The sequence below is a fragment of the Pinus tabuliformis genome, chromosome 8 (assembly GCF_031772625.1).
Source record: "Pinus tabuliformis cultivar Carrire ecotype Pingquan chromosome 8, CPIR1, whole genome shotgun sequence".
NCBI classification, from domain to species: Eukaryota; Viridiplantae; Streptophyta; class Pinopsida; order Pinales; family Pinaceae; genus Pinus; species Pinus tabuliformis.
Window position 1 is genome coordinate 1,999,416,796 of NC_142294.1, and position 72,089 is coordinate 1,999,488,884.

Below are 72,089 nucleotides of genomic sequence, written 5' to 3' on the forward strand. Positions count from 1 at the left end.
CAGCCTTGGTTAGATCTTCATTCACATAGGCTTCTTTCAAGAATTCCTTGCAGGGGTTCATATCAAATTTGAAGTTTTTAAACCACTCCTGCCCTCCTCTCGGAATCTCAGTTACATTAGCAATAGCCTCTGGAGATACTTGGAATTCTAACATAGACACTTTAGAACTTAAACCTGTAAAGTTCAAGGAAAACTCTTTTGTTACCTGAGTGTGTCCACCCTTCAGTTTTTCACAGAAACTCCAGCAACCAGCATCTTTGAAAGCCTTTCTTACACCTTCATCCCTCAATGCAAGATCCAATCCTTCAGGCTCTGCCCTCTGACACCTTCCAGACCGATGCTCCTTCTTCTCCATTACGCTTTGAAATCTTTCGCATGGAGAAACACCACCAGCGTCAACTCAAATGGCAAATTCAAATTTTGGAACGCAGGCTCGCTTGCAACAGGCTCTCTTGAAGAAGAAACTCGGGCTCATTTGCAATTCAAATAACTTATCATACAAGCTGACCACTTTATGCATTATTAACAAACATTATAACGCGACCATGCATGACAAAACCGTTTGAATGATTTTAATGTGCATGACTATGAACCTACTGGTGGAATGATGGCTCATAAGTGTTTAGAAGGTATGCCAACTGACAATAATTGGACGGACACAATGACTCATCCCCAGACATGACATTTTAAGAATCTGCGCTGCAAAATCCCCGAATCCACGATTTCGTAGCGCAGATAGTTATAAATTAGCAGAATGCGCTGCGAAATGGCTGGATACTGACACGCTGCGAAAAGGCTAAAACATCATTGCGCTGCAAAATCAACCAATAAAACTGCGCTGCGAAAATGTGAAAAGGACCAGTGACATATACAAGATAAGACATGTCTTATTGAATCATGATGGAGGATGACTAACGGTTTTTGAAAATGATTCACATCAATATCATTTAGAAACATGACCCCTAAGTAGTAAACATAGGACAACAACCATTTGACACCCATTTTTGACAATGAAATTTTGGACAAAATTTATGTACATGTGACTGCAATTCTAGGTGATAAAAGAAAATACGTTCCTTTCAGAGAGAGTCATGGTGAAATCACGATGCTTTCACTCTTAACTAGTATTGCCTACTCTAATCCATTTTATATATTCAACTAACCCTTGTAAACTCAGTCAAGTAGAGTAAGGAGAGGGGGAATACCTTAACAAGTATGTCAGAGGTATATAAATATCCTTCTCTGAAGGGACAAACTCTTATGCTCTCAATAAGTTTGGATCTCTTCACCTCATGAAATAAATAAGTGTTTATGCACAGTTCTTTGAAAAATGAAAAAAATGAAAAAAAATAAAATAAAAGGTGGAAGAAGAGAAAGGTTTCCTGCACATAGAGGTGAAGAAAGTAACTCCACTAGGGTACTATCCAGGCTCGCTAGAAATGAAGCGATGCTTATGTTCTTGAAGTGATTCTACTGGGGTACTGTCTAGACCTACTCACAGTGGAGCAACACCAAAGATGAAACTAAAACTCTGACAGTCTATTTTACTTGTGCATCTATATATGCCTCATCCCCAATTAAAACAAATTAGTTTGACTTGGCTTGGTATGTGTGCTGTCGATAAAGAGAATGGTATGGCAACCTCTTTAACTCAAGATAGTGAAGAAGCCATGACAATTGAAGAATTGAACAATACCTACAAAGGAGCTAGACTTTCTTTTCACGAGATAAGGTCCATAAGGAGAGCTAGAGTTTTACCAATGTGTCACCAATGTTGTAGTGTTTACAACCACCCTCCAAATTTTTTCATATGCATTGTTTTGGAGCCTCCCTTCTAAACCATAGTAGCTCATCTTTGTTATGAACCAACTCACAGATAGATAGCAAAGATAGATCAACGACTTCAAAATCAGCCTCTTTGAGGGGGCAACCTCCTTTACATTACACAAATGAAAAAAAAATAGATGGTACAAATGACTAAACCTCCTTTCCATATATAGCAGTCTAAGGGGTCACAATAGAATCAAAGTCGACATAAAAATAATAATATAAGGGCACAACAATAACAATAGTGGGCTTTTATGGGGTACACTAATAACAATATGGAGACAATAGGGGCACAATAATAACAATAAGGGCTACAATGAAAATAGTAATGGGGGAATCACTAATATTATAGGGACCTAACATGCCCCTCTCCTTAAAAAAAGTGTTGTCCTCAATGCTTGAGTAGTTCTGGATGATTCTATATAAAATTATCATCCTCCCATGTGGAATCTTTAGTGGGTAAGTTCTTCCACTTGATAAGATACTCCGAAATGATCATTTTCGTAGCTGTCGAGTTCTTGTTTCTATGACTGCTTCAAGTTCCAATATGATTTTTCCTTCCTCATCAAGTTCTGGAAATATTGTTTGAACTGGGAGCTTGTCACCTATAACCTTCTTTAAACATGAAACATGGAAAATTGGGTGCACTCAAAAAGTTGTAGGAAGCTCCAATTTGTATGCCATAGTACCAATCTTTTGCAACACCTTGTATGGACCTTAATACTTTGGTGATAATTTATTATCCTTCTTAGCTTGCTTGAGGGACATTTGTTTATATGGTTGTAGCTGTCGGAATAGCCAGTCACCTACATCAAAACTTCTTTCGCTGCGATGTTGATCTCCCTGTTGTTTCGTTCTATTCTGTGCCAAAGTGAGGTTATCCTTTAAGAGTTGGAGAACTTGTTGTTGATGCTCGATGTGATCTTCCACTACTTGAACCTTAAAATTTTCTCTTAAATATGATGTGATGGATGGTGGATGATATCCATAAAGTTCCATAAATGGGGACATTTTTGCTGTAGTATGGAAGGAAGTGTTATCCCACCATTCAACTAGAGGCAACCATTTGAATCATTGTGTCTGTTTATCAAAGATAAAGCAACGAAGATATCCTTCCAAACATTTATTTACTATCTCAGTTTTCCCATCAAATTGAGGATGATAAGATGAGATATGAGTTAACTGAGTACCGAGACAAGAAAAATATTTGTCCAAAAATTTATAGTGAAAATGGGATCTATGTCACTTACAATAATCTATGGGTTTCCATGTAACTTTTGAATTGTTCCCATAAATGCAGTAGAAATTGTACTGGATTTAAATGGATGAGATAATGCACAAAAGTGTGCACACTTGTTAATTCTGTCAAGTACCACCATGATGACACTCTTTCCTTTGGACTTGGGTAAACATGTGATAAAATTCATTGAAACATCCTCGCAACGTTGGCTTGGAATGGATAAAGGTTGTAATACACCTGGGGTCTTAATTGTTTCAACTTTATTTTGTTGGAAAACCAAACATTCCGTCACAAACATTTGAATATCTGATTTAAAGCCATAAAAAAAAATTCCTTCTTAACCCCGTGGTAAGTTTTTAAAAATCCTGAGTGCCCTCCTAAGAGAGAAGTGTGAAATTCCATAAGAATCTTTTGTTTGAGTTTTGAATTCTTACATAGGTATAAGCGATCTTTGTACCATAACGAATCATTTTTCCAGCTAAATGTATCAAATGTACTTAGATCTTGTTGTAACTTTTGAATGAATGCCCACACTTCTTCGTCATTCCTCTTGGATTGGTAGAAAGGTAAGGCTTACGTGTGTTTTATGAGTATTTCTATTATATAAGAATTATAATAGAAATAAAGAGGATAAAGGTTTTATGGGTTAAATTCGAATATAACCAAAGTTAAAGAGTGGGGTTTGGTTAATATGCACGAGGCATAAAGATTAACTAAAGTTTATGAGGGTGTATAAAGTCCCTATGGAAAGGATTAATTAAGGGTCAAACTGTGGTTAGTCAAATATAAAACTTAATTAAGAACATTAAACCTTGGTTTAAGAAGGTTTTCACCTTGAATCAGGTGATTAAGGCCTGGGACCAGTGACATGCAATTTTATTTGCATAATGTGGGTATTGTTAGCTTAGGCTGGAATCACTAAGGATTGTAAGTGGACAAGGCACTTATGGGTTAGCTAACCTCATTTCCATTTAGCAAAAAATTAGGCAATTAGTCACATTTATAATTTCATTAACCAGTGTCATTACTTAGTAGGCAACCACATTCATTTACACATTGCAACCATTACTTTTGTGTCCATAAACGAAAAAAAAAATCATTGCTAATTAAGAAAAAGAACACAAGGATCCTTTCCACCCAACTATAGGCTCAGTTGCACTACTACGCTCTACTAGTGGCCACTCCTTAGCCAAGACAAAATATGACAAGGGAAAAATTGTCAACACTCAAAAATTTGGGATGGGTGATGGAAAATATCCTTCAAAAGCATGAAAACATCAGAGAACTATCTTCTCATTGAACTAGGGATCTTTGCAAATTCCATACACCTCACTTAGTTAGCTAGCACAACAATACAAAAATCACTTCATTTCTCTACAGTCCCTTAATGATTTCCTTTCCCATTCTTTATCATTCATGCCAACAATGCATCAATTTGTGACCCCCACTGCTTAGGTAGGTTCTAGATCTTCCCTACAAGTATTTGGCATGCAAAATTCATCTTTAGAGAGCTTAAAACATACTAGTATTGTTTCATTCCTCAATTAACACTTTTCTAGGTGTATTTGGGCACCTAAAACTCAATATAATCACTCAAAATGCCCCAACAAGATTTCCATTTGGGAATTGTAGTATTCCATTCATGATTTTGCTACTCTAGGCATTTGTGCACCTTTTCTTTCCCTATGTATGGTTTCCTCTCCCCCTGGATATCTATTCCACATGTTTTTGTCCCATTTTTCCACACCGTTTGTGGGTTAACCCTCAAATTATGAGATAAGTACTTTACCATGCTACCATTGAATTTTGAAGATACTACAAAAAAACCACTCAACACCCATAAATGTGGTAGGTGGTTGTTTTAATAGCTACCTAGCACTTCATTCAATGAGCTAAGAGTTGGTGAGAAAGGAAAAAATACAAATTATAATTAAAATTTTGGCATAGATATTTTGGGTGGGGTTTTTATTGGCAATAACAAGTATGACTAATTCTGCGTTACCCCCTCACCAATTCTCACTTGTGGTATCATAGTTCATATCAGTATTGATATTCCTAATTGACTACTTAAATTTTTTTATTAATAGAGATATTTACATACACAACATTTTAAAATTATTTAGTTCAAATTGTCACAACAACTATAGGTGATAACAACATAATTATTACAATAATCCTAATGTTCAAAATAGGGTTGTTGCACATTTGAACATCAATAACTACATTTATGCACCCTACTATATTTTTGGTGTCATCAACATCACTTATCCTTTTTCTTTTATTTTCTTTGTTGTTAATATTTTATATTATAATTTTCTATGCTCTCTTATTGTTTCATTGTAGTTGTATCAAGTGCAATTTGCATTTTTTGTAGTTCATAGTTTCTCTTTATAGTTTTTTCAAAGAAATGTAAAAATAAATTTATTTTTTCCACATATAATAATCGTTTTCCATTTAAATATTAGAATTGGTATTTTCGACCACTTTAATAACCAAAAATATATAATATGTCTCCCCATCATCCTGAACTTCTAGTAGTATATTAGGTTAAGTTAATTTGAACATATTTTTCTAAATAAACTTTGGTTAGCTAATATTGTATTATGAAGCTCAAATTGAGATGATATATTTGCTTCCACATTTTATTATTAAGTCAACTGGTTAAATATTATATTATTAGTTTTTTCAACTTTATAAGTAAAGTTAAATTTATAGGCTATGAAACAAGCAATCCCCATTTCAAGTAAGAGAAACGACTTAAATAAAATAAATTATGATTTTTAAATATAAAATAAAATTTCATTTATTTAAATATATAATATTAAATTTGTTAATTTCATTTATTAAAAAAAATTGCTTAAATAAAATAAATTATGAATTTTAAATATAAAACAAAATTTCATTTAATTAAATATTATTAAAAAAGATTATTATTATTTTGTTATTTTAATTTTAATTTTATCTTAATTAAAATTAATAAAATTCATGAATCTAAACATTTCTAAATTTATTATTTAATAAGAAATAATATATGTACGTGAATAATATATCCCATCTAATTCACTTGGAATTTCTCCTATAAATTTATGCTCTTCTATCTAATTCACTAGAATTCCTCCAATAAAACTTATCCTCTCATGCTCTTCTTCTTAGTAGAATCTCTTTCAAATTTCACTGACAAATGAGATTGATGGATGTTTACAAATCTAATCCTCAAAATTCTCGCCAATCTAAAGCAAATTGAAACCTCAAAACTAAACTAAAATAAAGCTAATTAGTGAAAGTTAAATTATCATTAAATTGAAAGAATGACCGTGTAAGCAGAATGGTTTCTCGGCCAGAAGCAGATTTATTAGTGACCTAATCAAAGCTCCAAGGTGCATTACATCTTTAGAGCTCATTCACGGGACTAGCAAGGTAGCTTGGCACACTATTGTTTCAGTCTATAGTATGTTTTCCTTTCATGGTTTATTGTGTATAATTATTATGTGCAATTAGATTTATCTTAATATTATATTGATTATGTTTTAAAAATGATTAAATTTTTTGAGATTTAGATATTTTTTAAAATTTTTTATTTTGTATTTTCTTAAATTTATATTTTTTTCAAATTTTTATTACATGATAGATTAATAATAATTAGTGTGTATTTATTTATATGTAGTTTATCAATTTTTATTACATGATAGATTAATAATAATTAGTGTGTATTTATTTATATGTAGTTTATCAATTTTTATTGAGTATGGAAAGATTTATATATTTCTTTTTCAGATTAGGAAACATAATATTCAAATGTTTTAACCACCATGTAGTGAGATACATTAATTTGATAAAGTAAAAAACTTAATTTAAATAAATTAATTTTTAATATAATTTCAACTTCATGTTAAATAAAGAAGAAATTACACTTCTTTTATCATATTAAATGATTGAAATATTTTAATTATAAGAAATTTTTATCTTTCAATTTCTATCTGTAAAATATTTTAATTAATATACATCAAAATATTTTCATGTTATTATTGAGTTTCAAATCTATATTAAATTTTAAAAAATTATACACCTCCTTTATACACAACTATAAAAATATATTTAAATACAATTATAACAACAAATGTATATATACCTCATTTATTCTTCACAATGCATTCATTCCATTAATGGGTTTAACATTAAGGTTTTGGTATCATTTCATTTCGGATACACTTAGTCCTATTGATGTGATGACCTATCCGACTTTTCACCGCATATTAGCAATAGAAGTAGGTATTTTTGTTTGCTATGACCGCACTGAACTCCTATTCAATCCAACCAAGAACACGTGAGTCGACGTGGAGAGCAAGCGAATGAGGACTAATTGAAGTCCCAGTGTTGGGTTATTAGGATTTTATTTTAGTGACTTTGACGAGATGATTATTACTTTGAACCCCTAGGTGGAATATATAGAATAAACACCCTTCATTCCCACGAATTCAATGAAATAATTATTCTATATTTGTTTTAATATTTTAAATTAATATAATTATATTAATAAATATGGTTGACATGAATTTTTTTTAAAATTAATGGTTTTAGTAATTATTTAGGTTTATAAATTTACATATTTATATAATATTATTTGTTATTTGATAATTTATATTTTAATTTTACATTAATTATATTAGATAAATGTGAAAAAATAAACATTTATTTACATAATTATATTTGTTATTTGATAATTTAGATTATAAATTTACAATTATATTAAGTAAATGTGAAAAAATAAACATATATTCACATAATATTTGATAATTTACATTGTAATTTTTAATTATATTAAATAAATATAAAAATGTAAATAAATATAAAAATACAAATTAATTGATATTTGAAATTTTATTTATTAATATAATAAATATGGCTCAAACCATTGGGAGATTGACGAGAATGTTGCATTGCAAAACATTAATAACATTAAAAATATTATTACTTCTAAGTTCAAAGAAAAAATGTGGTGTGAGAAAGATTTAGTACCTAAAAGAAAATTAAGATATTATAAGGAGGTTATCAACCCCACCCTAGAAGATCAAAAGTATCTCTCTGTTTTATCTAGCTCAAAGAAGAAAATTAATATAGCCAAGATTAGAACGAACTCTCATGAGCTCCATAGTGAAACGAGTCGTTGGGCAGTTCCTAAAACACCATGGATGGAAAGGCTCTACCATCTCTGTGAGAATACGAACATCGAGGATGAAAATCACTTCCTCTTGGAGTGCCCTACTTACAACCACATTAGATCTCAATTTCAAAATCTTTGTTGCAACACTGACCTTCCTAACCTTTTACGTTGTCAAAATTACAGTGAGCTCGAGAGGCTTCTCTCCTTGCTTTTTGAGCATAGGAATAAAATCTTAAATCAAACTAAATAATTCATTTCTTTAGGTCCGATAAACCAAAGTTTAGTCTAAGTGGACGTTAACCACCATCATCATCATCATAAAAATATATTTCATTTATAATTCTTGTGATAAAATTTTCGATTAAATAAAAACAAACATAATCATCTAAAGAGAACACTTATAACACCTATCAACATTATTAGAATTCATAACTTTATGTGAATCTTTGAACAACAATGCAAGTAATTCGAAGCTTCGTTATAATGACACGCCTAACTACTGAAGTAGTACACTTTTACAGTTGCCAAACTTAGTTCAGGCAGTGGACAACATTCTACCGAACACCCGGGGAGTAGACACATTTAAGTGGTTAGGTTAATGTTTTGCGACTCCAATTCTGTTTCAATTACCAAAGTGGGCACCGTTTCTGTTCCACTAAATGAACTTTCGAGCAGGGGAACTTATCTAAGCACGTGACAATTTTATGTGGGTGGTGATTTAAGTAGTGATAATTTCATTTGGATGGTGATTTTTTATTGGTATTGGGTGATTTAAAAATACAAATAAATTGGGAATGTTTAGATCGTTTTTAATAGTAGAAATGTATTTATTACTTTAAAAATTTGTGTAACAATTTAACATTTTAAAATTGGATATAGTTGTAATTTAGATTTCTAAAATATTTACCAAATTTTATTAAAACCAACATATATTCTAAAACGGATAGTTGTAACTTAGATTCTCAAAAATATTTATCAAATTTCATTAAAATCAGTGTAAATTTAATTTAGATTTTCAAAAATATTTACCAAATTTCATTAAAATCAAAATAGATCCATCTTAAATAGATTTCGCAATTCATTCCACCTCACCACCTCACCAAACTTCAGAGTGGGAAGCTCGGTATTGAACCTACTGAGTTGCCTTTACCTAAAAGGAAAAGGGCAAGAAAAACAACTGAAGGATTTGATAATGAGACTATCTCATCATCATCCTCAATTTCATCTTCTCCAGTGCGAAGTCAACCATTCACTCCTCCATTACACATTGTTGTTCAACAGGGATCTGGAACTTCAACATCTCAACCCCCTCAAACTTCAATATCTTCTCCTTCCCAATCATCTGAAACTTTATCAGCAATATCATCAGGTAGTAGTTCAACAATGGCACAAAATCCATGGAATAATCCTGGTGCAGTCACCATGCCTGCACCATTACACCCATTGCCAGCACATCCTGAAAAATGGTTGCCGAAATTTAATCCAGATGCAGGAATACAAGCCGATGAGAATATTAACAACTTCATGTTGGCAGTTAACTTAAAAGGAGTTACAGAGGAAGATGTCGTTGTTAGAATTTTCCCTTATACCTTACAAGGATCAGCTGGATCTTGGTATTTTTCCTTGCCATCAGGATCCATTACAAGTTGGAACATTTTTCAAGAACAGTTCTTGACTAAATATGGTGATGACAAATCTCTAGCAACATTAATTAACGATCTTTTGAATCTTAGGATAGAATCCAAAAAACCTATAAAAGAGTTCAACTCACGGTTTAATAAACTCATAAATAAGATTCCAACTGCCTCTAAACCTAGTGAGCAAATCAGAAACGAATGGTACATAACAGCTTTACCTTCAAATATAGCTATTTTTGTAGATAGAGCTGCAAAACCAACTCTAGCTGAAAATATGAAAGAGGCACTTGCTGTAGAGAAACGCATTATTGCTTTAGAAAAGAAGGTTTCTCTTGAAGACAAAAAATCCAAAAAAGTCTATTTCAAAGATTATTCAAAGAAGAAAATGGCTAAAGATCCATATGATATGGAGGGTCTTCAAAAGTTCTCAAGACTATGTCAAATGAAATGGTAGAAATCAAGAAGCAAGTAGCTGAGACTTCAACAAAAGGGCCATTTAGAAACTTTAAGAAACCTGAATCAAAACCAGCAAATGCTATATCCAATGCAGACTTAGTTCCCGAAGAAGAAGAAGAAGAAGAAGAAACAGTCTTATCATCTGAAGAACCTGAAGAAGAAGAAACTGTAGAATGTCATGGGCTGTGGGACTTTATTTTGCTTAATTCCAATGCAGAAAATGAACAGGAAGCTTTCCCTGTAACTACTAGAAGTAAGGGTACTCCTGATCCTGTTCAAATAACTCAGAAGAAAAGGAATGCATGTATTACTACCAAAGAAAAGGTTCCCACAAAGAAGTCCACAATGATACCTTCTCAAAATCAGCCATCAGCTTCAAATCCACCTCCAACATCTAAAACATTAGTAGTTACAGATTCTATGGACTACAACATTATTGAAGACATGAAGAAAACAAAGGAAAATATCACTATGTTTGAGCTTAGTAAACTCAAACATGAACAAAAATTGCTGCTTAAAGAGTTAGATGATGTACCTTCTTCTCCTCTTCCAAATGCTGTATTGTCCAAAGCTGCTAATGAGGCAGGTAAACCACCTCCTGGTAGAGTAGAGGCTACTGATGTTGTTTTAATTGGAGATAGATCGAATTCCCATACTCCTCCTTTCTTATTAACCTACAAGATTTATAATAGAAATCTACACAACCGTTTGATTGACTCAAGGGCTTCCTCGAATATAATGCCAGTTTCAATTTGTTCTAAATTGAACATTGAAACCCAAAAGTTAGCAATTCATATTGTCCAGTTGGATAGAACAAAGGTACAGGTTTTAGGAGAAATCAACTCAGTTACTATTAGGTTATCAGTTGATCCAAGAGTGGTTCAGAGAATTGATATTTTAATCGCTGATATACTTGAATTCTATGGTTTGATTTTGAGTAGAGACTGGTCTGAGAAACTTCATGGTTATATTTCCATTGATTAGTCTCATATGTGGCTGCCTTATAAAGGAAATCCAAATCAGATCAAGATTGATCGGGAGAAACACATGACACATATTGTTACTGAGTTCGAACAAGAAAATCAACCAATAGCATTCAATAACAATATTTTGGGGAATTACTCATCTGAATCAGTGTTTGGAAATTTTGTTGCTCAACCATCACCTTTCTCAGTTAATAATTTCACATCTCAAATCGAAATTTTTTCACAAACAAGTACATCAAAATGTGTTAAAATTGCTGAGGAAACTGTAAATATAACTGTAGATAAATCTTTCTTTTGGTCATTATATTTTGATGGGTCTAAATCTAGTGAAGGTGTAGGAGCAGGATGTATTTTAGTTAGTCCCGAGGGAGAAAATACCATGTTATCATGCAGGTTGGAATTTGAATACACAAACAATATAGCTGAATATGAAGCCTTAATTTAAGGACTCTACAAAGCAATTGGTCTTAAAGTTCAATATTTAAAAGTGTTCGGTGATTCAGAAATTGTTATAAAACAAGTTAGGAATACTATTCATTGCCTTTCTAGTCACCTTAAACACTATCAATCTTTGGTACATGACCTTATATCTCAATTTTTAGCATTTAATATTTCTCCCATCCCTAGATCCCAAAATGCAACAACAAATTTACTAGCTAATGTCGCTTCGAACTCCTTCCATCTAAAGATTACAGTCCCGATAGATTCTCAGTAGAGTTAATTTTTAGACCATCAATTCCTGATAATGTCACTAATTGGTGAGTGTTCAATCATGATGAAGACATTTTAAATTTCTTAACTTCTGACAAGTCCTACGATGATCAAATTATTGATGAAAGTGACCATGACCTTCAAATGAAGGAAAAGCTTGAAGAAAACTCAATACCTAAACCAATGGTTAAGCTTGAAGATCTTTATGACATCAAAGACATGTTTAAACAGGTTATTAATTCAAAGCTCCAAAGTTCTACTTTGAGATTTGAATTGATAAACCTAGGTACTAAGCATAATCCACAAAACATCAATTTGGGATTAGGACTTTCTTCAGAAGAAAGAATTGCATTCATTAGATTATTGCATAAATATAAAAATGTCTTTGCTTGGAAATATGATGATTTGAAAACGTACGATACATCTATCATTCAGCATACTATTCCAATGCTTTCAGAACAAAAACCAGTATAACAGAAGTTAAGGAAGATTCATCCTAACTTAGAGAGTCAAATAAAAGCTGAATTAAACAAACTCTTGAAAGCTAAGATAATTTTTCCTGTTAGACATTCAAACTGGGTGCCCAATATGGTGCCAGTACGGAAGAAAAATGGCGACTTTAGAATTTGCATCGATGTCAGAAATCTTAACAAAGTAAGTCAAAAGGATAACTTCCCTTTACCTACCATGGAGCAAAACACTCCATTTAGTAGCAGGTTCTGAACTAATGTCATTCTTAGATGGCTTTTCAGGGTATAACCAAATTTTGGTACACCCTGATGACAGACTCAAAACTATTTTTAGAACCAAGTAGGGAACTTATGCCTACCAAAAAATGCCTTTCGAATTAATCAATGCTGGAGCTACATTCCAAAGAGCGATGGACATAGCATTCAAAGGACCAATCAATAAATCAATAGTTGTCTATTTAGATGATATTACTATGTTCTCTAAGAAAAGATCAAATCATTTGCATGATCTAAAACAAATCTTTCAACGCTACAAAAGGTATGTATCTCACTCAATCCAAAGAAGTCCTTTTTTGCTCTTGGTCAAGGTAAGCTCTTAGGCTTCATTGTCTCAAAGGATGGTATTTATATTGATCTAGAAAGAATCAAATAGATTTCTGATATTCCATTCCCTCATAATAAAAAATCCATGCAGTCATTTTTAGGTCAAATTAACATTGTAAAAAGATTTGTTCCAGATTTCTCCCAGATTGTTTTGCCATTACAAATCATGATCAAGAAAAATTCAATATTTAAATGGGGCCCTACAGAAAAAGAGGCATTTGATTCCATCAAACAATCAATCATAAATGCCCCTACTTTAAGCACTCCTAATTTTTCAAATCATTTCGTATTATATACCCTTGCATCTGATTCATCTTACGTAGCAGTGCTGACGCAAATTAACAATCAAAACTTGGAAGCACCTGTTATCATTGAAAATTCTGTTTCCAAACATTTGCTCAGATTAGCTTAAAGACCAAGTGTTTTTGCAGCGCAGCCTGTTTTAGTGATTTCGTAGCGTGCTACGAAATGGGGGATTTGTTCGAATCCATAGTAGCTGTCATGCAAAATAGTTCTGGGGAGGATACATTTTACAGGTGGCATGTTCTCAAGAAGTCATCATCAGTGCTTGTCATTAAGTTTGGTCAGTGTGAGTTTCTTAGAAAGGGTGCAATAATTGGTTCATTGATGGATGCATGACCAATGCCTATCATACAGCCATTTGGGCAGCAATCTTTGTTCAACAGATATGTGGACAACTATTACAATGATGCTAATGGATCTGTTGGTTCTTCATATCATACAAAGACACTTAAACTCACCCCAGCATGCAGAGGCATAATTTTGTACCTATGGAACCATCATGGACAAAGAATATTAACCTCAATGTACTTATTTTCTGTGTCTTGGTTTATAATGATGCGCATACAAGATACAAATCATCTGTGTGAAGTTGAATAATGCTTCTCATTCTATGGAGCAGTGAAGGAAGTACATTGTCACATGCGCAGACATGGACTTAGCTAGAATATCAATCTCGATACCAAGTTTGTAAGCAAGTATGCCACTTGCAGTAGTATGGAGAACGCATGCCTACTGTTTGGTAAAATGTATAAACCAGATATGTTCTTATGGAATATTAATGTCAAAGGCTACATCTCAAGTGGTCTGTACAAGGGCTCTCACATTCTATAGCCGGATAATTCTATATTTCTGTTTGTATTCAAGACATGAACTAAGCTCCCTGTTCTTCTAGAGGGGAAGAAGATTCATACCCATCTGATCAAAAGCGGTTTTGTGTCAAATAATAATTCACCTGCTATAATGTATGCCAAATTTGGGAATCTGGAGTTCGCACGTCAATTGTTTGACCGAAGACATCAACGAGATGCCGTCTCATGGGGTAACACAATTGCTGCTTATGCTTAGAGTGAAGATGTCAAAGAAGCCTTGAGGCCGGAAGGGGTGAGCCATGATATTGTTATCATGGTTAGCGTATTGCCAGTGGGTGCGCACTTAAGGGTTCTACGATGTCGTTAAACGTAGTGACTGTCGATCTCGACGAAGGTGGGTGATTCCTCCTGAGAGTCGGTGGCACTAATACGGACTTGTGCTCCCACGTACTGTCGCGTATATATTGGGAGACCCCTATAGGAACAAAGCCTTTATCCAATAGGAAACCGTGTCGGCCGCCCTACTGATCGCAATGCAGTGAACACAGCATTCACGAAGATCGACCACTCGTACCGTAAAACGTATTCTGTGGTTTTGCGAAAGGTTTGGCACACCCTCTGCCTAGAACTCCAGAGCAGTTTCTTTTGGCCATTTTCAAACTCTATAACTGAAAAAGTCCATCCGAGCATTTGTCACTTCGGGCTCGTTAATACATCGAAGGAGACTAGAGTCATCTTTAGCTTTTTCTCGACTCTTAAAAAGTGAAAAAGCAAGTTGTGTCTAAAAGCATCTAATAAAATTCATTCAATTCGGAAACACAAATTTCCCCTTTTAATATTTTAGTTGATCGAGTAATCCGCAATCGTGGAAGAAAGTCAATTGAAACCCCGTCGTTCGCGGAGGCTTACGAGTCAACCGTCTTTGTCCCCGGAATCGAAAACAGTACGGGCAAAGCGGACTCGTTTAACCGGTTCAAAATCTCCCTTGAAAGTTAGAACAAGTGTTCCAACTACACCTGAGGTTCCGGTTACTCCTAACATTTCTGGAAACCTTGCCTCTATAGAAGAAGTTCAACAGCCACAGAAGGACAGTAATACTGATCCTAGTCTGGGGGCAAATACTTGTGTAACTGAACCAGTTCCATCTGTAACCGGTCCAGAGAGTTTTGCTCCTCAAACAACTGTCGCTGTCGAAACAACCACTTCTTCGGCACCAGAAATATTTTACGGACCTGACGGTCTTCCTCTTCCACCAGGTTTGATTGCGATAGAGGAAATTGCAGAGGATCTGCAAGCAAGTACTCCAACTCATTTTGGAGTCAGGGTCACTCTATTTCCTTCATCAGAAGTTAATCCACCAAAAGTGGAAGTTCCTGTAGAATCGCTAGGCAATCTATTGGATAGACTTAAAATGTCTGAACAACCGTCATCATCTAGGACTGTGTCAAATGACACAGCGACAGCAGAAGCCCCTGCCATCACTCCAACGATGTTTGCCGGCATACCAGCTGTCCCAACTAGCTCTCAACAACTAGAAGGAGTCCACCAAGGGACTATTTCGACAGTATGGTCTGTTCCAGTTTGTTCATCCGGAGTAATGCCCGGTAACTCTTATGTTGAAACTCGCCAAATTGATCCATTTGGAGGTCAATCTGGGCCATCAATCCCTTTTAGTTCCGGATTGCTACCGTATGGGGGGCAATATGCCCTTTCATTACCCCCTCCGGGAGGGTACCCATACGTGAGTTCACAACAATGTTCAGGTTATACTGGAATTGCATCAAGTAGTTGGGTACCTATGCTACCTCAACAACCAAGGATTGTATATTCTATGCAACAGTGTGTACCTGTGACGAACATCCCAACCACACCGGCTATTGTAACCGTGTCGCAAGTTCAAGCGATACCTGTTACATGTCAACCTCAGATCTCTCAGGTTGTAATGCAACAGTCGCTTGACCATGGGTCACAACCACAATCGCCAACTGGTGGGACGAAACAAGTGCAAACGGGTACAATTACCCCACACCTTGGTCCAATGGTTAGCATGGCGCAACAGAACATGGCGTCACAACCATGGCTTGTGCAATACCAACAACCGTAGTTCCAGCAAGTGTACCAAGGTTCTGAGCAGCAGATCTTTGCGAATAGTGGACAACCGTATATCCAAAACGGTCAAAACCAACCACTTTACAGTGGTCAAGTCCACCAACCGTATCAGTCATACCAACATCAATTACATTATGCTGGTATGCAAAGACCCACTGCTCAAGCGATTCCATCGTACCCTGGTTACGCTTCGCCTAACCTGAATCAACAGTTACCATTCGTGGCAACTTTAGAGTTGCCTGATTTACATCGGTTAACGAACGATCTGATTGTTTATGCCCCTTGGTGGCCAGCGATTCCTCATAAACTTCCATCCGACATTCCTAAATTCAATGGAAATCCAGGTGAAGACCCGTCGAATCACGTGATGACTTTTCATCTGTGGTGTTCGTCGAACACCCTTAACGACGATTCGATAAGACTTCGCCTTTTTCAGAGGACATTGACAGGTCCAGCGGCTAAATGGTATATTGAATTGCCAAGAGCCTCTTTCGACAATTTTAGTTCCCTAGCCACGACCTTGTTAACCCATTTTCAATTACCGATAAGGTATGAAACGGGAACGGAAATATTAACCAACTTCAAGCAGACAACTGCTACCCATATATCTGATCATATACATGAGTGGCGTCGTCGTCGTAGGATGGTGAAAACATATGTTCCCGATTAGCTGTTAGCTGAATGGTTTATAAAGTCGTTACTTCCGGCTATTACGGAAGATGTGGCCAAGGGGGGAGTCGTAACAGAGGAGCAAGTCATTGCTCGTGTGCAGTATTTGGACTTAGTTTATACTCAGTCCGGCACGCTCTATGACAAAATACCTGACGCCCCTAGACCGGAATTTTCAATTCCTCCCCCTCCTAAATCAAATAGTGACTCTCATGCCGGTGATGGCGTGATTGGCATAGAAAACACAAAATCGATAAAGGCTTCATCAAAGAAAGCCCGTAAGAATTCAGATCAAAATGCAAAAGAAGAAATTCTTGCTTCGGAAGTAAATGCCGTATCAGAAGATAAAGGCAAAGAAACCAATCAACCAGGAAGCAAGAAGAAGCAAAACAAAGGGAAGAAGAAGAAACAGGGTGAGTCATCCCCTGGAAAAAATTCTTCAAACCCTCCTGGCAAAGGGAAACAAATTTATCCATGTCAAATATGTGATGATGAGGATCATTACACAAAGAATTGCCCATTCAAAGCTGAGTTAAAGAGGTTCTTTAAAAGTTCCCAAACATCAGCTGTGTTAACTGATCCATTTCCCAACCCAGGTCAAAATCTGGTTGATAGTGGAAATGCTTCCCCGTCGCAAGTCCTTATGTTGTCGGTTTCGAAACAGCAGAATGATGCTTTGATTTCGACAAGGAATAAAGATTATGGGAATCCTCAGATGTCGAACGAAAAAGGTAAAGATCAACCAAGTAGTTCGACAACAACTTCGACAGAAGTTGTACCACCCATCATCCCTGAATTAACAATAAAACCGCCAAAGGGTGTAGTACATAAGTCGACATTTAATCCTCGCGCCAGAGCGGTGCAACATTATAATATAATGGAAGATTTGGCTCAATCGCCATCCGCTATGTCGACTCTTGAGGTGCTACAAAATTGTCCAACCCAAAGGCAGGCGTTGTTATCAGCAATTGGTGGGGTTGATCCTAAGGATTCCAATCTTGTATCCTTTGATCACAAGGGATATGATCCTCAGTTACCGGCTCAACTAGCTTTCCTTATTCAAGTGAAAGCCCTCAACAAAACTGTTCACAGAACGATTATTGATGAGGGGGCATCGACATGTATTATGTCGATGAGCTGCTGGAAAACTTTAGGATCTCCAACCTTGTCTCGATCATCGACGACATTAAAGGCTTTCGACGGAAGGACTTATACCCCATACGGTATCCTTAATAACTTGAAAGTTGAACTAGGAGGAAAGATAGTAGAAATTGATGTAGAGGTCATTGATGGAAATCTTGACTATAACATCCTACTGGGTAGACCATGGATTTATGCCATGGCAGCTGTCGTGTCGACTTATTTTAGGAAGATCGCATTCCCGTTTGAAGGAGGGATTACAATCGTCGACCAACAGAATTTCCTCCCTAATGGTTCGCAAGTTACAGGAAGCATTCCCATGATCCATGAAAGTAACCATTCAATTCAAGATATCGGAGTAGGATTATTGAAAGACCCCACATTGATGGGAACTTTCGCGCTACCACCTCCTATTTATACAGGAAATGTACCATTTGTAGCAACCTGCAACATGATATCTTCCACGAAGGTCAACATGGATCATGCAATGGTATCATCCCCAAGCCCTTTGGAAATATTGTAGCAATCAATGTTTCAGGCATGGGAGGCGAGCCCAAATCAACGCTCGTCAAGCGTTTGGGTAGATAGGTCTAGAGAATATGGAACCCCATTAGATCCTTGGTCGAAAGTACATGGGACTGACGAAGGAATCTTACAATCAATGATGATTGAGGGGGGACCATGGAATGATCACCACCATCGTTCCCTTCTTCCGGAATACGAAGAAGATACTCAAAGTGACCTTTATCACCCTTCAGTATTTGAATTCCTAACGAATACTGTAAATACGGTGGATTCCGAGCAAAACCTATCCAATATTGAAGAGACTATAGCCATAAATATCTCGACTAAAACAGATGTTGTAGAGAATATTTATGTCGGCAAAGGTTGTTCCCCTTCAGAACTGGAAATATATAACGCTCTTTTTCGCGAATTTAGAGATGTCTTTGCTTGGTCATATGATGAAATGCCAGGCATTGACTCGAGTATCGTTGAACATGAAATTAAAATGTATCCTGATGTCAAACCAGTAAGACAACGGCTTCGGCAGGTGCACCCGAAGAAAGCCGCTGCCATTAAGGCAGAAGTTGAAAAACTTCTCCATGCTGGGTTCATCTACCCGGTTCCTCTAACCGATTGGGTATCGAATATTGTCCCTGTTATGAAAAAACAAGGGAAGATTAGAGTGTGTGTTGATTATAGGGATGTAAACCAAGCTTGTCCGAAGGACAACTACCCTACAACCTTCATCGACCAGATAATTGATGAATGCGCCGGATGTGAAATCTTTTCATTTATGGATGGATTTTCCGGGTATAATCAAATAAATATCTGCCCACAGGACCAGTCAAAGACTGCATTTATTTGTCCGTGGGGCACATTCGCTTATCGAAAATTACCCTTTGGTTTAAAGAACGCAGGGGCGACGTTTCAGAGGGCGATGAATTATGCCTTCCATGACATCAAGAACATCGTTCAACCTTATCTCGACGATCTTCCGGCTCATTCGCGAAAGCGGACTGATCATCCGCAACATTTAAGAGCGATATTTCTACGTTGCCGACACTACAAGATAAGACTCAATCCACACAAATGTGTGTTTTGCGTCAGTTCTGGTCGTTTACTTGGCTTTGTAGTCTCTAAGGATGGGATTCGTCTCGACCCCTATAAGGTTCAGGCAATCATTAATTTGCCTCCACCTTCAAATTTGCTTCAGATTCAGAAACTCCAAGGGAAAGCAAACTTTCTGAGGAGGTTCATTCCAAATTACGCAGAACTTGCTAAGGGTTATACTCGTCTTTTGAAAAAGGATGTACCTTTTGTCTGGGACCAGGTGGCGCAAGCTTCCTTTGATGCTCTGAAAGATTGTCTAGTAAAAGCATCATTAATGTACGCCCCAGACTATCAAAGAGATTTTAACCTGTATCTGGCTGCAGCGGATACGACCATTGCAATGGTTTTAGTTCAAGAAGTCGATGGAATTGAACATCCTATCTATTATTTAAGTAAAAACTTAAACGATACAGAAAGTAAATATTCTTATGTTGAAAAACTAGCGCTTGCAGCTGTTCAAGCGATTCAAAGGTTTCGACATTATGTCCTCTTTCGGAAAACTACCATCTTGTCAGATTGCAACCCCATGACGTATATACTGTCGCGACAGTTGCTGGGGGGAAAATATTCAAAATGGATAGCGATCCTTCAAGAGTTTGATCTGGAATTTGTAAAATCCAAATCAAAGAAAGCTCTAGTTTTCGCAGAATTATTATGCGATCTCCCATCATCGTCCAACGATGAAACATCGGAAGAGTCAATCGTGGACGAAAGTTTGTTTCTGATATCTGTAAGCAATGAGTGGTATGGAGATATCATATTTTATCTCCAAACCCAAAAATTCAGGCCTAACACCTCTCGCTCTGAACAAAAACGTATACGATACCAAGAAAAAGACTACATGATCGTCGGTGATACACTTTACCGTCGTGGTATCGATACAGTTCTGAGGAGGTGCCTTACCCATGAGGAGGACGAAAAAGCCCTGAATGATTGTCATTCAGGCGCATGTGGGGGGCATCAGTCTGGATATGCAACAACACAAAGGATCTTACGAGCAGGATACTTCTGGCCAACCATGTTCAAAGATTGCATAACCGCAGTCAGAAGTTGCCATGCTTGTCAAATCTTTGATAGCAAAACCAGACGACCACCCGCACCTTTACAGCCAATAGTTGCTGTTGGGCCCTTCGCCAAGTGGGGCATCGATTTCATGCAATGTAACCCCACCTCGACCGGGGGGCATGGGTATATTATAGTCGCTGTTGACTATTTTACCAAATGGGCCGAGGCGATGCCTACATTGGATAACACTGGTGAAACAACTGCCCTTTTCTTTTTCAATCATGTAGTCGCCAGGTTCGGCGTACCACAGGCTATAGTTACAGATCATGGATCACATTTTCGCAATCACATGATGGTCGAATTAGCTGCCAAGCTAGGGCTATCTCACGACAGCTCTACCCCATATTATCCGCAAGCCAACGGACAAGTTGAGGCAATCAACAAGGTCCTGAAGCGTATGTTGCAAAGGATGATCGGGGTTCATAAAAGAAGATGGAACCTAATCCTGTACTCAGCTTTGTGGGCTTACCGGACCTCGGTAAAGAACGCAACCCGGTTCACACCTTTTCAACTGGTGTATGGCCTGGAAGCAGTCTTACCAATCCAGTGCGAAATTTCATCGCTTAAACTCGCAATCGATCTTCTCCCCAGAACTTCAGAAGAAGAGGCTCGTTTCTTGGAATTAATCCAGTTGGATGAAACCCGTCGTGACGCCACCTTGGCTAACGAGGCCCATAAGAAACGAGTCAAGGCTCAGTTCGACAAAAATGTCAAACCCCGTGTCTTCTCAGAAGGTGATTTGGTCTTGCTTTATGACCAAGAATCCGATAAATTGGGAGCAGGTAAATTCAAGTCCTTATGGATGGGCCCCTATATTGTTAAAAGGGTGTTAGCAAAAGGAGCCTACGAGTTAATGGATTACGATGGAATTCCACTGGCGCAGCCCCGCAACGGGTTGTACCTCAAGCGTTACTATGCTTAAATAGTAACCTGCATGCTTTTGTTGTATTTTGTTTTCGCTAAAGTATTTGTTCTGGTCGAATGATACCCCTTTTTCATTTGTTGCAGATGTCGAACCTTATGGAGACATGTGTTGGATACGTCGACGGAGCGAGTCGTAGTTCGCGGAACCTGTCTTCCGCGGTGTGGGCCATTTTTGATCCAAGCGACGAGTTAGTAAGTTTCAGAGGTGTATGTATTGGGCAATCAACGAATAACATCGCTGAGTATAGCGCGTTGATAGAACTACTCTCTGATGCCATCACATGTGGCATACACTGACTAATTGTCAGGCTAGACTCACAGCTCGTAATACTACAACTCAATGGTGTATATTCTGTTCGCAATCCAGCTATTTATCGCATGTTCCTAAGGGTTAAGATCTTGGAAAGACGATTTGATTCAATTCAATATCAACATATTTCAAGAAATTTAAACACATTAACCGACTCATTAGCAAACTATGTGTTAGATAGACATTTGCAACATTTATAAAAAGGACACATCATCAAAGATTGTACATATGGATCACATAAATCAACCAGAATAAAACCCGAAAATCAAAATATATAAGCTGTTTATATAAGTTCATACATAATGTTCTGTAACCAAGACAAAATTGGTCATATGACCTAAAAACTCAAAAAGATGCTAGGGGGCACCCTAGCCTAGTGGTGCTCATGATAGTATGTCACGGCCTGTGCGATCATGCGCAAGAGACGAGTCCATTGTCTAGGCACACCAATGGTATGCCGCTGTAGCTGTAAAGGTAACTCGTCAATCTGTACATCCGGAAGACCACAAGGCTCTCAACCTGTTCCTGCACAGCTGTAAGGGTCTCAGTATCGTCAAAATCACGAATAACAACTCTCCTAGCAGGCTCCCCTGCCGGGGCAGCAGCTGGCGATCTCGGACGAACTGCTGGACGAACAGGACCAATATCTGCATGCACCCAAGAGTACAATTAAAAGTCTTGATAGAATAAAGCACAACAACATTATGAGTAAGAACAATAAACAGTAATATGGTCAAAGAGTTTACCAATGACACCCCACTGCTCGCCATCCGGTAGCACCAAATCCGGATCACCTCGAAAATCCATACCCACATATGGATACTCAGAAAACGCCATCTCCTGGCGCTCGAACCACCTAAAGAAGGCCTCAGTAAAAGTAATCTGAGGTTGACCTGCATGCCTAGACATGTGGTCAACCCACCTCTGCATGCGTGGCTCCGTCGGAGAAGGCAAGTCAAGTATGATGTACTGAGGCTGCATCAGTGGGATTTTCTCCAAGGCGAAGGCAGTCAGAATAGAACCAAATCCAAAGTTCTTCAGCTTCCCGTCCTTTACCTTGGTTAATTGACTTTTCATATGAACAAGTACCGCATCACACCAGTTGAATACTTACGGTTGGAGACACTCCAAGGCGTGCTGCATATAAGACCTGTTGGCAACATGTAGAGCTGCGCTGCCGGCCATCCTACCAATAGTAAACAGAATGGACCTGAGAGCCCGATCAGTAATCTCACAGATAACAATCTAGCCGTCTCTGCTCGGCTGAGAACTTTCCCTGCAATACTGGCGGACATAATCTCTGGTGGAATCAGTCCCCCGGGCCGTACCTGATAAGGAAACGGGGGCACCTCGTCTTGACAATCCAGTCAAGAAGTACATGTCCTCTATGGTCAAGGGGATGGTCTTCCCCCTAATCTGGAATACTTGGTTAACAGGATCCCAAGCATCAAGCATATACTGCAGTAAAGAGATCTGTGCTCTCATGCTAGAGATACGGAAGAACTTCAGCAGGCCACAGTTCCGCAGCGCATTCACCGTGATCGGGTCATGAAGGGCAATCATGTCCTCCTCTTCATGTTCTCGTTCTTGCCATGTAAGGGACATTTTGTTCAAGGTTCCCTGCAAAGCAAACAAGAGAAAGAGTGAATTCCTGTTTTGATGAAAAAATGGCGAAAAAATCATCAAAAATGACCTTGAAACTCAGTCCTTTTGAGCCCAGCGCAGGCAGAAGGTCCCCCACCTGCGCTGAGGGTCAGACTGCCTTAAGGCAGATTGACCTTCAGCGCAGGTTTCGAATGGGGAACCTGCGCTGAACCTAGGGCGCCCTGGCAAAACCCCAGGGGCTCAGAAAGACCGGAAAACAGGCAAAAAACAGGGAAATGAAACCGTGAAAAGAAAGAGCTAGGGTTTAGCTCCTACCTGGTCCAGACGGCGCCGAAAATCGTCCGCAGAATCTCCCGGAATCAGCTGGTGAAAATCAAGGGGGAAGAGGCACCTCCAGAGCTCCAACAAACCAAATGCAAATGAAATGGTAAATGAGAGGTAAAAACACCTTTTAATGGCTTTTTACGTAGTACAAAGTGAAATATTAGGGTTATAATCTCATTTTCATGCAAATATTATTCATTTCTAACAAAGTTTGTTGCAGCAATTGAAAATGCAGTACTATATTTGAAAAGAGAAAAGCTAGTAATGGTAAAAAATCAAAATTTGACCATAGAATCGAGCAGTTTTAGCACATAGTTCATGCTCGTTAAAAAATAAACATAAGATCGAGCAGTTTCACCGTGGAATTTATGCTCGTTAAAAAATAGAAAAGCGAGATTCGAGCAGTTTTAGCATAAAGTTCATGCTCGTTAAAAAATAAACGCAAGATCCGAGCAGTTTTAACGCGGAATTCATGCTCGTTAAAAAATAAACATAAGCATTGAGCAGTGTTTTGGCGCATTCAAGCTCTTTAAAAAATGAACCCAGTACCGGTAAATAACCATTTGTGATCGTAAAATTATTAGCCATGAAAAGCCTTGGTCGTGATTGCACCCGCCACCTCCATTCCATTTGGCCAATCGTTCACCTCCATATGATTGTTTACCTATTTTGAGGAATAGCTGCGAAGAGTGATTTCACCTAGCCATCCTTGTGACACTGCCGTGATTGGAAAATTCCAACCTGTACCTGGAATCTGCTGCTATCCCTGTTTATCACTCGTTCCTCAAAAGACGAGTCTTCTTTGAGCTCTTTTCATCTAACTCGTAAAATATGAAAAGTTTGCCGAGTTTTGGCCTTCCAGCTCGTTAAAATGACCGGAAGAGCTATCCCTCCTCTAGATTTTAATCTTTTTGGACCTGAGGGATTATTGCACAAAAAGGTCGAGCGCTTGTTTTATTCGGCTCGTTAAAGTTATCGAAAATTCATCCCTTCTGTATTGTTTTATACTTTTTCGGACTTAAGGGATTAGATGACGAAAAAGGAATTTTGGAGTTAACTTTCTGTGCCTTTTCAGACTCTCTAAAAATGAAAAGGACCGAGTTGTCTTTGTCGCTAGACTCGTTAAAATGATTAAATAGCGACAAACTTGTCTTTAGACGAGAACGAGTTTCCCTATCGCTAGGCTTGTTAAAACATAGCGATGGGCTTGCCCGAAGGGCAGGTTATAGAACAAGCATATGTTATCCTCCTCAAGCTTGACAAAAATAAAGAGGTACTGGTCAGAAATGACTGGGGAAAAATTGGGAGAACCTCAAAGCTTTAATGGTAGCAAGTCACCCTTGAACATGACACTTTGTCCTCCGTATCACATCGGGTTGGGTTGTTTCATTCACCGGTCTCATCACCATGGTCTTCGCCAAACCATCCGTATTTGGGGTAATGCTACCGATCCATCACATCAGTGTCATTATATGTTCAAGAGATGTGTTCAGAAAGAGTCAACCGTGTCCCATCCACTGCCATACATTATCCTTCATCCACCCATGATCGCCACCCTGAATCATATCTCACAGATTGTTTTCACCTCCACTAAAATCATTAGCTCCATTCCGTGTCACTGATGTGGGATTCATTAAGGCCCTCCTTTGACAGATCGCTTCTTGTTGACTTTATCCAGGAAGTTGATCTAGGAACAAAACCCCCAGTACTTTGAAGCTTGCATGCCTCAATGGCAAGTTTCTCACTTCCGACGATAGGTATACATCAATGACCTTCGACCAGAAGATTTTGCGTGGTGTTCGACGCCAAGTCCTTTATTCACACCACGTGAATTGTACTGCAGTACCTTGAGGTTCATTGTCATTATTGGTGATTCCTCTCGCGCTTGTTAACGGTTTACATTATTGACCGGTAATCAAGCGATGTCTTTCCATGTTTGACTTCAGCGCAATTCTCACATGGATCGACTTGTACTTAGAGTGAAGATCGAACGAGTTTTGAAGACCTCGGATCTAGTTTCATCCATCCGGGCTGCGATATATATTCAGGAAATATAAAGACATTTGTTATGTACATCATTGCAGCAGATGATCATCCTACTCAAAGGATGATAATTTCAGCAGAGAATTATCAGTCTACCATCAGACGACCGTCTGTTCTATGTACCAAAATGAATTTATAAAGCTGAGCATGGGAATGCCCGCCTCAGCTAGATCATGAAAGCAGAATGAAAAATAATGTATTGTATTGTATTCTATTACAGGGCACCTCTCAGCGATTGAATGAACTTCGGATCCTCCTGATAAAGCATTTCACCCGATAAACGACCTCATACTTTAGGGGGAAACTGTTATAGACATTTTTGTGCCTTACAGCATGAAGCATGAAATGTCGATAATCTGAGGGATCCAAAGTCCCCAAACATGTTGTTCCTACCCCTAGAGGAACAAGGTCAGCAAACCATAGCACTGAAAATCAGTTCTCCACCTGAAAACACTCAAAAACAAGCTATTTCTGGATCATGTCAGCTGCTCCACTGAGCATCTGCGCTGAGTGTCAACTGCTCCACTCTGTACCCGCGCTGAATGTCAAAAGCAATGAAGGCTACCTGCGCTGGGCGAGATTGGCCAAGTGGCACAGTCATTCTGCAAGGTGTCAAATTCCCAGGAAGCTTCCAAAATGACACTTGGATCAGGGAATTCGCCTTGTGATGAGTAAGAGGATCTAGATCTCCAAGTGGAAGCAAGAAACTCCAAGTGGACTCAAGAACTGAAGTATAACTGAAGTGGGAGAGGACACTAGTCATCTCCATGCCAACCTCAAGCTGACTCATCCTTTCTCCAAAACTCCTATATATAGAGCTCTCTCATGAGGTCTAGGGAGGCTGGAATCTTGTGAATGTAAGGAAGTGTTGTTGGTTTGAGTATAGAACTATTGGGTGATTGCTTTGAGGGAGGTGAAGAGGAGATTTCTTTCTGCTGGGAGGTGTTGCTAGATTGGGCCTCTTATGGTTGTAACCCTCTCAGAACTTTACTTCTTCCATTAATAAAGCATTTGACGTTCTTCTATATGCATGTGTCTCTGTGGCGTATTGATGCTTGTATATTTGATTTATTCTAATCCTTGAATCAATTATGGATGTATGCTTCTTGTAGTTTCTTTTTCTTGTGCTTTTGCAGGATCTTTGTGTAGCTGGGCCAGTGAAAGAGCAAGGAGCTGGGAGCAAGCAGAAAAGAGGGAAGGTTGGATCAATCATTAGCGGAAGATACTGGTTAGTGGATCTCTTTCTCCTCTCTCTTACATCTCATAAAGAAGTAATCTTGAATAGCTTTGCTTTGATTGTTGCTGAGGTACTATCACCCTTAGAGTGGGATAGGGTCATTCCGTATTGGATACTTTTCCCAACAACACAACTGGTCACAAGACAGCAACAAATATGGTTCCAACTGAAGGAACCAGCGGCCTACCCATAAGTCAAGATGTAGAGATAATTCCTAAGGATCCATTGGATGAAATCGTTTTGCATATAGAAGAAATACCACCTTTAGATGTCTTCTATAGCCCTAAGCATAGGGTTGTAGTAAAAAGACAAAGGAAAAAGAGAATGATTGATCAATCTTCCCTTTTACCTGCATAGACAAAGATGGCTAATGTGGTATGGAAAGAAGAATTCAATCCTTCTGAAGACCTCAAAAAACTCTCTCAATATGTCGGGGCATACTCGGCAGCTACTATGGATAAAGCATCATAGGTTAGCAATTTACTCAAAGGAAAAGATTAGAAAATTGTTTCATTAGAAGCATAGGTATCTGAAAGATAACAGAGGATATAGCAGTTAGAACAACAATTGGAAGCACAACAGCAATTAAACAATCAACTAAACAAGCAATTACTCAAGGAGAAGCAAAGGATAGACCAAAGTGCAGTTCAGAAACAAAAGGAACTATCCCTACCACTGGCCAAGCTAAAATCAATGAATGAACAAATGAGTAAAACAAAAGATGAGAAAATCGCTCAACTATTGCAACAAATAGAAAAGTTCAAAAGTTTTCCTCAGCCAGTAGAGTTCAGATCCGAAGCTTTCCAGATCAATAAGGCATTGATTAAACAGTTAAATTTACTATTCCATAATATTTCCCTTGCTGAGCCCCTCTGTGAGATTTCTTCATCAATGATTGACAAATCAGTTGATGCAAGGCAAAATTTGGAATAGGCCAATGATACATTAACAAACTTTCTTGCCTAGCAAGAAACTAGTGAAGGGAAAGCTACAAATCTGCCTAGAATTCTAGAATCACACAAGGAAATTCTTTTCCTAGAATGGAAATTATAATTGATGAAAGCAGAAAGGGAAACTTCAAGATGTAGATCAGCAATTGGTAACTTGATTGAGTTAATTAATGATACTCTTTATCTGTCTAATTTGATTTCAGAGTGCACTCTAGGTAAATTGCCATCAGTTAAAGCACTAGAACAATCATGCAAACAGGATTTAGAACAGAAAGAGAGATTAATAGCAGGCATCCAAAGTTTAACTTGGGACACCTTTTGGTTCTTCCTAGTTAAACCATACAGTTAGAAGGCATCACTGAAATGTTTAACCAATGCAATCGGTTTTATGATTTCCAAAATTCATGATGCTAAGTATTCAGCCCAACTGCATTCACGTCTGAGTCACCCTCCAGAATTGCAACCAATGCTTCCTATCTGCCAGCTTAAGCCAAAGGATGACCAGCCGAAACAGTGAATCATTCTACTGATTGCAAGCATTCCTATTTCAAGGAGATTTTCATGATTTTCATGATTTTTATGAAGACTGGGCCTACATTTTGAATTTTAATGAAGGATACTTTGATGAGATATGCACTACTGCTTTTTGTGAGAGTATTTCTAAGTTTGAAGACGAAATTTGAATGTGATTGATATCTGGAAGGATTCAAATTACATATGGTACTAGTATCTATGTCTTTCCTCCATTATTTTATATGAACCAACGTTTATTCAATCTTGCTATCATTTGATATATTTATGTGTTTTAATAGCAGTCCTTATACTTATCACTATTGAATGTTTAAGGAATGTTATTCTTTCAATCATATTTATGTCAATGATATATGAAAAATAGTGTAATAATGTTTTAATGATTACTTTGTTCACCTGCTTGAACAAAGTAATTATCATATGAATTAATGTCTTTATTTATCAATAGAGTCATCTATATGCTTATTTGTAAATAAAGATCATCAAAAGTTACACTAAAGTGGAAATTTCCCGGCATAGATTAGTTGTTTATAATTTTGCATTTTAGAATAAATCATTCATCATTCTCATTAGATAATAGAAAATCAACCACTTATCCATCCTATTTACAAATCATTGGGAAACTGGTCCCATTATATCCAGTCGGAGCCACCACACCAAACGGAAAAGGAGCTGCCTGTAAGGTCCGGATTGGGTGGTTTTCCCCGATGTTGATGCAGTGATTTTCGAGACATCAACAAGTTTTTAACATATCCTTGGAAGTTAGAATACATGTTGGAGTTTTGAGTGCTTGTTGTTCTTAATAAAAATTGCCAATACCGAGTCGAATACCGATAATTGCTAGATTGTTTGCTAAAATTCAAAGTTCCATGCATCCAAGGGTTGCTTGTTGTTTTAATTTTGGGAGGCTTTATTTGCGCTTATTGCGTCAAAGGGGAGTTTACTTATAGTAAAAGTTTTGAAGAGGCTAATAATATTTGAACCTTGCTCTTTGTTAGGCTATTTTTGAAACTTACCATTAAACCACAAAAGCCAACTTTGTTTGAAAGAAGAGGAGAAAAACATTTATATTCTTTCAGAAGTATTGCATATATTTTGAATTTCGAAGGATTTGAAGAATATTTGGCTGCATAACAATTATGACTTCAATAATTTACATAGTTGGAGTTGTTCTTAAAGAAAAGGAAAATTATCAAGAGTGGTTTAGAAAGCTTAAAAGTTCCCTTGTTTTTAACGATTTGTGGGAAGTTTGTCAAGGCATGAAGGATAGTGTTGGAAAATAAATTGCACCAGAACCACCTAATAATGAGAAGCAACGTAGAATTTGGGAGGCAAAAGACAACAAGGCATATGCATTAATAATTGCATCGGTGACAGAAAAGGTAAGTCGATATATCGTTTCGTCTGGTACTTCATTCGAAGCATTAAAGAAGTTGAAAGAATTGTATGATTCAGATTGAGAACTCAAAATTATTAAGTGATTGTTAAAGTTGTGTAATTTGGAGATGAAGGATATTGATCCTTTGAAGGGTGCCTCTGAAATAAAATCCATTTTTCATGATATAAAAGCCACTAGAATAAAAGTAGATTTATAACTTACAACTTTTATAAAAGCCCTTCACCCTATCTACTCACACTATTTGGAATCTCTCCAAGCTAGTGGGTAGTTAAAATACATTACAATGGATAAACTAGTAAGAAAAATAGATGATAGAAAAATCCTTTGGGAAGAAAGAGGCTCCACCTAACTCTAATGTAGAAACTTTGTTCCTTGCACAAAAGGATCAGAACTCTCATGCTGAAACATCTAGAGGTGATAAAAGTAGTAGAGGTCGTGGTACGAGGGGGGAGGGGGGGGGGGATAATCAAGGATAGACAAAAAAGGAATTTTAATGATAGACTAAATATCAAATGTTTTAGATGTGGTAAAATTGGTCATATTGCAGCTAACTATAAAATCCCTTGGGAGAAAGTCAGTGAAAGGAGAGAAAAATTTAATGAAAAGAAAGATTAGCCACCACCAGATAAGGGAAAATCATCAGAGTCTGCACATTACATTGTTGCTCACTGTAATTTTAATATTAATTATGTTTTAAACACTACATTTTCTTCATGGCGAGATATTTGGATTTTGGATTCAGTAGCCACTTGTCATATGACATTTAGCTAAGATTTTTTTTGAAACATTTAGTAATGATATTGATGGTGTTATATACTTTGTTGGAAAGTCTCAAATTAAACCATCTGGCATTGGGTCTATTTGTTTGAAGATACCGAATATTGCAGATTATGTTCTACAAGATGTACTTTATATTCCACAGTTTTAGCGAAATTTGATATCTCTTATCCATATTCGGCAGCAAGGGCATTCTATTCATATATTTGATGCCATCATCGAGATAAGAAGAGCATTTGATCATGCAGTTATTATGAACGATGTGGAAGAAGGTACACTTTTAAACTTAAATGGTCTACTAATTCTCGTGAAAGTTCTACTTTTTTGGCGCAACAAAGTGATATCGTGTCTCCCATCTCCCATCTTGTTGTGGCATGCTCGATTTGGTCACATCAATTATGAAAACATCAAAATTATGAAAAATCAAGGTATTAAAGGTCTTCCAACAGTTCCAAGAGAGATTACACCTTGGGATACCTGTATTTTGGGAAAACATTGTAAACAACCTTTTCATAGTTCTTCTTTTAGAGTTGCACGAAAATTAGGTCTTATACATTCAGATTTATGTGGACCTATGTCTATTGCAAATGCCAATGGAAATAAATATATGCTGAAATTTATTGATGATTACTCGAGAATGTGTTGCGCGTATTTGTTGACGAATAAGTCACAAGTGTTTGAAGTTCTTAAAATTTTTCATTTGATGATTAAAAATGAAACTCGATAGAATATAGGCAGTATCAGAACTGATAACGGTGGCGAGTATACTTCTGATTTTTTTTAACAATATTTGAAGGACAATGGAATCAAACATCAGACTACCATACTTTACAATCCACAACATAATGGCATTGCATAACATATGAATAGATCTTTTCTTATTATGGTTAGAACTATGATGTTCTTGTTGTGTGTGGAGCATGATTGTTCAGAGGTCTTTGTTTCAGCCGAATGTATACCCCAGGAAGTTTGTACACCCCTCCAAGTGGGGGGGACTTGTCCCCTCCACGGGGGTTCGGGGGGGGGGGGGCGATCCCCCCCGGCTGGGGGGTCCGGGGGCCAGCGGTCCCCCGGTGGGGGCTCGGGGGCAGCACCCCCGAAGCTAAAAACATATGTAAAATTTCCTTGTAAAAGTATAGTAATTTCTAGTCAATCTGGGCCATTCATTAGGCGGATGATCTGATGGTAGAACTTATGTTTAGTTTAGGGTTTTTTGCCCTAGAAGGCAACCCCTTTCTTTGTATGAGGGTATTGTATTTGAGGCTGAGACATAGATGTGTATTCTGTGAGCGAGAAACAGAGAGGTGAGACTGTGAGAGAAAACAGAGTATATTACAGCGGATTTGCTGTAGGTTGTGTCTCTTCATTTTGCTAGATAATAGAAAGGAAGGACTGGTTGTTCGGGGTGGACGTAGCCCAAACTGGGTGAACCATGTATATCTGTGTCTCTCTTGTCTTATGCGTTTTTTGTGTTTATATTTCTGCAATATTTTATGTGTTCCATTGCTCTGTAATATATAATTTTATAACAACTGGTATCAGAGCCGAAGGTCTATTTGGTTGATAAACTCGCAGGAAAGAAGGGTTCCTCGTTCGAGTGGGAGCAATGGCGGAAGATGGTAAGTTTAGGGTCGAGAAATTTAACGACCAAAACTTCTCGCTATGGAAGATGCAGATGGAAGGTTATCTGCATTAGAAATATCTGTACCTACCATTGAGCGGAAAAACAAAGAAGCCGAAAGCTATGACAGATGAAGAATGGAACCTTCTTGATAGAAAGGCACTCGGAACAATACGGTTGTGCCTCGCTGCGTCAGTCGCCTTCAACATTTCGAAGGAAACAACGACGGAGGGTTTGATTCAGGCATTGTTGAAACTATATGAAAAACCCTCAGCCTCAAACAAGGTATTTCTTATGAAACGGTTATTTAATATGAAGATGTCAGAAGGTGGATCTATTGCAGATCATTTAAATGATTTTAATACAGTTACAAGTCAGTTAAGTTCTGTAGGGGTAAACTTTGAAGATGAAGTTAGAGCTCTATTATTCTTGTGCTCATTACGAGAAAGTTGGAATGGTTTAGTAATGGCCATTAGTAACTCTGTCTCTGGATCTAGTACTTTAAAGTTTGATGATGTTGTCGGTGCTATCCTTAGCGAGGAAATGCGACGGGAAAGCTTCGGTGAGACATCGGGTAATGCTTTGAGTGCAGAGTCTAGGGGAAGAAAAATGGAAAGAGGAAAGAGCTCAGGATATCGCAGTAAATCAAGGAAAGACAGATCCAAGTCTAGATCGGGGATAGTGTGCTAGAAATGCGGAAAGAAAGGACACCTAAAGAAAGACTGTAGATATCAGAAGGGAAAAGAAGGAGATGCATAGCAAGAAAACAATCATGAAGTAAATGTGATAGGTGAGGTGTTACAAGATGCTTTAATTCTTTCTTTCGAAAATATCACTGATTCCTGGGTGGTAGATTCAGGGGCCTCATTCCATGCCACACCTGATAAGAAATACTTTCATGACTATGTTCAAGGAGATTTTGGACAAGTTTGTTTGGGTGATGATAAACCCTGTAAAATTGTTGGAATGGATAAGGTTCTTGTAAAACAGCAGAATGGAAACCAATGGCTACTAAAGGAGGTAAGGCATGTTCCAGATCTGAAGAAAAATCTGATTTCAACGGGGCAGTTAGGCAGTTAAGGTTGTGTGACAACTTTCACAGATAAAGCTTGGAAGGTCACCAAAGGAGCCCTGGCAATAGCAAAAGGTGAAAAGGTTGGTACATTGTATTTATGCAATGGTATTTCTAACTTTGTTAATGCTTTAACTTCCAAAGGAGCAGATGTAGCATTATGGCATCATAGGCTCAGACACATGAGTGAAAAGGGGATGAAGATTCTTCACTCAAGGAATTTGTTGCTGGGTTTGAAGAATTTTGATTTGGACTTCTGTGAGAATTTAATTTATGGAAAACAGAAGAGAGTCATATTTCTCAGAGTTGGGAAAGAAAAGAAGAGCGAAAAATTAGAGCTTATACATACAGATGTATGGGGACCTGCTTAGGTATCATCTCTCGGCGGCTCTCGTTATTATGTTACTTTTATTGATGATGCAACTAGAAAAACTTGGATTTATTGTATTAAGAATAAATCTGATGTATTTGATACTTTCAAGAAATGGAAAGCTTTGGTTGAGATTGAGACAGGAAAGAAATTGAAGTGTCTTAGATCAGACAATGGAATTGAATATTGCAGCAAAGAGTTTGATAGGTACTGTTCAGAGCATGGAATTTGCAGAGAGAAGATAGTTCCAAGAACACCACAAGAAAATCGTGTGTCAGAAAGGATGAACAGAACAATCATGGAGCGTGCAAGGTGCATGAGATTGCATGCAGGATTGCCTTTATAGTTTTGGGCAGATGCTGTAGATACTGCTGTGTTGGGTCCCTATAATACTAGTGATTACCCCATTACTATTGTAGTTATACCCCTTATTTATATTGTTGTGCCCCCATTGCCCCCATATTGTTATTAATGTGCCCATAGAATCCCTCTATTGTTATTTTTGTGGCTTTATATTATTATTGTTAGGTCGGCTGGATTATATTGTGACTCCTTAGACTCCTATATATAGAAAGGAGGTTTTGTCATTTGAATCATCCAAGAATTGTTCATTTATGTAATGTAAAGGAGGTTGCCCCCTCGAAGAGGCTGAATTCTAAGGCGTTGATCTATCTTTTCTATCTTTTCTTGAGCTGGTTTCATAACATTTGGTATCAGAGCTTTGGATTCTAGGGTTTCGCTGCTCCAAACAGGTCATCGTGGAATTTTCGCTATAACTTTTTTTCTGTGACGTTTCAGAAGTCGCAAAAAAAACCCATTTGAGAAGAAATCGCGCTGAACCTTGGGTCCGAATTTCAGAGCTTTTCGCGTGATATTTCGGAGATATGATCTGAGGAAGTTGGTCTTTTTGCAGACTCCTGAATTACATTCAAAACAGGTGACCTGGGGAAAATCGTCATAACTTTCTTCTGAGAATCGGATTGAAATTTCGTAAGAAGGTACAGAAAGAGGACGGACTGTAGTTTTCTTTTATATATTTTTCAGAGTCAAAGGTTGAAACAGTGACACGTGGCACTTCATACAAGTTCGCTCTACTGAACTAGTCTATAATCAGGTCACTGTGGGAGATTGTGCATAACTCTTTCTTGGAGAATCCAATTTGGATCAGACTTGTGGCATTGGAAAGAGGACATAGAAGGCTACTACAGGTCACAATTTCAGAACTGGATGATTCGAAATTACAGAGATACATCAGATTCAATATCAGGCTTCTACAAAGTAAAAAAAGGTGTGTAGTTTTTTTTTTAATTTTTGCATAAGCTTGGTTTGAAGGAATTCAAAGGGCATAGTAAAGCATTATTATCGGTAACTGATGCCCCGAGGAAAGAAAATGCAAACACCTAGTAAGGAACCTGAAAGCTCTAGCATGACTCATGAAGAAGAGGAAGAAATGCTACATGATATATCAAAATTACAAGAACAAGTGCAACAAATGTCACGCTCACAAAAGCTAACAGATGCTAAGATAAATGGCGTGGAATCTAAGATAAAGGGCATGGAAGCTAAGATGGATGATCTGAAGACAAATTTGAGGACAGATTTGAAGACAGACATGGCAGATTTGAAGACAGATTTGACAAATTTTCTACAAGAAATACTTACTAATGGTGAAAAGGTTGTAAAGGAAACTCATGATGTGAACAAAAGAAATGTTAATCATGATTCCATAGACTCTAATGTTGGATCGAAGACCCACCATATTCCAAAAATCGATATGAGGAAGTTTGATGGCAAGGATCCCGCCACATGGATATTACAGATGGAGCAATTCTTCGATCTCAATAATGTGCAAAACACACAAAAGGTACGTATGGCAACTTTATATTTGGAACCAAATCAGTTTGTATGGTATCAATGGCTTTGCTCTCGTAAACAATTTATCACTTGGGCAATTTTTACGGAAGAATTGATAGCACATTATGAGGATACAAAAAGCAACACTTTTTTTAGCCAATTGATAAGTCTCAAACAAAAGGGTTCAATAATGGAGCACATTGAGGAGTTCCAAAAATTGAACATAAGGGTAAAAGATATTCCAGAGGAGCATAGGATTGATGTGTTCATAGGGTCTTTAAAGGATAATATCCAACATGATGTTCGCCTTTGGGAACCTGATTCATTAGAGAAGGCATTCAGGTTAGCAAGAAAAATGGAAAGCAAAATTATGGCAACCAGGAAGCATACCACTCACAACTATAAAGACGGAAGTGTTGTTGCCCCTAGTCTTCCACAACCTATAAGGTTGACACCACAACAATTGGAAGAAAAAAGAGCAAAAGGGCTTTGTTACAGTTGTGATAGCAAATACACTAAAGGTCATAAGTGTGCTGAGAAGAAATTATTCTACATAGATTGTGAAGAGGAAGAAGAAAAGGAGCAAGAAAGGTCAAAAGAAGAGGATATACTCCAGGAACAAAGCCTAGATGAAGAACAAATAAATCCGACCATATCTTGTAATGCATTGGCGGGAATTACCACTCCTCAAACCATCAAGATAGAAGGACAAATCAAGAAGAAAAAGGTAATAGTGTTGATTGATTCAGGAAGCACCCACAATTTTATTCATTGTAGGGTAGCAAAAGAATTGAATTGCTTCCTATATCCAGCACCAGAGTGTCAAGTGATGATTGCAAATGGAGGAACAATAAATTGCTCTGGAAAGTGCCATAATATCAAGCTATCCATGGGAGAATATGTATTGACTAGCCCAATGCTTTCCATTCCAATGGGAGGTGCTGATGTTGTACTAGGAGTCCAATGGCTACAATCCTTGGGTACAATAGCTTTTAATTTTCAAGAACTTTTCATCAAATTTTCTACGGAAGGAAAGGAAGTTGAATTAAGGGGTATTGCAGGGAAACCAGGAAAGATAATCAGCTCTAATGGTATGACAAAGCTTCTAAAAAAGGAGCAAAGAGGTGTAATTGCACAATTATGTTCGCTAGATGTTTCCACATTGGAATCATCTATTTCTCCAGATCTCCAAAAAGTCCTGGACAATCATTCCAAGGTATTTGAGACTCCCAAAGGTCTCCCACCTATGCGTGATCATGATCATGCTATTCATCTGATTCCAGGAAGTGTTCCTCCAAACATCAGGCCGTACAGATATCCCTATGTCCAAAAAAGTGAAATTGAACGTATGGTTGCAGAAATGCTAGAGGCTGGTATAATTCAACCGAGTCAAAGTTCTTTCTCTGCTCCAGTAGTATTGGTGCACAAGAAGGATGGATCATGGCGCATGTGTCCGGATTATAGGGAGCTCAACAAGCTCACTATTAAAGATAAGTTCCCCATTCCTGTCATTGATGAATTACTGGATGAATTGCATGGATCAATTTACTTCACCAAGTTGGATCTTCGTTCGGATATCATCAAATCAGAATGAAGATTGAAGACATTCCGAAAACGGCATTTAGAACTCATGAGGGTCATTATGAATTTTTGGTCATGCCTTTTGGCCTTACCAATGCACCTTCAACATTTCAAGGTTTGATGAATTCAATTTTCAAACCATTCCTTAGAAAATTTGTGTTAGTATTTTTTGATGATATACTAATCTACAGCAAGTCTTGGAAGGATCATGTTGAACATGTTGACAGGGTGCTACAACTATTGGAGGAGAAACAATTATATGCAAAAAGATCCAAATGTTTCTTTGGAGTCCAGGAGGTGGAATATTTGGGTCATATTGTATCTCATGAAGGAGTTAAGGTAGACCCTAGCAAAATTAAAGCCATTAAGGAATGGAAAATCCCCACATCCATAAAGCATCTGCGAGGATTTCTTGGGTTGACAGGGTATTATCGCAAGTTTGTTAAGAATTATGGGAGAATAGCAGCACCTCTAACAACATTATTGAAGAAAGATGCATTTTCATGGACTCCGGAAGCAACAAAGGCCTTTGAACATCTTAAAGAGGCAATGTGCCAAGCACCGGTCTTAGCTACACCGGACTTCACAAAAACCTTTATTGTGGAATGTGATGCTTCAGGAAATGGAATTGGTGCTGTTCTAATGCAAGATGAAAGACCCATTGCTTTTGAAAGTCGTCCAATCAAGGGAAAGTTTTTAAGCAAAGCTATTTATGAGAAGGAAATGTTGGCAATACTCCATGCACTTAAGAAATGGCGACCCTACCTAATGGGAAGACACTTCAAGGTAAAAACGGATCATGATAGCCTTAAATACTTTTTAGAACAAAGATTATCCTCTGAAGAGCAACAAAAGTGGGTCACAAAGATGTTGGGTTATGACTTTGAAATCATCTACAAAAAAGGGAAGCAAAATGTGGTGGCAGATGCACTCTCAAGAAAGGATGAGGATGTGGAAGCATTGTTGTGCATTTCTATTATCCAACCAGATTGGATAAACGAAGCAAGGGAGGAATGGAAGAATGACGAAGAAGTGTGGGCACTTATTCGAAAGCTACAACAAGATTCCAGTACGTCTGATACATTTAGCTGGAAAAATGATTCGTTATGGTACAAAGATCGCTTATACCTCTGTAAGAATTCCCAGCTAAAACAAAAGATTCTTATGGAATTGCACACTTCTCCCTTAGGAGGGCACTCAGGATTTTTAAAAACTTACCACAGGGTTAAGAAGGAATTTTTTTGGGATGGCCTTAAATCAGATATTCAAAAGTTTGTGGCAGAATGTTTGGTTTGCCAACAAAATAAAGTTGAAACAATTAAGACACCGGGTCTATTACAACCTTTATCCATTCCAAGCCAACGTTGGGAGGAGGTTTCAATGGATTTTATCACAGGTTTACCCAAGTCTGAGGGAAAGAGTGTCATCATGGTGGTAGTTGACAGACTTACCAAGTATGCACACTTTTGTGCATTATCACATCCATTTAAAGCCAGTACAGTTTCTACTGCATTTATGGAAACAATTCAAAAGCTACATGGAAACCCAAAGATTATTGTAAGTGACAGAGATCCCATTTTCACTGGAAATTTTTGGACAGAATTATTTTCTTGTCTTGGTACTCAGTTAGCTCATAGCTCATCTTATCATCCTCAATCTGATGGGCAAACTGAGATAGTAAACAAATGTTTGGAAGGATATCTTCGTTGCTTTGTATCTGATAAACAGACACAATGGGTCAAATGGTTGCCTCTGGCTGAATGGTGGTATAACACTTCCTTCCATACAGCAACAAAAATGACCCCATTTATGGCACTTTATGGGTATCAACCACCATCCATCACATCATATTTAAGAGAAAATTCTAAGGTTCAGGCAGTGGAACATCACATCGAACATCAACAACAAGTCCTCCAACTCTTAAAGGATAACCTCGTGTTGGCACAAAATAGAATGAAACAACAGGCAGATCAACATCGCAGTGAAAGAAGTTTTGATGTAGGTGATTGGGTATTCCTACGGCTACAACCATATAAGCAAATGTCCCTCAAGCAAGCTAAGAAGGATAATAAATTATCACCAAAGTATTATGGTCCGTACAAGGTGTTGCAAAAGATTGGTACTATGGCATACAAATTGGAGCTTCCTGCAGCTTCTCGATTGCACCCAGTTTTCCATGTTTCATGTTTAAAGAAGGTTATAGGCGACAAGCTCCCAGTTCAAACAATATTGCCAGAACTTGACGAGGAAGGAAAAATTATATTGGAACCGGAAGCAGTCACAGAAACAAGAACTCGACAGCTACGAAATCGATCAATTTCAGAGTATCTTATCAAGTGGAAGAACTTATCCGCTGAAGATTCCACATGGGAGGATGAGAATTTTATGCAGAAGTATCCAGAACTACTCAAGCGTTGAGGACAACACTTTTTTGAAGGAGAGGGGCATGTTGGGTCCCTATAATACTAGTGATTACCCCATTACTATTGTAGTTATACCCCTTATTTATATTGTTGTGCCCCTATTACCCCCATATTGTTATTAATGTGCCCATAGAATCCCTCTATTGTTATTTTTGTGGCTTTATATTATTATTGTTAGGTCGGCTGGATTATATTGTGACTCCTTAGACTCCTATATATAGAAAGGAGGTTTTGTCATTTGAATCATCCAAGAATTGTTCATTTATGTAATGTAAAGGAGGTTGCCCCCTCGAAGAGGCTGAATTCTAAGGCGTTGATCTATCTTTTCTATCTTTTCTTGAGCTGGTTTCATAACATGCTGTTTATCTAATAAACAGAGGGCCTTCAAGTTCCTTGGATGATGGTGTTGCAGAGGAAGCATGGACAGGAAAAAAGGTAAACTACTCTTTTTTAAAGCCTTTTGGTTGTGAGGCCTTTGTCCATATTGATAAAGAAAATAGAACAAAGCTTGAGGCAAAGTCAAAGAAATGTACCTTTATTGGATATGGTGTTAATGATTTTGGTTATCACTTATATGATTACGAAAATCACAAAATCATTAGGAGTAGAGATGTAATATTCAATGAAAAGGTCTTGTATAAAAATCAGTTGTAGGAAAAGAAACAGGAAAAAGAAAGCAAGGAATGCGCAGTTCTTGATGAAATCACTGAAAAAGTAAAGGTGCCTGAAAATAATAATAATCAACAACAACAACCACCACAATAGCAACAGGCACCCCAAACACCTAAAAGTGGTGTTAGAAGATCTACCAGGATAAGTAGACCCCCTGGATGATACTCTCCTTCATTATATTATTTATTGTTGACTGATTCTGGTGAACCCGAATGTTATGAAGAAGCAATACAAGTTGAAAGCAGGAAGAAGTGGGAGCTAGCCATGGAAGAAGAGATGGACTCCTTAATGCATAACCAGACTTGGGACTTAGTCAGGTTGCCTGCAGGTAAAACTACATTGCAAAATAAATGGGTTTACAGGCTGAAGGAAGAAGATGGAGGAAAACACAGGTACAAAGCTAGACTTTTGGTGAAGGGGTTTGCACAGAAGAAAGGTATTGATTTTGATGAAATATTTTCTCCTGTTGTTAAAATGACTTCAATCAGAACTATTTTAAGTCTAGTAGCAGCTAAAGATTTGCATCTTGAGCATTTAGATGTAAAGACAACCTTTATCCATAGGGATTTGGAGGAAGAGATATATATGTAGCAGCCACAAGGATATGAAGTGAAAGGGAAGGAGAAACTAGTGTGCAGGTTGAAGAAGAGCTTGTATGGCTTAAAATAGGCTCCAAGGCAGTGGTATCTAAAATTTGACAAGTTTATGTCTGAACAAGGTTATACTAGATTCCACTCTGATCATTGTGTTTATCTGAAAAAGCAAAATGATGGCAGCTATATTATATTGTTATTGTATGTAGATGACATGCTTGTTGCAGGGTCTAACATGAAGGAAATAAATGTGCTCAAAAGAAAATTGGCAAATTCATTTGCAATGAAGGATTTGGGAGCTGCAAAACAAATCCTTGGTATGAGAATCACTAGAGACAGGAAAAATCCCAAATTAACATTGTTCAGAATGAGTACATACAAAAGGTGTTGAAAAGATTTAATATGCACAATGCAAAACCAGTTAGTACACATTTTTCTAGCCATTTCAAACTTAGTAAGGAAATGCGCCCAAAGACCCAAGAAGACATGGATTATATGTCTAAAGTTCCATATGCATCAACAGTTGGAAACTTAATGTATGCAATGGTCTGCACAAGGCTTGATATTGCACATGCAGTGGGAGTTGTAAGCAGGTACATGAACAATCCAGGAAAGGAACATTGGATGGCAGTGAAATGGATTCTCAAATATTTGAAAGGTACCACAAATCAAGAATTATGCTTTGGTGGTGTAAACATGTCTCTAGAGGGATATGTTGATGCAGATATGGCAGGTGACAGAGATAACAGGAGGAGCACTAAAGGATATGTATTTACTATTGGTGGAACAACTGTCAGTTGGGTTTCAAAAATCCAAAGTGTTGTTGCACTTTCAACAACAGAAGCAGAGTATGTTGCTGCTATAGAGGCTAGTATAGAAACAATTTGGTTACAAAGGTTTATGGGTGAATTGGGTAAGGAGCATGATATGGGCACGTTATACAGTGATAGCCAAAGTGCCATTCATCTTGCAAAGAACTCAACATTTCATTCCAGGACTAAACACATACAGCTCAAGTACCATTTCATACGATCAGTGTTGGAAGATGGAGAGTTGAAGCTGGAAAAGATACACACTAGCCAGAATCCTGCAGACATGCTGACAAAAGTTGTAACCAGGGAGAAACTGAGAACATGCTCAGTTTCAATTGGTCTTCAAGGATGACGATGAAGATGAGAAACAACCAGGTCCAAAGAGGAGTCATTGTCCAGCAAATGAAGCAGCAGTGGAGTTGCTACAATCATTCTCCAAGTGGGAGATTGTTGTGTGTGGAGCATGATTGTTCAGAGGTCTTTGTTTCAGCTGGATGTATACCCCAGGAAGTTTGTACACCCCTCCATGCGGGGGGGACTTGTCCCCCCCCGGGGGTCCGGGGGGGCCGATCCCCCCCGTTGGGGGGTCCAGGGGCTAGCGGTCCCCCGGCGGGGGCTCGGGGGTAGCGCCCCCGAAGCTAAAAACAAATGTAAAATTTCCTTGTAAAAGTATAGTAATTTCTAGTCAATCTGGGCCATTCATTAGGCAGATGATCTGACGGTAGAACTTATGTTTAGTTTAGGCTTTTTTGCCCTAGAAGGCAACCCCTCTCTTTGTATGCGGGCATTGTATTTGAGGCTGAGACATAGATGTGTATTCTGTGAGCGAGAAATAGAGAGGTGAGACTGTGAGAGAAAACAGAGGATATTACAGCGGATTTGCTGTAGGTTGTGTCTCTTCATTTTGCTGGATAATAGAAAGGAAGGATTGGCTATTCGGGTTGGATGCAGCCCAAACTGGGAGAACCACGTATATCTGTGTCTCTCTTGTTTCATGCGTTTTCTGTGTTTATATTTCTGCAATATTTTATGTGTTCCATTGCTCTGTAATATATAATTTTATAACAGTTCTTTAAGAATGTTGAGTTGATGTTTTGGGGAGAATTAGTGCTTTGTGAAACTTATATTCACAATCGTTGTCCTTCTTCTTTCATTAAAAATAAATCTCCTTATGAAATGTGGTGTAATTGTCTTCCTATTGTTCAACATTTTAGAGTATTTTCTTCTTTATGCTATGCATTAATTCCAAAACATTAGCGCAACAAGTTGGGTGCTAGGAGTTGAAAATGTATTTTCTTGGGATATTCTTCTACTTCCTAAGCTTACAAGTTGTATGATGAGGAGAACAAGAATTTAATGCTTTCTAGAGACGTTATTATACTTGAATTAGATAAAAATAATTCCATTTTTGATAGGAAACTGACTCATTTGGAGAAATTTGCATCTAAGAAGTTCTATTCTGAATCTCATAATGATGTTCCACAAACTGAAGGGGGGTTCCCATTCTGGATATGTCTATGGTTTTTCCATATTTGAATCATGAGGATGTTTCTGCTGAAGAAAACTTGGAGGATAGTGTTGTTTCTATAGGGTCAGACAGTGTTGCTAAAGAACTTGTACTTTAGGATGAACAATCATCACAACCACTTCAGAAACCTTTATGAAGATCTACACATGCTCGAAAAGTTCCAAGAAAGTATGATGATTTTGAAATAGGAACGTCTTCTAAAGGTGATTTAGGTAATGTTTCTCATGACTTTAAATTCAATCATTGTACAATTAGCAAACCTAGTTGTTTTGAAGAGGTTGGTAATTGTGATGAATGGAATGATGGAATGAAAAAGGAATATGATGCACTTATTAGGAATGGAACTTGGAGTTTAGTGGATCCTCCTGTAGGTGTCAAACCCATTGGTTGCAAATGGGTGTATAAGATCAAATAAAAATCATATGGTTCACTTGATAAATACAAGGCAAATCTTGTAGCAAAATACTACGCTCAGAAGGAAGGTGTTGACTACACAGAGACATTTTCTCCTACAGCAAAATGGCGCACAATTAGAACTATGTTTTCTGTTGCAGCTCAGAATAGCTGGAAGATACACCATATGAATGTTAAAACATTTTTTTGAATGGAAATTTGAAGCAGGATGTTTATATGTTTCAACATGAAGGTTTTGCTATTAAAGGCAAAGAGAAAAAGGTATGTAAGTTGGTTAAGGATTTGTATGGAGTGAAAAAATTATTTCGTGCATGGTATGAAAAACTAATTGAACACCTTCTCAAGTTGAATTATAAGTTATTTGATCTGGATGATGCAACTCTTTTTGTTAAGAAAATTGGAAAGTTTGTTGTATATTTTGTTGTGTATGTAGATGATTTGATGATCACAGGAAACAATGATGACTACATAGCATCCATTAAAAGAAGCTTATTGAAATTTTTTGACATGACAGATTTGGGTCTATTACAATATTATTTAGGGATTGAAGTTTATCCGGAACCCAAATATATTTTCATTTCTTAGAAAATGTATATTAGACAGATTTGGGATGCAAGATTGTAATCATGTCGCTACTACTATGGAGCAGAATTTGAAGCTTACTTCGATTGAAGGAAGTATGTTTGAAGATCCAACAAAGTACAGGCAACTTGTTGGAAGTTTGAATTATCTAACTACTACTCGACCTGGCTTAGCTTTCGTCAGGGAAACTTTGAAGGATGAAAAATTATCTTTAAGTTAAAAACATTGGTGAATCACACTAGTCCCTAATATGCAAACTATAAAATGTTTATTGATGTAGTTTTAAAATTATTCAAATTTATAATGATTTTATATATACTATCTATATAATGTTGGCGATTTTTAAGCTAAAATAATTTTATATTGTAAAATTTGGGTGAATCATTTTTATAAAAAATAGAAATTAGCAAATCCTTTTTTTGGAAAAATCATGGAAAATTAGCTCACCTGCGAATATTAGCCCCTAAAATTTTCCATGGTGTTTGTTGTAGGGATACTTTCCACATTCATGCATAAGCCATGTGAAGGTCATTGGAATGCAGTAAAGTGAGTGCTCAAGTATTTTAAAGGCACTTGAACATATGGCATCAAATATTCCAAATTTGCAGATTTCCATCTCACCGACTATTCAAATTTTGATTTTGATGGAGATAAGGAGAATGGAGTCTCTACTTCTAGTTATTTGATGAGTCTTGGATCAACAACCATTAGTTTGAGATCACGCAAGCAATATGTTCATGTTGATTCTACCACCGAAGCCAAATATGTTACAGTAGCTCAAGCTACAAAAGAAATCATTTGGCTTCGCAAAATACTTGAAGACTTGCAGGAGAAAGAAAAGGCTTCAACTCCACTACTCATCGACAACTCTTCTGCAATTCAATTGGCCAAGAATCCCAAGTTTCGTGATCAAAGCAAGCATATTAACACCAAATATCACTTGATTCGACATTATGTAGAGGCCAAAGTTATTCATCTGACACATTGTACTACTTCAGAGAAGATCGCAGACATATTTACAAAGCCACTGGGACGTGAAAAGTTTGAAAATTTTAGAATGTTATTCGGCATGTCAGATGTCCCTTCGGATTAAGGGGGGAATATTAACTAATCCTTCGGGATTGTTATTTTATAATATGTAATTAGTTTTGTATTCCGTTTTTAGGAGTTACCGAGACATTGTTGTCTCGTACCTAGAATGCACATGTATAAATAAGTAATTTTATCATTAATACGATGCTCTTTCATTGTGGAGTTTATTTGGGCTTGTACAAATATTCTATTTCAAATAAACTTTTAACCACATGTATTTGTAACAAGACCGCAAAGAAAGTATCATCCATTTAGAACCACCTAGTTGATGGTAGCTGAGAGGTTTCAGTTTAAATCAACAACAATATCAACATTGCTAATTCCCAAAACTCCAAACAGAATATTCCACCCCATGGTAATTCAAATATGAAGTGTCGCAATACATTCCATTTATGAAGGAGATCATGTTAAAATAAAAAGAAAATGTAAGTGCGTGAAAATAGCCATTACTTCAATAAAATTCATATTTAGAGAAAATGTATTAATGGCATTAGGATACCTTCGCTACTCCTTCATTGTAGAATCTAGTCCATTTGACCTATCGGTGGCAACTTCCCTACTCGCATGGCCATCACCTTCCGTCGGCATTCTGAGAGTCACCTCAACAATCTTTGACGATGGTGTTGTTGTGCTTATCATGGGATCCAATTCCATCCTGGTAGTGGAGAGGCCTTGCTTCCTGAGCATGGAAAAAATCAAAACACTTTTATGAAATGAGTACTCCACATACAATTAAATCAAATCCGCTAATGTTGTCTGCAAACTCTACTCTTGGGAAATTCCATTGAGAGATGTGGTTCTGAGTCACATTCCACATGCCCTGTGAAGAAAATCAACAATCAATCATTGGAATGTTATAATGTCACTATTGCTTGATTAGGGTGGAAATTTGTATTTTTTTCGACAATTCATATAATTTTTTTTTTTGTAAGCTTAGGTGGGACCTTCTCATTTTCGAGTTTTTACATGTCCGTTATTCACCCCATTTCCAGGGAGGGTAGCACAAGAATCGAACCCAAGATCTCCGGTTCAGTGAGACTTCATTTCCACGGCCATTGCCACTTGAGCTACCCCATGCGGACGACAATTCATATAAATTTTAAAACAGAAAAATTATATATATATATATATAGATATATATATATATATATAGATTTACTTGATATGTGTGTACACGTTTTATACCGCCATCCTGTCAAACATTATAAAACAAAAAACAGAGGAAAATGTCATGTACTCTAACCCAAATGTATTTATTTGTTGCTAAGTCTTCAAAGAAGTTTTTTGTGATAGAAGAATGCAATTTGGGCAAAGAATAAATTTATTTTAGAATCACAAAAATAAACACATTTTTGTTTAGTTATAAAATAACACTAAAAAATGGCTTAAAGGAAGTTCAAAGCTGAACCTGCAGGGCTACAATTATAGTTTTTCTGCGAGAAGCGTGGCCAATGATCTTCCCATGTTCAATTAGATCTCCCATAGCATACTCTACATATACTTGGGGTCCCCAGTGTATTATTATTGACCCTCTTCAACTAATTCTTTATCAGCCTAACGTCTGACGGTCCTAACAAACTCGCCCTCCGACATATTCTTGTCAGCATTCTCCAACTCAGGTTAGGTTAAGACCATTTGACTATAAAACCTTAAACATATATTTTTTCACTTCAGGATCTGACTTTAGCTTGTTCCTAGGAAAAGATCCTGGGCGCAATAGATGGCAAAACGACACAAGTAATAGATGGTATTTTATTGTAAGGCTTACCTTCAGACAAAATTAGCAAGAATTAACACATGCAACGAGCTTGAATTACTTTATTTGGATAATGTACTGGTGGGGTCGACATATCACTAACTGCTCAGAACAAACATGCATGTACCACTGAAACCAAGTTCTGGTACTACGCCGTGTGTATAACGCTCCGCTCAATCACCTCAAAACCACTCTAAGAAAATAACAGTTCCCTTAGGTGCAAAATTTTGGGTTTCAAACTCCATCCATTGAAGTATGAAAGCCCATGCAGCAACAGAGAAGGAAGCTTGATAATCCAAACCAAAAAACCGCCTTTACAATAAACACAAAACCAGTTCATAAGTGCACTAAAAAAACTCGTTCAAAGATTGAAACAACAGGCATATTACAGTATTACCACTTGGGAGGATTTTATGTCAAACCTGTTCCAAAATTAGGACAACAGGCAGACTACAGCGTGACCACTTGGGAGGATTTAGAGACAGTTAAGTGACAAAACCGTAACAATGAATACTGAACAAGCATTTGTACAATAAATAAGCTTGAACATGACACTAAGCAATCAAGTGGTAACAAGTTGTGACAAAGAAATCAATAATTGAGAGGATAAGGTGGACGAGGCATAATGGGAATATAATAATAATATTGGAGATTGAAGGGTGTGTGGTCTTTAACATTATTAATAAATGTCGCTCTACGAAAAAAAAAATCGTTCCTGGATTTTTGTAAATTTTGGTAGGTTGTTAAATTTCAAAATTTTAGCTGTCTCAAAGATTTTTGATGGTGTTAAATCTATTGACACATTTCAAACGTGATTTAAATACTGATTTTGCAAAATTTATTAAAATTTTTGTGTTCAAATTCCAGCCAAAAATGACATTCCCAGCAATTCCTCTGCCTACTTGTTCTAAAAATATTTGTGTCAAATTTGTTTAACCAGTCATAAAATTCAAGTGCGCCGTGAAATTTATGCTTGACCATTTCTGCTAATTACAATATCGATCCACAATTTTGATGGAAAGTGTAAATAAAATATTAAATAAAAAAATTATTGTATGGAATAAAATAAAAAATAAAAAATTGTTATTTAAATCTGCATGAGAATAATTCAATTGGTAATTATAGTTAATATTTTTATAATTAATTTAAAAATTGAAATTTTTAATAACATATATTTATAATCAAAACATTTATATATTAAATAATAATTTTAATTATTCATTTTAATAAAATTGTAAATATTTTTATAAATTTCAATAAAAATAAAAAATTTGATTTTTTTAATTTTATAAATTTTAGATTCGTTAAACTTGTATTATTTTATATAGACTATAGTGGTTGCATTACAAAACTAATTTTAAAATAAGAATGGATCAGAATAAAAATGTTTTGGATTATCACATTGAATAATAATATGATATAAAATTATATTTAATATATCAAAGTATAGGTGAATAAGAAAAGAATTATATATATATATATATATATATAGGATTTATTAAGTGTTGAAAGTGATCAAATCTTTTGAGATACAAAACATTTTTAGAGTAAAATGAGATTTGATTTTTTTGGCAAGAAATTTGATCCTTCTTTGGTAGATCCAAAATTAAGATAAATCTAAATTGATTTAATTCCCCTTTATAAATAAATTATATTCCACATGAATACCATAACTACAACTTTAGTTACACTGATTTAAAAATGAAAATTTTAATATTTAATTATATAATTTTTCATAAAAAAAATTAATATTTCGTTATTAAATTTGTCAAAATAATTTTTCAATTTTTTTTTTTTTTTTGTATCTTTACACCTTTAAAAACAATAATTAATTGTATTCTTATACAAACTTGCCTTTACCTTCTCATTAAAAAACTTGTGGTCTACACAACTTACAAATCTGCACGTAATGGAAAGGGAGGGGGAGCGTATAAAGGAATACGATGTAACTTATATTGATTGACAATGTCAAATTCTGATATACAATATAAATTCTGTATATGGAATACTCTGCAATAGTTTTTGGTTTTCGTGGACGTACTGTCTATACCTTGGACCATGGAAAACATTAAAGAGAGGAAAATTATAACATGTTTACCCACGAAGCTCCCTGATTTGATTAGTTTGTTATCTGCTTTATGTGATTAGTTTGTTATTTACTTTATGTGGAGCTCAAATCTTAAATGTTGTGTTTTATTTAATTTTATTAAATAGTTAGGGTTATATGTATTTTATAATTATTTTAATTTTGTTGATTTTAGAATAAGGTTTGAATTTTTTGAATTTAATTATTCATAATTATTAAACAGATGTTAGAGATTTATTTTTCATAAAATATTTTTGGTAGTATATACAAATTAAAGATTGAGATTGGTTTCTAAATAATTGTCTTTTTTCATTTTTAATTAAAATTATTAATTAAAAATTTCATATGAATGAGTGTGATATGAAATAAGTTATAACATTTTTGGCATGTGGTATTTATAAGCTATGATATCGTAACAAATCCAATTTACAGATTAAGAATCTCTATGATAAAGTGGGGATAAATCTCCATGGTTAAGAATATTGTTACATGTTTTTCAATATATATATATATATATATATATATATATATATATATATCTGTTTAACTTGTATATTAATTATCTTTATCCTAGTAATGATTATTTTAAATGATCTTATAATTTAGTTAATTCTTATTTTTGTTATTTTATTTTAAGAACTTAAAGATATATGATGAAGTGTTTTGATGCCTATTATAGATTGATGTAATATCCCTTGATATTGTTTTCACTAAATTAATTGGGAATTTACTTCAAAAGATTATAGTATAAATTTCCATTTCAAAGACCCTTAAACATTTCAAAAATTCACACAATAAAATTGTCAACAATTTAAATAATGTGAAACCCACAAATTAAATGAATATTGTAGCTTTTCCAAAATTTTATTAATGGACTTCTTAGGAGGAAATTTACATAAATACTTGAAGTAAAACTCGAGGAGTTATTTCTTGAAAACGCTTGCACCTGATATCCTTGATAATGTTGGATTCACTTAATATTTCAAACCCCCTTCTACAAGAAATTTTGGCCCTCCCAGAAAATGAAATTTGGCCCACCAATTAAGAATCCAGTCAACCCTACGAGAAGAGAACTTGGCCTCTAAATATCACACTCTCGGCCTCCCAAAAATGTTAGCAACTCCTGCAGTAATTTGTTTAGTGACTCGGCTTGGCAATTTAGCCCTCAAATAATTTTGACAAACACAACAATAATTTGGCCCTGAAGAATTGACGATTTGCGTCCTTAAATTCAATTAACTCGACCCCTTGAAGCACCATAAATTTATTCCCAACAAATATGCAATTTGAACTCTTAGAATTGGATGGATTTGGCCTCCACCCAGCTATAAATCAATTTGCTACTACTCAAGTATTTTGTCCTCTCTTTGACAATTCGACTCCGTGATGGATTTGACTCTAGGGTGCGTATCTCAACAGTGAAGTTGGGAAACAAGGAGGGATTTTCCCTCACTCAGAAATCTGCTCAAGCTTCTTGATAATTCACAAATAATTTCTTCACAGCCTTCCCTTGGGTCTCATTCTCATTTTAATAATATTTTCCTCATCCAAAAACCATGGGTGGTAAAAAAAAACCACGAGTCACATTATTTTTCCTAAAGAAACATTTACCACCTTTATTTAATTATTATTTATTTAATTTTAGTGACTCCTTTATTTTTTGTCAATAGCCCATGTGATCTAGTTAGGCTATGAGTCCAACCCTTTCATGCTTCTATGAATTGGAAATGGATGTCACAATCCTCCCTTCAAAAGTTTGCTCATCCCCAAGCAACTACAACATCTATTCACCTTCCCATATAGCATCTTCTACCAGCAAGCCCTTCCATCGAATTAAATAACCTTGGATGACTCTACTCCTAAAATTCTTCTCCCTCGTGTCCATGACCTCCTATGAAATGAGGACCAATTTTCCTTTCTTGTCTAATGGTGGAAACTCTGTTGTGGCTCTAACGTTTTTTCCATGTACCTTTCTAAGGAAAGGAACATGGGAAAATTATGGATCTTGGTATGTTCCGACAATTATAATTCATAAGCATCCTCCCCAATCTTCTTAATCACCTTGTAAGGCCCATAGAATTGCGGTTTCAATGTCTGAGAACCACTATTCTTAAAGGATTATTGATTGTATGGCTGAAATCTTAGGAAAACAAGATCCACCTCCTAAAAATGGCACTCCATCCTATTGCAATTTGCATATATATTCTCATGATTTTGGGCTACCTAGGTTCTCCTTGAGGATTCTAAGAATATATTGACTCTCCTATAACCAATCCCTGGCCTTTGGTGCCCTATTGTCTCCTAGTGTCATTTCTAAGAATCTGGGAGAATAATACCCATGGAGTGCATTGAAAGGAGTCATCTCGATATACAAATGGTATATGACATTATAACAATATTCACCCAAGTGCAAACACCTGATCCAAGTCTTTTGTTGCCTTGCCACATAGCTCCTAATGTACCTTTCCACCAACTTGTTAACTATTTTTGTCTAGCCATCTGTTTGCAAGTGATAAATGGTACTCGGGGTTAGCTCCATGCCAGCTAATCTAAATAGCTCCTTCGAAAAGGAACTAACGAATCTTCTATTTCTATCACTAACAATGTGCTTAAGGACCTTGCGCAATCTAAACACCTCCTAAAAGAATGTCTTTGCCACCCGTGTCATTTATTCGTTGGAATATATGGCCATGAAACAGGGAAATTTTGTTAATTTATCTACCACCACGAAGATGCAATCCTTCCCTTGCACCTTCGGAAGCCTTGTGGTGAAATCCATAGAAATTCTCTCCCATTTATGATCTGTGATTCGTAGTGGTTGTAGTAGTTTTGCTAGATGGGCATGCTATATTTTATTCTATTGGAATATGGCACATTCAGCTACATGTCTCCACACATCCCCTTTAGAGGAATTTCCATGCAAGTCTCTCTCGTACTTTCCTATATGTTTTAAAGAATCCCTAGTGTCCAACTAGGGGTGAGTCATGCATGGCCCTCACGATCATTTCCCTAAGTTGTGACTCCGGGACCAAGAATATCCTTACTTTGTAATTGAAAATGTCATTGATGACCCTATATATGTAATCATGCATTATTCCATCCATCATCCCACATCCAAACTTATTATTTGAGTACCCCACCAATAGAAGTGCCTTCCAATCACTATTGATCTCCATATGAGAGAAAGGTGTTATCATCCTAGAGAGATCATCGGCCACAACAATCTTCTTCCCCTTCACATACTTGATGTCAAAATCATAGGCATGAATTTAGTTGACCCATTTTTGGTACCTCTCATTGAGATATGTTTTCTCCAGAAAGTATCTTAAGTTATTCTGATTTATTTTGACCACAAATATTCCTCCCACCAAGTACTTCCTAAACTTTGTGAGTGCATGAAATATTATTTTCAACATCTCCTTATTATAAATAGAGTAGAGGCTCTTTGATTTCTTTATATTTCGACTTTATAAAGTGATCGAATGCCCATCCTGCATAAATATTTCTCTTGTTCCTTCCACTAAGGCATCCAACTCTATAACAAAAGGTCATTGGAAATATGGGAGTGTGAGAGCATGATAAGAACTCATTACCTCCTTATAGCTTTAAATAGTGCGTTGTGCCTCTTTTGTCCATCTAAAAGCCCACTTATTCATAAGATTTATCAAAGGTGCCACCATATGAGAATAACCTTTAAAAACTTGCCAATAATAATTTCATATACCCATGAATTCTCTCAACTTGATGAGGTTCTTGGATGTTTGCCACTCAATGATAGCTTTAATATTCTCCTCGTGGACTTGTACTGCTCCTATGTTAATGATGTGCTCAAGATATAAATATTCATCATTCCAAATTTGCAATTGGACTCCTTAGCAAAGAGAGACTACTCCTATAATATACTCAACACATCATCTAAGAGCCCCAAGTGCTCCTCCCAAGATTTGTTGTAAATGATAATATCATCAAATAAAACTAGAAAAAACTTCCGTAACTACCTCTTGAATATATGATTCATGCATTACTATAAGGTAGTTGGTGCATTCATCGGCCCAAATGGCAAGACAAGAAATTTGGAATGTCAAAAGTGGCATCTAAAATTTTACTTATGTATGTCTTGCTCTTGAACTCTAATCTGGTGATAAACCAACCTCAAATCAATTTTCATCCAAGAGCTCATTAACCCTTAATTTGTTAAAATAATTTTCCCAAATATTTTTTTGGTATCTTTTTTCAGAGAAAAAAACCATCATAGATTTATATTAAGAAAATATAAAGATCTTCAATACATAAGCTGTTGGATTGAGCCAAATGCCCAGCAACCTTTGCAAAAATTAAATACAGATTGAATCTTCCATATCTAAAAGTTAATATCTTTACACCTTTAAAAATAATTATTAATTGTATTCCTATACAAACTTTCCTTTACCTTCTCATTAAAAGACTTGTGGTCTACACAACTTACAAATCTGCACGTAACGGAAAGGGAGGGGGAGCGTATAAAGGAATACGATGTAACGTATATTGATTGACAATGTCAAATTCTGATATACAATATGAATTCTGTATATGGAATACTCTGCAATAGTTTTTGGTTTTCGTGGACGTATTGTCTATACATTGGACCATGGAAAACATTAAAGAGAGGAAAATTATAACATGTTTACCCACGAAGCTCCCTGATTTGATTAGTTTGTTATCTGCTTTATGTGATTGGTTTGTTATTTACTTTATGTGGAACTGAAATCTTAAATGTTGTGTTTTATTTAATTTTATTAAATAGTTAGGGTTATATCTATTTTATAATTATTTTAATTTTGTTGATTTTAGAATAGGGTTTGAATTTTTTAATTTAATTATTAATAATTATTAAATAGATGTTAGGGATTTAATTTTCATAAAATATTTTTGGTAGTATATACAAATCAAAGATTGAGATTGGTTTCCACATAATTGTTTTTTTTCATTTTTAATTAAACTTATTACTTAAAAAATGTCATATGAATGAGTGTGATATGAAATAAATTATAACATTTTTGGCATGTGGTATTTATAAGCTATGGTATTGTAACAAATCCAATTTACAGATTAAGAATCTCCATGGTTAAGAATACTGTTACATGTTTTTCAATATATATATATATATAACTTGTATATTAATTATCTTTATCCTAGTAATGATTATTTTAAATGATCTTATAATTTAGTTAATTCTTATTTTTGTTATTTTATTTTAAGAACTTAAAGATATATGATGAAGTGTTTTGATGCCTATTATAGATTGATGTAATATCCCTTGATATTGTTTTCACTAAATTAATTGGGAATTTACTTCAAAAGATTATAGTATAAATTTCCATTTCAAAGACCCTTAAACATTTCAAAAATTCACACAATAAAATTGTCAACAATTTAAATAATGTGAAACCCACAAATTAAATGAATATTGTAGCTTTTCCAAAATTTTATTAATGGACTTCTTAGGAGGAAATTTACATAAATACTTGAAGTAAAACTCGAGGAGTTATTTCTTGAAAACGCTTGCACCTGATATCCTTGATAATGTTGGATTCACTTAATATTTCAAACCCCCTTCTACAAGAAATTTTGGCCCTCCCAGAAAATGAAATTTGGCCCACCAATTAAGAATCCAGTCAACCCTACGAGAAGAGAACTTGGCCTCTAAATATCACACTCTCGGCCTCCCAAAAATGTTAGCAACTCCTGCAGTAATTTGTTTAGTGACTCAGCTTGGCAATTTAGCCCTCAAATAATTTTGACAAACACAATAATAATTTGGCCCTGAAGAATTGATTATTTGCGTCCTTAAATTCAATTAACTTGACCCCTTGAAGCACCATAAATTTATTCCCAACAAATATGCAATTTGAACTCTTAGAATTGGATGGATTTGGCCTCCACCCAACTATAAATCAATTTGCTACTACTCAAGTATTTTGTCCTCTCTTTGAAAATTCGACCCCGTGATGGATTTGACTCTAGGGTGCGTATCTCAACAGTGAAGTTGGGAAACAAGGAGGGATTTTCCCTCACTCAGAAATCTGCTCAAGCTTCTTGATAATTCACAAATAATTTCTTCACACCCTTCCCTTGGGTCTCATTCTCATTTTAATAATATTTTCCTCATCCAAAAACCATGGGTGGTAAAAAAAACCACGAGTCACATTATTTTTCCTAAAGAAACGTTTACCACCTTTATTTAATTATTTTTTATTTAATTTTAGTGACTCCTTTATTTTTTGTCAATAGCCCATGTGATCTAGTTAGGCTATGAGTCCAACCCTTTCATGCTTCTATGAATTGGAAATGGACGTCACAATCCTCCCTTCCAAAGTTTGCTCGTCCTCAAGCAACTACAACATCTATTCACCTTCCCATATAGCATCTTCTACTAGAAAGCCCTTCCATCGAATTAAATAATCTTGGATGACTCTACTCCTAAAATTCTTCTCCCTCATGTCCATGACCTCCTATGAAATGAGGACCAATTGTCCTTTCTTGTCTAATGGTGGAAGCTCTGTTATGGCTCTAACGTCTTTTCCATGTACCTTTCTAAGGAAAGGAACATGGGAAAATTATGGATCTTGGTATGTTCCGACAATTATAATTCATAAGCAACCTCCCCAATCTTCTTAATCACCTTGTAAGGCCCATAGAATTGTGGTTTCAATGTCTGAGAACCACTATTCTTAAAGGATTATTGATTGTATGGCTGAAATCTTAGGAAAACATGATCCACCTCCTAAAAATGGCACTCCATCCTATTGCAATTTGCATCTATTTTCTCATGATTTTGGGCTACCTAGGTTCTTCTTGAGGATTCTAAGAATATATTGACTCTCCTATAACCAATCCCTGGCCTTTGGTGCCCTATTGTCTCCTAGTGTCATTTCTAAGAATCTGGGAGAATAATACCCACGGAGTACATTGAAAGGAGTCATCTCGATATACAAATGGTAGATGACATTATAACAATATTCACCCAAGTGCAAACACCTAATCCAAGTATTTTGTTGCCTTTCCACATAGCTCCTAATGTACCCTTCCACCCACTTGTTAACTATTTTTGTCTAGCCATCTGTTTGCAAGTGATAAATGGTACTCGGGGTTAGCTCCATGCCAACTAATCTAAATAGCTCCTTCGAAAAGGAACTAACGAATCTTCTATCTCTATCACTAACAATGTGCTTAAGGACCTTGCGCAAGCTAAACACCTCCTAAGAGAATGTCTTTGCCACCCGTGTCATTTATTCGTTGGAAGATATGGCCATGAAACAGGGAAATTTTGTTAATTTATCTACCACCACGAAGATGAAATCCTTCCCTTTCACCTTCAGAAGCCTTGTGATGAAATCCATAGAAATTCTCTCCCATTTATGATCTGTGATTGGTAGTGGTTGTAGTAGTTTTGCTAGATGGGCCTTCTATATTTTATTCTATTGGAATATGGCACATTCATTTACATGTCTCCAAAGATCCCCTTTAGAGGAATTTCCATGCAAGTCTCTCTCGTACTTTCCTGTATGTTTTAAAGAATCCCCAGTGTCCAACTAGGGGTGATTCATGCATGGCCCTCATGATCATTTCCCTAAGTTGTGACTCAGGGACCAAGAATATCCTTACTTTGTAATTGATAATGTCAATGATGACCCTATATATGTAATCATGCATTATTCCATCCATCATCCCACATCCAAACTTATTATTTGAGTACCCCACCAATAGAAGTGCCTTCCAATCACTATTGATCTCCATATGAGAGAAAGGTGTTATCATCCTAGAGAGATCATTGGCCACAACAATCTTCTTCCCCTTCACATACTTGATGTCAAAATCATAGGCATGAATTCAGTTGACCCATTTTTGGTACCTCTCATTGAGATATGTTTTCTCCAGAAAGTATCTTAAGTTATTCTGATTTATTTTGACCACAAATAATCCTCCCACCAAGTACTTCCTAAACTTTGTGAGTGCATGAAATATTATTTTCAACATCTCCTTGTTATAAATAGAGTAGAGGTTCTTTGATTTCTTTATATTTCGACTTTATAAAGTGATCGAATGCCCATCCTGTATAAATATTTCTCTTGTTCCTTCCACTAAGGCATCCAACTCTATAACAAAAGGTCATGGGAAATATGGGAGTATGAGAGCATTATAAGAACTCATTACCTCCTTACAGCTTTAAATAGTGCGTTGTGCCTCTTTTGTCCATCTGAAAGCCCACTTATTCATAAGATTTATCAAAGGTGCCACCGTATGAGAATAACCTTTAAAAACTTGCTAATAATAATTTCATATACCCATGAATTCTCTCAACTCCATGAGGTTCTTGGATGTTTGCCACTCAATGATAGCTTTAATATTCTCCTCATGGACTTGTACTCCTCCTATGTTAATGATGTGCTCAAGATATAAATATTCTTCATTCCAAATTTGCAATTGGACTCCTTAGCAAAGAGAGACTACTCCTATAATATGCTTAGCACATCATCTAAGAGCCCTAAGTGCTCCTCCCAAGTTTTGTTGTAAATGATAATATCATCAAATAAAACTAGAAAAAACTTCCGTAACTACCTCTTGAATATATGATTCATGCATGACTCTAAGGTAGTGTTGTGCCCTACAACAACCCCCCATTTCATATCATTCTTATTTACAAAAAATTAACATATGGAATGGGTCCCTTTTAAAATTTTGGCATCAATGCTTGTATGTTCAAAAAAGGCCGGATAATCAAATAAGTTTTCATGTATTTAAGCCTTTTTGGGATATTAATGTTTCAAATAATAAATAATCTTTTGTTATTGCGATAAAGCGATCGCAAGATCGCATATCACAATAACATGAGAGATGCATTCAAATGGCATTTTGGTCTCCGCTGATGCGATATCGCTATCGGCGATCGGCAATGTTACATGCACACCAAGTAACGGCACATAACTCATGCCCCGACGCGACGCAATATCGGCGATCGGCTATCGGCGATACCTCATGTGGAACCGCTCTATGTTATAAATCCCGACCCGATGCGATATCGCTATCGGCCGTCGGCAGAATTCCATGCACTTCAGTAAGGCACCTGGTTCCTACCCCCGATGCGATGCGATATCGCAATCGGTAACCCCCAAACCACTTTATATGCACCTAGCTCTATTTCCATGCGCTAGCCCGATGCGATATCGCTTATCGGCTGTCGGCAAGATCTTTTGGTGATAATTGTGCAGCACTTATTCCCCGAAGTGATGCGATATCGCTCATCGGTGGTTAGCATTCTTAAAAGCCATTACTTAAAGCTTTAATTTTATATTCATATCCGGTTGACAAAGCGCGAATCCCAAAATGCCGTTAAATGCAAGGGATAAGGTAATGCGTGTGTATTTAAAAGATTTTGCCCCTTCGATTAACGAACACCTGCGCTTAACCGCCAAAATATCTATTGCATGCTTAAGGGAGTCATTCACCCGGATAACGATGTAATCATCACATTTAATGGGTAGCAGGCCTCAAATCACCATTAATGCATCTGCAATATCCTCTCAGCGATTGGATCCACAGCCACTTTTGAAAATTAATCCTAGCACGCTTCAAATGATATATCTATCCCGCCGTGAAGTGTCATTGTTATTATGTTGTTACGATTTCTCTTGCAATTGTGTAGAATTCGTCTTTTGAGAGAAGCCTGAGCATGATGGGGAAAAGATCCAAGAGGACTACGGGCTCTGCTGTTACACCTGTAGCAGGGCAAGCTGCCACAGATGAGAAGAAAGGCCTCATTTCAGACACTACGTGCACTGGTCTTAACAAGACTACATGGCAGGGCACTTATAATTTACTAGAAGCTGAGCAACCGGAAGTTTCAGTGACAGTGGCTACTGCGGACTCACTCAAAAAGTCCGATGCAACTCTCAAAGAGTTGGCCGATTCCTTTCTTCACAGAATAACGGCCAGAGAGCAAGTCCTTCCCTACACTGATGTAGTGCGATGGGCAATCGAGGAAATTCCAATCATTGACAGAACGTTCCACACAAGAGACGGACGGATTTTCGGGTCGTTTAAGCCAGAGCACCTAAGGCAAATGTATCATTTGCCTGAGCCAGAGAAAATCTACAACAAAGACTTCGTGGAGAAGTTTGCAGCTGAAAATGAAGTACCATTCGAGCCCATTCGGGATTGGAGGCAGAACCCGACCAAACACAAGCACGAAAGCTCGGGTAAGTACTCCGTTGATTCTTTGGATTCTCCCTATTGCTATGCGGGAATTATGATGTGTAGGCTATGGGGATTACATGATTCTGCCAATTTTGATATAGAAATGGTTCCCCTGATGGAGGCCGCTGTTAATAGTATAATCATGGATTGGGCCACCATTCTTTCTGATAAGTTGACTGTAGTTGTTCGGGATTTTAGAGCTAAATCTGTAGTCACCGAAAGGAAAATCCCCCCATTTTATTATAGTGCCTACATTATGGACACATTGTGTTTTAACTCTGATTTTCCCATCCTCGGTTGGAGATGGACCACCCAAGACCCTTCGCCCATTCATTTGTATCATCAGAAATTGTGGAAGTCCTCTTACAAGGACCATTTGTATCAAATTTGCAATGGTTTTATGGTTCCCATTCATTATTCCATTTTTGATCGGCCTATTCCCAAAATTTTCTATCTCGCTTCCTTCGACTTACCAGCTGTAGCAGGATGGTTTGGAGAAGAGCATTTTACCTATATTAGGGTTTATGGAAGCCAAGCCAAGCCGCATGTTCTCCCTCTATATGTTCCAGACAAACTGTTAGCCCGAGAGATCTCCTACCAAATTATGGCCGAGAGTGTAACCCAAACTCTCAAGAAAGAGAAGAAGAGGGGCTGGCCCCCTTTTCCCTTGAGGATGGGTGTTTTTACTCTGCATAATCTTCAGCATGCAGAAAAGGAGGCTATAAAGATGCAAGCTTTATCCCTGCCCACTATGCCAGCCAGACTCTATGATCCAAGGAAGACTGCTTTCATTGCCCTAGAACAGGCCAAACTGACAAAGATTGACCATCAAGAGGATGAGTTTGATGACCTGTTCATAGCTGCCGATACAATAAGCCAAACCAAACAGCTTACCAGGATGAAATACAATGATGAAAATTTAACTGAGTTCAATAAACTTAGAGAGCAGAGGTTGCAAACTCTGCCTCTAGATTTATTGTCATTAACCTCAGCGTCCTCCTCAAGCGAGCGTGGTCGGAAACAGACAAGCCAACCTCCTGTTATAACTAAGGAACAAAATAAACAACAGAAGGAAAGGCAAAAGAAGCAGCAGGCAGAGAAGCAGGGGAAGGAGCAAATAGAAAAGCAGCAGAAAGAGCAGAAGGAACAAGAACAGAGAAAGCAGAAGCAGATGGAGGAACAGCGGAAGAAGGAAGAAGAAGAAAAACAAAAGAAAGAACTGGCAGATAGGCAGAAAAAGGAATTAGCGGATAAGTAAAGAAGAGAGCAAGAAGAGAAATAGAGAAAGGAGTTAGAGGAGCAGCAGTGGAAAGAGCTGGAGGAGTAGAAGAGGTTGGAACAAGAAAAGGAGAAGAGTAAATCCCAGAAGGAGCAACATAAACAAACCTCCATAGATCCTGAATTGCTTAAACAATGGAATCAATTCGATTCCATTATCAGTGGAAAGGAAGGCTCCAAAGACACAGACACCTCTAAGACAAGCGACGCACCAGACACCACTTCTTCTCAGGTTCTAAGCGGAACCAGCGGCCCACCCACTTCAAAGGATGTCGAGGTAATCACCAAAGACCCTTCCGATTAGATTGTGCTCCAGGTGGAAGATATTCCTCCCCTGGACGTTTTCTACAGCCCTAGGCACAAAGCAGTTGTTAAGCGCTCAAGGAAGAGACGAAGGCTTGATCAACCTTCCATCTTTCCTGAGCAAACAGTCACGGGGAATGTAGTCTGGAAGGAGGAATTGGACCCCTCCGATGATCTAACCAAGCTATCGCAGTATGCGGGAGCTTATTCTGCAGCAACTATTGATAAAGCATCGGAGGTAAGTCTTTTGTTAAAGACTAAGGACCAGGAGATTTTTGCATTGCAAGCAGAAGTAGCCGAGGCGCGAAATAAGGCAACACAGGTAGAAGAGCAGTTGCTGGCACAACAGCAAGCAAACAATGTATTAACCCAGCAACTGCAGACTGAAAAACAGAGGATTGACCAGAGCGCAATCCAGAAGCAGAAAGAATTAACGGAGGCATTGGCACAATTGAGAGCGGAAAACGAGCTAATGACGAAGTCAAAGGATGAGCAAATCGCTCAACTGTTAGCACAGCTCGAAGATATCAAAGGCACCAAGAAAGTCGAAGATTTCAGAGCAGAGGCAGCTCAAATAAATAGTGCATTAATCTCTCAGATTAGACTCCTGTGCCAACAACTAACTGAGGCTGAGCCATTATGTGAAGTATCTACAGCAGTATGTCAGCAGATAGAAAAAGCCAGAAATGAGCTAGATCAGGCCGAAGAAACCATAGCCTCATATCTTGATTGGCAAGATACTGATGTGGGGAAAGCAGCGAATTTGCCTAGGATCTATGAGCCATTCAAGGACATACTCTTCACGGAATGGAACACTCAGATGATGAAAGCGGAAAGGGCAGCTTCAAGGTGTAAAATGATTGCCAACAATATGATAGATTTAGTCAACAATACACTCTATTTGGCCAACATGATCTCTCAGTGCACACCTGGAAGCATAACCACGGCGAACATGATTGAACAAACAAGTTATCATGAACTGGAGGAAAAGAGAAAGTTAATCGCTGGAGTAAATACTTTAACCTCCGACGCATATTGGCTCTTTCTAATCAAGCCGCACACTCAAAGGTCGGCTCTTAAGTGTTTAACAGATGCTCTCGGATGCCTAATCCCCGACATTCAGGATGCCACATATGATGCCCAGCTCACGTCGCGTCTCAACACTCCACCGGAAGTAGAGCCAATGCTGGCGATATGTCAGCTGAGGTTTAAAGGCAAAGAGCCCACCGAATGAAGCATTGCTGCCGACTGCCAGATCACCAAAAAAGATGGAAAATATTTATTGATGCCAATTTAATAGCTTTTTAGTTTTTTCTTAGATATTTAGATTAGATTAGTATTTATAGACCCTTTCATTGTTTTGGAAAGGGTCGTAAAATTTTGTAATAGACTTAAAGGCTGAAGTTTGCACTACTGTGCTTCAGTCTATATTCTTTTGTGAAACTCGACCGATAGTCCTTAATTTGACAAGAAGGCTGTTTTATGCAATTACGCACTATTGTCTCTTGTTTGGAATGCTTTCTGGTTTGAAGAAAGGACTGCGACATAGCGATTTATATAATGGATTGTTGAGCGGCTTACATGGTATTTTTATCTGCATCTGTCCTCTTTCCTCTCATATGAATTGCTGTGTTATTATTTTTGCTATTGTTGAATACATGTATGCGCTGTAACAACAAATCTTCATTTCATTCCACTATTGGATGTTTTGTGATATGCCCTTTCTTTTAATCATGCATGTAGCAATGATATGAATGACAATGTGTAGTAATTCGCTATTATCGCTCTGCATAACTAATTACGCAGAGCAATCTTAAATGGTTTAAAGATATATGCTTTAGTGTTAGAGTCATCTATATGCCTGCCTTAAAGCACAGATTATCAAACGCTACGCTTTAAAAGATTGATAAGTCCCGGGATTAGATTATAGTTAATATATTTCGCCGATAGTTTTAGTTGTTAGCTTATCACCATCATACATCATAAGTTACTCATCCATCCCACTTTTCTCCATTATTTGGAAACTGGTCCCATTATCCCCAGTCGGAGCCACTATCCCAAACGGAAAAGGAGCTGTACTAAGGTCCGAACCGGGTGGTTTCCCCTTTGTTGTGGCAGCGATTTTCTAGGCCTCAACAGGTAGTTGGTGCGTTCATCGGCCCAAATGGCAAGACAAGAAATTTGGAATGTCAAAAGTGGCATCTAAAATTTTACTTATGTATGTCTTGCTCTTGAACCCTAATCTAGTGATAACCCAACCTCAAATCAATTTTCATCCAAGAGCTCATTAACCCTTAATATTGGGTACATATTTTTTTTCATCTTCTTGTTGAGGGATTTGTTGTCTATGCACGTCCTCATCATTCCATCTTTCCTTTTAGCTAGTACCACGAAGGATGAAAATGGATTGATGTTGTGCCTTATGTGCCTCATATCCAACAATTCCTTAATATTCTTATCAATATCCTCCTTTAGTCTCTTGGGGTAGCTTTATGGTGTAGTGATGACTGGCTTTGACCCCTCCTCTAATTTTATACTATGTTCAAAACCCCTATCTAGTGGTTTATTAGGAGGGACAACTTCAAAAACCTTATGCTAGTTTATCCAATGAGGCCTAGATATCTATTGAGTAATGTCGAAGCCCATCCTATGTATTTTGCTATGTTATCATGCATTGCACAACCCATGTTATCTCTCCATGGTGAAAAATAACTTTCATCTTCTTAGCCATGACCACCTTTGGAGCATTGATGGTCATTCCTCTTAATCATACCCTTTATAATTCCATCGTGACCCATTCCATTTCCATGGTATGATAATCATTTCAATGCCTCCCTATGGAAATGAGCCATTGTAACCCTAGCAGCACATTTGTATCAACAAGCTCCAACACATAGAAATCATCCACTAGGGTGTAATTTCCCATCTTCAACTCCACTTGAGGAACCATCCTTCATACTCTAGCCATTTCTATGTCAAAACCCTTGAAATATTCTATAGCCAAATGTCTCCCAGTGACCAACGATGCATCTATGTGAGTGGATCCTCCACTGATGAGGATCATAACCTATTGCCCCTAGATGAATCCTCTTACTCTAAATTTGTTGTATCTTGGAAGACATAAGAGCTTAGACATATTACCCCCAATTGGTTTTCTTTTTAGTGGATCTTCGTCACTATTATTGTTCCTATGCTCCTCCTCTTGAGACCCTTCCTTTTCTTCCTTCCCTTCATTTTCCAACATCACCTCTATGTAGTGAACCTTCCCTTTTTCCATGCATCTGTTTCATATACCCTAAGGTTCTTTATAGCTATAACAAAGATTTTTTTATTCTCAACTCCTCTCTAGTTTCTCCCACATGATTCTTCCCTTGCCAGGGATTTTTCTCCTTATTCTTTTGAGTGGGAATGAATTCAGTCGGTGCATTCTTGGGCATTGCATCTTCCATATCCTTTGTTTTGGAAGTAGCGTCATGAAGTGTATTAGGCTTAAAATAATTCACCCAGCCACACAATAGATCTCTTAGCCCCTCTGAGAATAGAATCGCCAGTCGATCCTAGGATATATATATAGCCACCACTACTAATCTTTGGAACTTTGTGATGTAGTTATCTAGGCTCCCTGTCTACTTAATTTGTGCTATATCTATGGAATGCAACCCTCGATTCTTCTTATGAAATCTCTGGATTAATCTATCAGTAAACTCCAAATAAGAGGTGATGTTGGGATGCCTAAGTGTGGAAAACCCATGATACCAACATTCATTTGCTTCTCCCTCCAAGTGTAGTGTGGCATACTAGATTGCCTTTAACTCCTTCATGGGATTAAGCTATAAATATCTATCCAACTTATGTAGCCATGCTCTATTTGTGCCACCAGAAGTTCCATTGAATGTTGGTATATTTATTTTCCTTGCCTTATTTGGCACATAATTGTTCATCCACCACTTGTTATGATCTCTTGATTTACTCCTATGCTTTATAGTGCGGTAATCCTGGAGTGACATTTTGAACTGGAACTTTGCTCCCATTTCCTAGTACTTCCTCATGTAATCCAATAGTTTTTAATCTCACCTTTGTTGGTTATTCATTGGTTTCTCTAGGAATTTTGGAATTAGTGGCCTTAATGAAGTTTTTTATAAAGGGCATTAGATTGGAAAAATTACTAACTTCAACATGGTGGTTATCATCTCCTCTCAACAAGATGTAATTTCTATGTGAACCTTCGACTCCATTATCTCGTTAACCCCCACGAAGGATGGCCACAAATTGACCAACAGCTTTCAGGGCCTGGTAAATCTCATGTTGTCCTCTGGTTATCCCTTGGGCCACCTTGTTTCTTCCTTTTTTTATCATCTAGACCTCCTCATTTTATCCTCTAGCTAATTCTTGAGTCATTTTGCATCATCCTTTGGATATCTCCCACTATCTTTTGGCTAAATCATTATACATGAGTATGAATCTTTCCAAGGATTGTTCCTCACCATCCCCCATTTTTCATTTTTCTTCCTCTCATTCTAAGTGGGGATTCTCATTTTCCTTCTTTTTCTCTCTATAGGTTATATATTATTGATCTCATGGAACCACCAATTTTGGTAACCTTTTTCGGTTGGTAGGAACATCAACTCTGATACCACTATATCATCCAATAACATTATTTTCGCTAAATTATTAGAGAATTCACTTTAGACAATTATACCATGAATTTCCATTCCAAAGACACCATAAAAATTTCACAAATTCACACAATAAAATTGCTAGCAATTTAAATAATGTAAACCCCATAAATTAAATGAATGTTGCATATTCAAATATATTTTATTAAAGGAATTAAGAGTAAATTTACATAAATACTTGAAGCAAAACCTAGGGATTTATTTCATAAAAATGCTTGCATTTGATCTCCTTGATAATTTCAGCTTCTCTAAATATTTTGAACCCCCTACTATAAGAAATTTCAACCCTCCCAAAAAATGCAATTTAGACCTTATGAGAGGAGAACTCAGCCTCCAAAAATATTTCAAACTTGACCTCAAAATATCATGCTCTCAACCTCACTAAAATGTCAGAAACTCGTCCTCCAACTATTCACTTGGTGACTCGACCTGGAGATTCAACCCTCAATTAATTTTGGCAAATGCAACAATAATTTGAACTTGAAGAATTTGATGATTTTTCTCCTTAAATTCAATTAACTCACCCCCTAAAGCACCAAAATATCATTTTCGAAAATATTCAATTCAGATTCTCATAATCGAATGGATTTGACCTCCACCCAATTGTAAACCAATTCATTGCTATTCAAGGATTTCGCCCCCTTTTTTGAAAATTCAACTGCCTAATGGATTTAACGCAAATTATCTACAAATAACACAATGGCTATCTAGGGTGGCTTTACAAGCACCAAAACTGAGAAACAACAAGGGTTTCCCCCTCACATAAAGTTCCTCAAGCTCCTTCATAATTCACAAATAACTTCTTCACACCCTTCCCTTGAATTTCCTTCCCATTTTAATAATACTTTCCTCCTTCAAAACCCATGGGTGGTAAATAGAAACCATGGACCAATTTAGTTTTCCTAGAGTGACTTTTACCACTTTTATTTAATTATTATTTATTTTATTTTGGTGGACCCTTTATTTTCTCCCAATACCCGAGAGGATCCAATTAGACTATGACTCCAACCTTTTCAAGCTTTTACAGATTGTAAAGGGACATCACAATTGATTCCTATCGACATTTACTAGTGATTTAAGTTATATGCATGAGCTAGTTAAGTTGAATTTATGTTCATCAATATCAATTTTGGATGGAAGAACAATTTACATAACAATAAAATGCTATTACTAAAATTATATAAAACTTTAATCAAATTTAAACAAAATCTTAAAAAAATTATTGTAAAATAAAAATCACATTTCAGTATCAAACTGATAATTTATATATGATTCTAAATCCAATATAGAAGCATTCAGATTTCTGCCTATCTTTCTTGTTGAATTTATGGCTCGGCCATTGTGTCAATAGTTCTCTTCTTCCATTGTAGGCACTCTTTAAGATGTTCCCTCTACAATTTTCGAGTATATGTACTACCTTACATATTTTATATGTTTCAATTAGCTTTGTCTTCTTCAAAATATAATTTCTTTGGCTGGGTGTATTGTGGTTTCCCATTGGGTTAAGGTATATGAGCTTGCAACATCCTTGTTTGAAATCCACCCTTACAATGGTTCATCCACATTTATCAATGTTTAATAAATCAAATATTCTTGTGAAAATAGGAGAGCGGATTTTACTATACATAATTACGTTGAGCAATTGTAATTGTAATAATATAAAATAAATATATTATAGTTCTATAAAGATAGATAGACTACCTTAGATACACAAACCGATTTGTATTGGATCATTACATTGTTTTTAATCCATATCGATGATTTCAAAGTGGAAAAATCGGAGGAATCACCATTTTATCGATGGGACCCAATTTGGCAAATTGGGGCTCAAAACCTTCCAAGAGCATTTTGAAGCATAAAATGTTTCTTTTTTGGGGGGAAGTTTTTTACACTTTAGCTCCAAACTTTGTTTTTCATATCCTACACACATAAGACTTTCCAATGATGCAATAATTGCATCAATCAAAGTCTATATGAAAAATTTATTCCACTTATAAGTTTTCCTTCATGTTCTCACCACCATAATTCGAGAGGATGCCATGTCAACCCCAATTATTCATGGAAAATGGGATAGACATATGATTATGATGAATAAGACACCAGAATATTCCATATTTTAACTTTGGTTAAAAGTTGAGGTAGTCAAAACTAACCACTGGTAGGCTATTAGGTTGTGTTATGACTAGGCCACTAGGAGGAAAAGTGGTTCCATTCTTTCAAGTGCATTTTTTCCATAGATGAGAAAAATTAGCCAAGAGGGATAAAATATAGAGCACACAAAGAGTACTTTTGCACTACAGTATCCCACCGGCCATAGGCCATACTTCTTTGTACTCGCATCCATTTTCTATTCAAAGAAAGAGAGTAGAACGACCTCACCTTCCAGATTTGTTTTCTCTCAAAAGGATTTCCCAAGTCATATCTTGTGTCAAACCATGGTTTGTTATTTTTTAAGAATTTTTTTGCATAATTTTAATTTACATGCATATGCAATTAACAGTAATCTATAGGTCTAGAAATCTAACAAGAAATAGAACCCTAATAATGTAGATTTTAGATTTCTAAATACAGTTTTATCAGATCTGTTGTGATGAATTGTACAATGGAATATCCATGAAATTTTACTGATCATATTGGTATTAGAGTAGGTTTCTGTAACACCCTCCTCCCATATCTACCCAAGTAACTGGCTAACCAGGGTAAACATGTGATGACAGCCTACTATGATATGATTCAACCTCCTAGGTATCCTCAAGGAAGTGGAATCGATGGAAACCCATCAAACATACCTTCCACATTAGCAACAACACTCCTAGGAGCCATCCCAACCACAAAGGTATCATGCCTCTGGATCCCACTTATTTTTTAGCTATTAAACCTCTAGACACTGCCATGTTATGGGCATGCCAACATCCAGAGAGCTCTGGATGCTCCCACAAGCTTGCATACCTGTGTCCAGGGACTATTTCAAGCAAACCTATGCCAGAGTCCACGGGATTTCAGGTACTTTTCAAGCCCAAAATTTCAGCCACTTCCTAGAATTTGTTGTAACTTCCGAAATACACTAAACACATGATGACAAGACTAATAAACTAAATACTAGCTCCATGACTAGGCTTGGCCATCCCCAACCGGGACTAACATTCTTTCAAACACTTGGCATCAATGCAATGTACAGGTCTAGGATACAAGAAAAAGCATGAATGACTAAAAACTCTTATAAGCCATGAAAAGAAGGATCACCACCTTCTCCTTTGAACGGTTATGACATCAGTTAGGTCTTACATCCATCATTTTAACAATTACAAGTAAATACATGAAATAACCATGACATGAACTAGTTAATTAACCATGCTTATAACTAGCATAAAACCATCAAAATAACAGTGAGATAACAACCATTAAATCCACATATCAATAAGTACAAAATCAAGAGAACTTAGCTTTTATTAAACATAGGAAAATCTGAACATGTTTAGGACTTCCACATACCACTCGACCATATACATGGCTGAACCAAATCTTTATTTTAGCTAGTCACCTTTGTGCCATATTCCAAGAATGAATGTGGGATCTCATGGATAAACGAATCAAAAAAAAACCAAGGGAATCCAGAGGTTAAACCACCTCCACCCTCACCAAACTGTGATCACACCAAAACTAGTGCTTCGATCACAGATCTAAACTGAACTTTGAACATTATCTGGAATCCATCACTATCCTTGAGGAATTTTATGCGTTCTTGTCTCTCAATCTTTACCACAACCCAATCACGGATCACTAGGTCCAAAACCAAGACACCTCCCTCAGGCTTTACCATGTATCTCGCCAAAACCATTCAAGGGATTCCTAGGATTTTGGGAATGAACCTTGAGACCACTTCTGCCTCGATTTCTGAATTCCATCTGACAATTCCAAAGCTGAAAACTGAGATCAACATCCCAACACACCACGACATCCAGAAAAAGGAAAGGTTAGGTTGAAAACCACTGTCATAACCCGAAAAAACCATGACACTGATAGAAAGGGAACAATACACCACCATTCAAAGGCATGCATGTCAAAACTAGCTAGGAAATCACACATGCAATATGTTACCTACAAGTATTCTTCCTAAAGTTTCTTGACCTTTCTCTTCCTTTATTTCTCTTTGCTTTCCTTTCTTTCCCGTTTTCTTGCTTTTACCTCCTTGCTTCAACGCTAGAATGCTCCAAGAAAACTCTAAGTGTCCAAGAGTGAGAGAGAGAGAGCATAATGAGAGAGGTCAAAAAATGAACTGAGTAAGCTTGCACTGACCAAACCTACACTAACCAAGCTTGCCAACGAGTCCTCAAAAGCCCTTTTATTAGCGAGGCCTCTATTTTCTTTAATTTCCATTAATTTTCTTCATTTTTCCTCCTCACATGAAACCCATGACCTTTCACCTTCCTTTTCTCCTAATTTCCTTTATTTTCATAAATAAATGTGCTAAAAATGCATTTTTTCTTTTTTTATGTCTTTGCCTTTGCTTTTGTTAATTTCCTTTATCCATAAACACATTGAGTGATGCCCACTAGGATATATTTTCCCAACATTCAACTTGGAATAAGTGTCCCTTAACCACAGTCTTATTTTTCCATTATTAATTTTTATTACATGGAATTTTCACCAGGGTTGTTACATTTTATTTAAGTATATAGTGGATATTTGCATGAGATCTATATTGACTAGGAAAAAAGTCGTAAAACCCTAATCATGTTGTATGTGGATGACCCTCGTAATCATACAAAGGAGAGGTTTTCGTAGATGGAAGCTTAAGTTACATGTATAAGTCATAATATGCATCTCCTCATGTTGGCCATGAGAAATAAGATCAAGATATTTGGATAATATGTGGGTTCTAATGAAAAAGGATAGATCAGAGGGGAGATTAGTAGATCAAGGAGAAACATAGAACTAGTTGAAGAAAGGACTCGAAAAATATCAACCCAATTCACTTGCAATGAATCATTAACAATTACTATTCAAAATTAAAGCTAAGGTTGATATTAAGATGTACCAAGGTGAGATCAAAGCTCTGAAGCTAAATCACTGGTTGGAACAATTAGAATTTTATTTCAGTGTCCATCATGTTGAGGAAGAATAGAAGATTTCATTTTCATGGCTTACATTAGAGGGTCATGTCCTCACTTGGTGGGAAAACCACATAAATACCATAAGTTTGGAGAGAGAACCTCCAGTGACTAAGTGGGAGTACTTCAAAGTCCTCATAAAGTCATAATTTTACCCTATTGGGTATGTATAGGACTAGCGGATCCAATGGCAATACTTTAGGAAAAAGAAAGGCAAGAGCATATAAGAGTACACCATAGAGTTCAAAAAGATGGCCATAATCTTAGGTATCTACCCAAAGAACTAAAATACACTCCTCAAGAATCTGGAGGGTCTACAAATCCATCCGTGAAAGAAAGTGATGATGTTCAAGCCTAGATCGGTGGATAAGGCTTGTGTACAGGGACAATACTTGGAGTACCTAAAGAACACAAGCTTGAAGAAATGGAAATCAAGTGGATCCAAGAAAAATGAGAACAAAGAATATTCTAAAGAGGGGAATAAAAAGTGTATAGGTGGGAAAGATAAAATTATAGAAGCCATAACACATCAGTGCAAATATCCGAGCAACCACTACAACGTTGATGACCATACATAGGAGAAGTCTCGGAATTCATATCCTTAGCTTAACCTAAAGAACAAAAAGAAGGAAAATAATAAGAATAAACTCATGGCCACCAATTTGAGCAACCAAGTTGAAAGTGCCTCGAATGTGAATGAGAAGATTGTTTGTGCATCAATGCAGAAGGAGGTGATTCTGAGTAGCCTTTAGCAATAGGAAGAGAAAGAAATGATGAAACTCTTCCACAAAATGATAGAGGTGTAGAAGACAAATATTGATGATCTATTTGAATCTGGATGTAGGAAAATCTAATTGCGATAGATCTAGTCAACAAATTGGGATTGGAAGTTCGTGATCATCCAAGCACATATCCATTAGGATCGATAAATAAGGATGCAGAGTTAAAGGTAAAAAAAACAATAAAAAATTAGATTTTCTATTAGTGTTGATTTCATTGATGAACTAGAACTAGATGTGGTTACCCTTCATGTATGGGGACTAGTATTTGGAAGTCCTTACACGTACATGCAAGAATCAATATTAATGCAAAAAGCCAACCAATACTAGCTCGTCAATGATGGAGAATCATT